At 37.2% G+C, this 63,770-nt stretch overlaps 4 protein-coding genes and 1 pseudogene across 4 annotated transcripts; 2 read left to right on the top strand and 3 right to left on the bottom strand.

The window, feature by feature from the left end:
- The first annotated feature begins 49,722 nt into the window (after window positions 1-49,722).
- LOC133333541 (transcription factor MafK-like) lies at window positions 49,723-51,997 on the top strand. Its single transcript, XM_061541855.1, has 2 exons — window positions 49,723-49,788; window positions 51,632-51,997. The coding sequence occupies exons 1-2, from the start codon at window positions 49,723-49,725 to the stop codon at window positions 51,995-51,997; spliced, it is 432 nt and encodes a 143-aa protein (XP_061397839.1).
- Window positions 51,998-52,313: 316 nt separating this feature from the next.
- On the bottom strand, window positions 52,314-54,491 carry LOC133333544 (zinc finger protein 709-like). Its single transcript, XM_061541856.1, has 5 exons — window positions 53,970-54,491; window positions 53,540-53,909; window positions 53,159-53,365; window positions 52,524-53,079; window positions 52,314-52,458 (listed from the first exon to the last, which is right to left on the bottom strand). The coding sequence occupies exons 1-5, from the start codon at window positions 54,489-54,491 to the stop codon at window positions 52,314-52,316; spliced, it is 1,800 nt and encodes a 599-aa protein (XP_061397840.1).
- A 582-nt stretch (window positions 54,492-55,073) lies between these two features.
- LOC133333545 (intraflagellar transport protein 52 homolog) lies at window positions 55,074-56,845 on the bottom strand. The gene is made up of 5 exons (XM_061541857.1): window positions 56,724-56,845; window positions 56,240-56,457; window positions 55,749-56,176; window positions 55,425-55,673; window positions 55,074-55,364 (listed from the first exon to the last, which is right to left on the bottom strand). The coding sequence occupies exons 1-5, from the start codon at window positions 56,834-56,836 to the stop codon at window positions 55,074-55,076; spliced, it is 1,299 nt and encodes a 432-aa protein (XP_061397841.1). The 5' UTR covers window positions 56,837-56,845.
- Window positions 56,846-58,960: 2,115 nt separating this feature from the next.
- Window positions 58,961-60,732, bottom strand: LOC133333546 (intraflagellar transport protein 52 homolog). The gene is made up of 5 exons (XM_061541859.1): window positions 60,611-60,732; window positions 60,127-60,344; window positions 59,636-60,063; window positions 59,312-59,560; window positions 58,961-59,251 (listed from the first exon to the last, which is right to left on the bottom strand). The coding sequence occupies exons 1-5, from the start codon at window positions 60,721-60,723 to the stop codon at window positions 58,961-58,963; spliced, it is 1,299 nt and encodes a 432-aa protein (XP_061397843.1). The 5' UTR covers window positions 60,724-60,732.
- Window positions 60,733-62,338: 1,606 nt separating this feature from the next.
- Window positions 62,339-62,708, top strand: LOC133333543 (cytochrome c-like; annotated as a pseudogene).
- The last annotated feature ends 1,062 nt before the right edge of the window (window positions 62,709-63,770 follow it).

Genomic DNA, 63,770 nt, shown 5'->3' on the forward strand with positions numbered 1-63,770 from the left:
CTTATGGAACTAAGGGGAAGAGTGCAGAGGGCAAACGAGACGTTACAAGACTTCGCAGCTGAGGTGGAACGTTTGGTGCTAATGGCGTATCCAGGAGAGAATCACCCATTGCTGGACCGTATGAAAATCGAAACCTTTGTGAATGGCATACGTGACCCTGAGATTAAATGTGCAACATATGCGTCACCAAAAGCGTCATTTGCCGAAACTGTGTCGTTTGCCCTTGCCCAAGAGATGGCAAGAATGATTGTTAAGCCCCAGACCCACAAGATTAGCCAACTGGAGACCGAATGTTACGAACACAAATCTCTCGTCAACTTGATCAAGGACGCCATGAGGCGGGTAATAGAAGAAACAAAGTCAGTAGGGATGACTAAGCGCAGGATTAGATGCTACAACTGCGATAAAGCAGGTCATATTGCGCGCGAATGCAGAGCTAAGCGCAAACGATCCAGGTCATCGTCACCACCTCTAACGAAAGATGGTAGAAGAATGGCTCAACAGTCCACCAATGAGTCACCGTTAAACAGGATCGAGCACAGAGAAGGCGGAAAACACGATAATGCTGATGCCCTGTCTCGTCGGCCATGCAAGGCAGAATACAGGCACTGCTCAAAGGCTGAGAATAAGGAGAATATCGTTGATGTCCGACTATTGCAGTTTGAGTCGGGTGAAGATTGGTCGACGGAACAACGAAGAGATCCCATTCTGGGCAAAGTAATTTCGGCCATTGAAACGGGCAAGCGACCTAGTCGTAAAGAAATTACCTCCGAAAGCCCTCTTTTAAAATCCTATTGGGCCCAGTGGGACAGTCTACTTATAAAAGATGGCTGCCTATATCGCAAATGGGAAAGTGAGGACGGTGAATCTCACCGGAACTTGATCGTCGTCCCAGACTCCAAAATAAGAGATGTCTTGTCGGAGTTTCACGATGGGCCAAGTGGAGGACGTCTTGGCATAGCAAAGACCGCTGAAAAGGTAAAGCAGAGATTCTACTGGGTCGGCTGTCAAAAATCCATTGCCGACTGGATCGCCAATTGTGAAAGGTGCATAAAAGCTAAGGGTCCAACACGGAAGAGTCGAGGCTACATGCAGCAGTATAATTCAGGAGCCCCTTTTGAAAGAATCGCAATGGATGTAGCTGGACCGTTCCCCACAAGCGACTCTGGGAACCGGTATGTCTTAGTGGTCATGGATTACTTCAGTAAATGGCCGGAGGTTTATGCTATCCCAAATCAAGAAGCCAGGACAATTGTGGATGTGTTCAGCAAAAATTGGATTTGTCGCTATGGTGTTCCATCTGAGGTTCATTCCGATCAAGGTAGGAATTTTGAATCAGCGATCTTCAAGGAAATGTGTGACTCCTACGGAATTAAGAAAACCAGAACGACGCCCCTACATCCACAATCAGATGGCATGGTGGAAAGATTCAATCGCACCCTTGAAGAACATCTACGGAAAGTGGTGGACAGTGGCCAACGAGACTGGGATGAGCATATTCCAAAGTTTTTAATGGCTTATAGATCGGCCATTCACGATTCCACATCCCGGACCCCAGCCAAAGTTCTGTTCGGAAATGAATTAAAGCTACCTGGCGATTTGATATTCGGTGCTACCCCAAACGACGATGTGAACCAAGATGAAGACAGCCAAAACTTTTTTAGTAAAGTCCACGATGCAGTCCGACATCGAATAAAAATGGTTAGCAACCGCATGAAGGCAAGGTACGATCGAGCGGCAAATACCGATGGGTTTCAAGAAGGGCAACTGGTACTATTGTTCAACCCACAACGAAAGAAAGGACTATGCCCCAAATTGCAAACGCACTGGGAAGGACCCTACAAGATTGTCACGAAAATAAATGACGTCGTTTATCGCATCCAGAGGAGCGACAGTCCCAGGTCGAAGATGAAAGTTGTACATTTGGAGCGGCTGACCCCCTACGGAACGGGAACTGTGCCTATTCGGGACGAACAGGCTTAAGCGGGGGGCAATGTTACGAATATAACTTTAGATTTAAGTTAATTTAGATGAATTCCGTTAATTTAAGAATTTGAATTGTAACGTAAATTTCTACTACGCAGTTTATTTGAATAACTTCACAACAACAACCACTGTATAGATTTTTCTACATCCTTCCATTTCCTCTTTCATTTTCTATTTTGTTATTGTCATACAATTCTTGTTAAACGTCATTCCTCTTTCTTTGTTATTCCCTCGCCTGTATATGTGTTGTTGTTATTCCTCTTTCTTTGTTATTTCCTCGCCTGTATATGTGTTGTTGTTATTCCTCTTTCTTTGTTATTCCCTCGCCTGTATATGTGTTGTTGTTATTGTAAGTTTGTTTACTCAAGTTTGTTGTTGTTGTTATTGTTCACTCAGTAAGTTTGTTGTTGTTATTGTTACTCAATGTGTTTGTTGCATTGGTAGATTGTTCGTGATCTAGGTGTTACCAGATCGTCTAGAAATTTCTGTAGCGACAGGCAGGGCTCATATAAATAGAGGGAATGGAAAGGCAGTGAGTCAGTTGTGAATCAGATCGCGAATTGAAACCGTCAAGTAACGTAAAGCTGTAAAGTAACGTGCAAAGTAAAGTGTGTCAATAAACTCATTGTAATAATCGTAATCAGAAAGAACCCGCGTTTTATTTGGTACGAATTGTATCGGGAAATAAAACAACGTCTACACGGGATTAACTAAAGTCTAAGAACGTAACAATATTTTTTCCAAGGACCAACTCAAGGTGTGGATTTTTTAAAGAATATTTTTTCCAAGGACCAACTCAAGGTGTGGATTTTTTAAAGAATATTTTTTCCAAGGACCAACTCAAGGTGTGGATTTTTTAAAGAATATTTTGTCCAAGGCCTACATAAGGCGTGGACTTTTTAAAGAATATTTTGTTTAAGGCCTACATAAGGCGTGGACTTTTTAAAGAATATTTTGTCCAACCACAAGTAAGGCGTGGATTTTTTAAAGAATATTTTGTCCAACCACAAGTAAGGCGTGGATTTTTTAAAGAATATTTTGTCCAACCACAAGTAAGGCGTGGATTTTTTAAAGAATATTTTGTCCAACCACAAGTAAGGCGTGGATTTTTTAAAGAATATTTTTCCAAGGACCAACTCAAGGCGTGGATTTTTTAAACAATATTTTGTCCAAGCACAAGTAAGGCGTGGATTTTTTAAACAATATTTTGTCCAAGCACAAGTAAGGCGTGGATTTTTTAAACAATATTTTGTCCAAGCACAAGTAAGGCGTGGATTTTTTAAACAATATTTTGTCCAAGCACAAGTAAGGCGTGGATTTTTTAAACAATATTTTGTCCAAGTCACAAGTAAGGCGTGGATTTTTTAAACAATATTTTGTCCAAGCACAAGTAAGGCGTGGATTTTTTAAACAATATTTTGTCCAAGCACAAGTAAGGCGTGGATTTTTTAAACAATATTTTGTCCAAGCACAAGTAAGGCGTGGATTTTTTAAACAATATTTTGTCCAAGCACAAGTAAGGCGTGGATTTTTTAAACAATATTTTGTTCCAAGCACAAGTAAGGCGTGGATTTTTTAAACAATATTTTGTCCAAGTCACAAGTAAGGCGTGGATTTTTTAAACAATATTTTTTCAGGGACCACACAAGGCGTGGATTTTTTAAACAATATTTTGTCCAAGCACAAGTAAGGCGTGGATTTTTTAAACAATATTTTGTCCAAGGAAGAATTTAAATATAAATAATATGCCCTGAATATTATTTTTTAATAATTTCTTGTTAACCGGTAAATGGGTCACGTTAAACATCATTACATCTGGCTGTGTCCCTATTTCATTTTTTTTTTTTTTTTTTTTTTTTTTGTGAGGGAGAGATATTTTTATTATTTGTTCACAACACGACCTCATCATGCATGTCATTTCTGTATTTTAAACAAATACACATTAAAAAATGTGTGTATGAAAGTGTGTGTAAATACACTTGTGCACTTTACATCTGTCCGTAGATGTGTGTATGTGTGTACAAGAGTAAATTTTGTTTACTCATACATATTCACACATCATTAAATATAAATTACGCAAAGAAAGCAAACCCTTTACTACGTATACACGTACCCTTTTTCGTGTGTGTGTTGGCGAATAACTCGCTCATGGCATTCGCTAAAAATGGGAACGAAAAGCAAAAAATACAAAAATAATTCCAACATTCGCAAACGAGTAAAATGTGCGGAATCCTTGCATATCATAATCATTTTTGCACCGCCTGTTTTACGTAAATAATACAAAAGAATGTCATTTGAATGCAAAACTTAGTGGGGTTGGAAGACAAAAAAAAAACACAAATTTCAATTCAAAATATTGGGAAGTGACCGATTGAAATGGGAACTACGATCTAATAAAAATGTTCAAGGGATCAACAATACGTCATGGGTGAGGTAGGGAATGATAGATACCAAGCAACAGCTCTGATTGGCTTTAACATGGTGAAGTCCAGACTTATCTTGGTCCCTCTTTCATCTCAATTGGGGGCACTGACCTCCCCGCGGTGTCACCTGGGGTAACTATTTACATCATCCATTGAAATTGTGAGGTGATATGTGCCGCGAGTTTACCCATAAGAACTATACAAATTGGGCGGAGGCGTCTGGTTAGTTGGCCACACATGGGAAACCCCTCATACTATGAAAAGGCAACGAAAAAGAAAACCAAACCCCCCAAACGTTGACGACACCCGCAAACGTATAAAGGAACACGATCTGTGTATCTGCACTTGGAATGTGCGCACGTTGTACGCTGTACTCAAGAAGTACAAAGCCGATATTATTGTCTTACAGGAAATGCGATGGGAAGGGACTGGCGTAAGTAAATCAGATGATAACGCCCTGCATTATAGCTGTCATGAAAGGAGGCATGAATTTGGTTGCGGATTTATGGTTAATAGGAGAATAAAAGGACATCGTCTCCAGATTCACTCTAGTAGATGAGCGAATTGCTATAATCCGTATAAGAGCGAAGTTATTCTACATCAGTCTCATTTGCGCTCATGCTCCGACGGAAGACAAAGATGAACAGACCAAAGACATTTTTTACGCCTAGCGCCTAGAAGCTGCATATGACCGCTGCCCAGACTATGACATTAAAATTGTGCTAGGAGATTTTAATGCAAAAATCGAAAGGGAAATATTTTTGGTCCCACCGTCGGAAAATTCTGCCTCCATGACGAAAAAAATCCGACAACGGCATGAGGTTAATTGACTTCGCGGCAGCAAAAAACATGGTAGTTAGCAGCACCAGATTCAAGCATATCGATATACACAAGGCCAACTGGATTTCTTCCTATCAAACAAGGAGAAATCAAATTGAGCATGTTGTGATAGACGGAAGGCATTCGTCCAGAGTTTTGGCGTTCGATCAATACGAAGAGCGAACATCGATTCGGACCATTACCTTGTGACAGCAAAGATTCGCACCCGTCTTAATGTAGCAGCAAAGGTGCGATTTAATGTAACACGGAAACTCGACGTCGAAAAGCTGCAAACACAACAGGTAGCAGACGCCTACACCGCTCGACTTACCCACCTGCTTGCACTTCTTGTCCCGATAATAGTATAGAAACACAATGGCAAAGAATTACCTACTCCCTACAAACTGCAGCAAAAGCAACACTTGGGTACCAAAAACCACCATCAAGAAACCCATGGTACGATCAGGAGTGTCATAATGATTCTGATGTGAAAAAGGCAGCGTATAGGGCAACCCTGCAGACAGTAGCAACACGTAATGCGATGTAGAATTATAGGGAGAAAAGGAGAGAGGAGTAATGTATTTTCATAAAAAATAAAGAACAAGAAAAACGTGAGCGTGAGCAAATCGAGATTTACAGAAGTCAGAATGAAGTCCGAAAATTTTACCAACGTGTAAAACAACAAACCGAAGGCTTTGGTACAGGCACATCCTCCTGTAGAGCTGTAGAAAGGTGGCAGATGCAGACAGCGTGCTGAGTATCCGGAAGGAGCATTTTGAAAAACTTCTTGTATCAAATAGTGGCGGTGAAGAGGATACCCCAGAACCAATAATAGATGACGGTATAGAGTGTATACCACCTAGCCAAGATGAGGTCAGAATAGCAATCAATTGGCTGAAGAATAATAAAGCAGCAGAAGTTTGCCGATGGGTTACAAGCCGAACTATTCAAGACTGGTGGTCAGATGCTGGTAAGGATCATGCACCAGTTTTTTAATACATTTTGGCTTGAGGAATGCGTGCCCAATGTTTGGCACTTCAGCATCCTGTGTCCCGTGCACAAAAAAAGGAGACAATACGATATATGCCAATATAGAGGAATAAGTCTTCTTCCCATCGTATATAAAGTGTTATCCAGCGTGCTGTGTGAACGACTGAAGCCAATGGTCAATGACGTTATTGAAAATTGACCAGATTTTCACTCTGCCCCAAATCCTGGGAAAACCCACGAAAAACACATCGACACATACCACCTATTCGTCGACTATAAAGCCGCATTCGACAGCCCTAACCGTTCAGAGATGTTTAAAGCCACGTCTACGTTCAGCATTCCTGCAAAATTAATTCGGCTATGCAGAATAACTTTAACTGGCACAAGATCAGCAGTTAAAGTCGGAAAGGGCCTCTCGGAGCCCTTTAATACCGAAAGAAGATTCAGACAAGGTGACTGTTTGTCGTGTGACCTTCTTAACATCCTGCTGGAAAAGGTCATACGAGACGCAAAGGTAAACAGAAATGGCACTCTGTACACTAAACAACACTTGTTATTCGCCTACGCCGATGACATCGACATGATGGGTCGAGTCGATTGAGAGCGGTAACAGCCACCTTTGAACGAATTGAGAAGGAGTCTGCCAAAGTGGGTCTGGCAGTAAACGTCGAGAAGACCAAGCTGATGGTACCAACGTGCAAGACGTCCTTTAGACTCGTACCAACTGTGGAACTTGAGAACTACAGCTTCGAGGTAGTCAAAGATTTATATATACCTTGGTACCGCCATAAATAAAACGAATGACATCAGTTTTGAAATTCGGAGAAGCATAGTGCTGGCCAACCGATGCTACTGTTGTCTAAGTAAGCAGTTTTGAAATAAGGCCACCTGGCGCTAGACCAAACTCACACTCTACAAGACGCTGATACTACCCGTGCTGTTATATGGATCTAAAGCATGGATACTTGCGCAAGCAGATGAGGCAGCTCTTGGGGTGTTTGAGAGAAAAATTCTCCGAAAGATCTATGGACCGATCGGCGTTGACGGTGAATATCGCCGTCGAATGAACCATGAGCTGTACCAGCTATTCTCGGACATCGGCATTGTTAGACGTATTGAGCTGCAGCGACTACATTGGCTAGGTCATGTTGTGAGAATGGATGAAGATGCCCCAGCCCAAAAGGCATTTAAAAGCGAACCAGCTGATGGCTCACGTAGAAGGGGAAGGCCACGAATAAGAGGGAAAGATCAAGTGGAAGACAACATTGCCGAATATGATCTTTTTAACTGGAAAACCTGCGCAAAAAACCGACGCGCATGGAAATCTGTTTTTAAACTCGGCTTATGGAACGAAAGTTCTGTCACAAGCCAGCTAAGTAAGCATCAACATCAATACGTGGATTTTTTAAAAATATTTTTTCAATTCATTTCGTTTTGTAGGGTATCGAGAAAAAAATCAGATTTCGTCATAAATACACCTACATGTACACACAGCCATACATACACATATATGTATGTACATCCAGAATCCTTGCAAATGTGATGCAGACAGCCAGGCAAACAAACATTAAAATGAAATTTACATGTAATTGGTGACAAGCAGCATCAACAACTGCAACAACAACAACAAGAGCAATCACCCACATGTTTGCACACATGCACCATTAAATTCCAACCTTCACATGCAAAAAAGGACACTCTTACACAACGTCCCGTTTGGTCATTTGCTGTGTGTGTTCTTTTCCCATGTATGCATTCGTTCGTTCTTCTGAAGGCTTTGGCAGGCCACAACTAAAAAAATATAGAAATGCTAAAATGTCTCCTTTGCAATAAAAAAATAAAATCAGATTCCCAGAATTCTTGTTTACTTACTGCTGCATTCACGCACACACACACACCCACACATATCATCTGTCTTAGCCTTGTGCGAAATGCCTTTTTAGACACGTTCTCCACTACTAATGCCTCACTGCGATGCTGATGATTCGACATCATTTCATTTTTAATTTCTTGCATTTCCTATGAAATGATCAGAGCTTGGGCCTGGGCCTGCACCAAAAACCACTAACATACCTCCGAATAGTATTTGTTGTGTACATTCTAGTATCATTTGGCGGGGAAACGGACGCCTGGTGGTGGATAAACAGCACCAGGATAAAATAGAGTGGAAAAAGTGAACGTTAGGTAAATCTCAATTTTAATTACAATCTATTTCTCATTTTTGTGCCAAGGCATGCATTCTCGTTGATGTTGAGGTATTTGTTTTAATTACTAACATAAACACGCTTGAATTGTACGAAAAGTCAGTCAGTCAGCCACGAAGCCAAACAACCAGGCAGTCAGTCAGCACTCAGCTAGTGAGGCAGCTATCCTAGCCTCTCCAAACTACAAATGTTCAGATGCAATGAAACGGCTTTGGATGGATTGTTGATTGTTATTGCGAAATCAAAGAAATCAACTAAACAACATTTTTCCACATAATTTAATTGTACACTCAAAGAAAAATGTAAATATATTTTTTTAAATCCACGCCTTGTGTTACACCTGAAAAAAATAATTTTTAAAAAATCCACGCCTTTGTATTACACCTGAAAAAAATAATCTCTAAAAAATCCACGCCTTCTATTACACCTGAAAAAAATAATTTTTAAAAAATCCATGCCTTGTATTACACCTGAAAAAAATAATTTTTAAAAAATCCACGCCTTGTGATCGTCACAGTGTGAAATAGGAGAAAAAATGAATTCGTTGTACAATATTGCAAAATTGGACGATTCGAACTACGATTCATGGAGTCTGCAAGTGAGGAGCATCCTGGTTCATCAGGATTTATGGTCTGTGGTAAATGGAGAGTTGGAAAAGCCGAAGCCAACTGCGACGAATGCCAACGAGGTAGCATCATGGAAGTCTAAAGATGAAAAAGCCACAGCAACCATCATATTGAGTGCAACACCAGTGCAGATTGCTCACATAAAGAACTGCGCAACAGCCAAAGAGACGTGGGACGCTTTGAAAGATGTACATAGGCCAAAGGGACCGGTACGAAAGGTAACGCTGTTCAAACAGTTAATTCAAATGCGTATGTCGGAAGACGAAGATGTACAGGAGTACATATGTAAATTCGTGTCCATTGTGGAGAAATTGGCAGAAACGGGAATAGCTCTACAGGAGGAGCTGTACGTCATAATGTTATTAGCAAGTCTGCCCAGGTCATATGACAACTTAGTAGTCGCATTGGAAGCGAGAGATGAGCTGCCAAAATTGAGCACAATTAAAATCAAATTGGGTGAGGAATGTGATCGTCGAAAAGTGAACAACAACAATGCGCGTGAAGATAACGATGTTCAGATTTTTATGGCACGCACAAGCAAATACAAAAAGGCCAATCATCAGAACAAAAACAACAATGACGCCAAAAATAACGGAGCAGGTAGCGGTACTCAGCGAAAAACACGCAATTTCAAATGCTTCAATTGTGGACGCCCTGGTCACTACGCAGCGCATTGTAGAGACAGAGACTCAGAAGCAGAGTACAACAGAGAGCAGCATAAAGCATTTTCAGTGTCGACAGAGAGAGCAATCAACAGAGGAGTTTGGTGTGTTGATAGTGGTGCATCTTCTCATTTGTGCTGTGAACGAAGCATGTTCACAAGGTTTGAAGAGCACAGAGAAGAAGTTTTGCTCGCAGGCAACAGTCGAATCACATCAACAGGCAAAGGTGATGTTTACATCAAACATGTCGACATAACGCTGAAAGATGTTCTATTCATACCGTGCCTACAATGCAACTTTATTTCGGTGGGAAAGGCAGTGAGCAATGGTTGTATTGTAAAATTTACGAACAAGTCGGTAACGATCACCAAGAGAGGTAGCCGAATGTTGGAAGCAAAAAAGATAGGTAATTTGTTTTTGTATGGAGTTACTAGAAATCAAATGTTTTTTGCATGCAACACGACTGATGACGTTCTGAAATGGCACAAGAGGTATGGACACTTGAATTTCACAAGTATGAAGCAATTGGCGAACAAAGAGATGGTGTCTGGTTTGAAACTACATATACCTGAAGGTACCCTGTCGTACATTCAACTAACTTTAAACTAATTAAAAACTAACTTTTTTTCAATTAGTAGTGGTTGATAAATCGACTTTTTTACCTGTAACCAACTGACTATTTTTACATTGTGATGTCCTACGAAGTAGTCAATTGTCCGAATTTGCACTACTTTCAGTTCACTTTATAGTCAGTTATCCAGCAGTTAACTTATAGTTAACTTTTTGCAGTTAGCTATATATCTACTTGTTTAAATACGCTTTCAGTTAATTTTTTTAAACTAACTATTTGTAAGTCAAATTGTAGTCAGAGAAAAGTTAGTTTTTTGCACGTTAGGTGAAAAGCCACTATTTGTATCTTGCTGAAATAAAACGAGGTTTAAAAATTTACATTATTATAAAACAACAATTTATTAATATAAAAAACATAACAAGGATCACATCATTTATCACAAAGATTTTTATAAATATTTTGAACATTTGCGGTTTAATAATAAAAATAAAATTAATAAAATTGGTTTTAAAAATCTTAGGAATGTAAAAAAATAGTTTACACATTTGTATTTTGAATAAAAAAATTGTTAAAAATATTAAATTAATTATTAGTTTTAGTTATTTTGTTCTTGATGCACTTAGAGTGGATGCAACGCTTCTTGATTATTTTTAGGGCGTTGCGTAGATCCGCATCTACATCCTCAGAGCCAAGGGATCGGCAGGCATCTGTTTAAATGAGAAATATGTATGAAAATGTGTACATGATTTTAGATTTAAATCATATATATTTTTTCAAATTTACCTGTTAGAACACCATAAAAATAAGGAAAGTCCTTCAAACGTTTTTTTCCATGGATTCCCTTTAAATTTATGTCCATGCACAAATTATTTGCCATTATTCCTGTGAGGGTTTTTGGCAAACGTCCTCTCAATATGGTTTTCATTGTATTTATCTGTGGAGTAGAAAGAAATCATTTAATGGATACATAAACAAAATCAGAAATGTTATTAGGAAACTTACATAGTCGTTACGATTATTTTCCGCCTCAAATGTCGTTTACTCGCACTTCTCATGTTTCTTTTTTTCTTCTGTATTAAAAAAATTGTGTGTTCAAACCACATTACATTTAACCACATTATTTATTACATTTAATTAAAAACTCACTGTAAAACTTTAGATAAAATCACAAAACTTTATTCACAAACAAACGACTTTCAATCGACAAATTAAACGCGGGATTTGTTGTTTACAAAATTACACTTCCAAGGCGTACATTAAAATTTACGCCGTTTAAATTGAACGGCGTTGGTGGCCGATCACCGATATTTTCATACATTTTTTTTGCATTGCGTAGTAGTGGCTTTGTAGCCAGTCTATACCAGCTAACTTTAAATTGGTTTTTTTTGTAGTTAGCTACTCATTTGACGACAGGGTACTGACTGTACCATTTGTAAGAAGAGTAAATACGCAGTAAAGCCGTTTCCAACATCAGAGAATAGAGCGAGAGAGTTGTTAGAAATTGTGCACTCTGATGTGTGTGGACCAATCAGTACAGTTTCGTGTGGTGGTGCCAAATACATACTCACGTTCATCGACGACAAGAGCCGCTATGTGTGTGTGTACTTCATAAAGGGGAAAGATGAAGTTCTGGAAAAATTTAAAGAATACAAGGCAATGGCAGAGAAGCAATTGGGAAAGCAAATCAAAATTCTGCGCAGCGACAACAGCAGTGAGTACGTAAACAAAGAGTTCGACAGTTATTTGAGAGAACATGGGATCGTCAAGCAGTTTACAGTACAGTACACTCCACAGCAAAATGGTGTTGCTGAGAGTTGCAACAGAACGTTGGTTGAGATGGCGCGCTGTGTGCTGGTAGATAGCGGTTTACCACAGCAACTTTGGGCAGAAGCAGTATACACAGCAGCATACCTGAGAAACAGAGCACCAACAAATGCCTTGGAAAATGTTACTCCGTATGAGATTTGGTTTGATCGGAAGCCAACAGTCAAACATTTATCGAAATAAAGAAGAAACAATGCACCAAGGGAAAAGAGTACATAATGGTTGGTTACTCTGATGTATCGAGAGGCTATCGTCTGTATGAGAAACAAACTGGCAACATAATAGTCAGCAGAGATGTATATTTCGTTGAAGCAGATCAAAAGGAGTACGTACAATTCGATTTATTGCCCAAAATAGAGGAGCCGAATGAAATTAAAAGCAAGACTGTACATCATCAACAACAGGATGAGAGCGACTATGAGTCAGCAAATGAAAGGGAAAACGATGAAAGCGAAACCCCAGAAGCAGTAATAAAGAGAGGACCAGGAAGACCAAGAATTGCGCGTGGTCACCCAGGTAGACCGGCGAAGGTTTATAACACCGTGAATTTTATGTGCTCAGAGACAATTGTGAAGCTATGTGTGGTGAGCAAGTACATAAGATGTGGGACATGGTGAAGCAGTCCGGTTACCTGAAGAACAGAAGCAGATATTGGTTCCATTCGAAGGACAATGTTTAAGAATGAATATTTCCAAGAAGAATATTGAGATATTGCAAAGAAGCAACAATCAAAGAGTTGACAACAGTTACACAGTAAACGTATAATATATAAGATACATGAAAATGAATTACTAGGTAATAAAGAACTTGAATAGAAAAAGAATATTGAATTGTTAGAATGTAAATAATAAATGTAAATATTTTCATTGAGGAGGAGTATTGGTAATTGGTAGTCATAAGTACTTTAAGAATACAACTATGTATGTCAATGCAAATATTTACAACTCTGTAAGTTTGCATTATTGGAATCAGAATTCATATTTCAGTCGTCTCTCAACTCTCGTTGACTTTAGACTACGTGCGCGCCGTTTCGCTTTCTTTTTTATGCGTTTTGTTTGTTTTGCTTTGAACACTAATACACACACAAATACACACATTCCTTCCATCTAACCAATAACACAAACATTTTTTTTTTTATTTGGTGATTTTGCTGAAATTTAATATTCCAAATTTCAACAGAATATACTATTTTCTGCGAAAATGGGTGATGAGGAGCCGCCTCCTCGTCTAGACCCGAGGAAAAGATTTGAGCTTTTTAACAACCCTGGAAGCAAAAAGTTTAAAAATAATCAGCCTTCTATGCAAAATAAAATGCCGCAGTGCTCTGCAAAAACAACAGCAAAAGAAAACACCACTCTCACACCATATGAAAATCAATATTTTAATGATACAAAGTCCATCTCCACCAACACAACTAACAACAGTCACTCCAACAATAACAATCCCTCCAATCCATCCAATATACCCAAAAACACAAACAAAACAGATATTTACAGCTATGATGATTATGAAAACCAAACAATTCTTTACAGCCCAGCCCATCCAGGTCCATATTATGTACTTCTTACTTCTGATGAGCCCATTTGCCCTAGAAGAAAGAACTCAGAACTACATTTGTATGCAAAATTAGCCAGTGCCAATATAAATGCTCATTTTGTATCAAAGAATATTGCATACAAAACCTTCCGCCTGAGCTTCAACAATTATAACTCGGCAAATAATTTTGTTTTGGATCCCAATGTAAAATCTATTGGTTTGAATGCTTTCATTCCAGATAGATTTGTACAAAAATTTTATGTCATTAAATCCGTACCGGTAGAATTCACTGGCAAAATGATATATGATCAAATCAACAGCAGCGACAATGATTTCAAAGCTGTATCAGTATATCGTTTTAAATACAAAAATGAAAATGGACAGTATGTGCCGTCGCAAACCATTAAAGTAGGTATTGTAGCGGACTACGTTGTAAAAGAACTTAAAATGTTCAACTCTATAGTGGAGACGGATTTATATATTCCACTTGTACGCTTATGTAAAAATTGCGGTCGTTTAGGTCATATAGCCGTAAAATGTAGAGCCAAAAAAAGATGCCTTCTTTGCGGGATAAACATTGAATGTCCCATAAACTGCACAGAGCCAAAATGTGATACATGTTTGTCGACAATTAAATGCAAAACCTACTGCACTCTACCCAGATGTATACTATGCAACATGGAAGATCATAATGCCATGGATGTCAAAAAATGCAAAAGATACAGTAATGAAAAAAATATTCTGGAAGCTATGGCAATCACAAACCTTTCAAGGAAAGAATGTATCCCTAAAGTTTCAAATAACTACTTTGAAATTTTAGATGAACCAAATTATGAAAATCAATTTCCCCAAATTTCTAGAACAAGCAGAAGACCAGTTACTTCCTTTAATGATGAACTCAACAGAAGGAGAACTAGAGTCAATTACAATAAAGTAGCAGCATCAATACCTCGTAGATCACATATTACAGCTGAACAGGAAACGATTGTACCCTCTAAACCATCCTTTGAGTTCTCAAATTTTTTCAAAGTTTCTGAGTATGAAAAAATATTATCAACTTTCACTCAACAAATGGCTGCCGCATTAACCAATGCCAAGTGTACAGAAGGATTACATATCTTAGACAGTTTTTCAAATGCCTTAAAAGCACCAGCAATAGATGGACCTTCCAGTTCTAACCAAACCGAACATGATAATCTTACAGCACAACATACAAAGTTTGAATAAAAATAAAAATTATCTAGAACTTTACTTAAACAAATTTTCTGTCGATATATGCATCTTAAGCGAAATTTTTAATGTAGATGAAAATGCATCATCATCTTACGTAAACAATTACGGATTATTCTGCAAAAAAAGAATCGATAATTATGGTGGCGTTGCCATCTTGCACAAAAAAACTATTAAAATGAAAAAATTACCTTTTGCATCGAACTTAGACATCTTAATATGTCAAACTACAAACCTGTCTCAAAATTTAACGATTGTCTCAGTATACTTTCCGCATTCTGTAAAATCCAACGTTTTAAAAACTGAAGTATCAAAACTTTTAATCTTTCTAAATGGAAAATCAAATGTTATTATTGGCGGGGATTTTAATGCAAGATGTAAAGCATATGGTGACGTTTTTGACACAGTTCGAGGATCCACTGTGCAAACTTTGATGGACAGTTCGGCATTTCGTTGTGTTAATGATGGCTCAGCAACCTTTAAAAAGAATCTATTTGACAATTCTTTCGGTTCTGTGTTAGATCTTACCTTCACAAATATATCTTCAAACTTTAATTGGAATGTAAAAAATACAAGCATAGGAGGAAGTCACCACAGACCAATCCTTATTAACATAGATAATTTTACATCAAAGCAACAATACTTCCTAGCAAAAAAACACCTCTTCAAAAACTTATTAAATCTAGAAATTGATTCCAATATGAATGATATTCAATCGAAGCTAAAATCAACAATAAAAAATTCAACTTTTCCCATTACTACTGAAACAAAATTTCAAACATGGTGGAATAATGACATTACCATACTCTTACGTCAAAAAGAAGCTGCAGAACAGAAATTTGACAGATACAAAACCACTGAAAATGCCCTAAGTGCAATCAACGCTATATCTAAATTCAAAAAAGCCGTAAAATGTGCCAAAAATCGCGACAAACGCCGTAAACTATCAGATTTAAGCCAATTATCTAATTCAAAATCGCTTTTCCGTTATGTAAAGAGCTGTAAATCGGTTTTCGAACCCCAAATTGGTTCTAAATGGAACACTGACAACAACGAAGCCTTCTTACGTCATTTGAGTGAACAGGTTCCCAACAACAGACAAACTATATCCATTTCAATTTATAACAATCAATCTGCAAATTTCTCCATGGAAGAACTAAACAATGTTCTAGAGCAAAAAACTAAACCATCTGCAGCTGGTCTGGATGGAATCACTTATGAAATGGTTAATAAACTATCCCAAGAGAGTAAGCAGCACCTTTTGAATTCTTTTAATAATCAATGGAAAAATTGTGAGTTTTTTGAAGAATGGAGGAGAATAAAAATTGTTCCCATACCGAAAAAAGGAAAAAATTTAGACATCTGCACAAATTTTCGGCCAATTGCTTTAATATCTGTACTGGCAAAGATTGTAAACCTCATGGTCAAACAAAGGCTCAATGATTTTCTAGATGAACATAATATTCTTCCACCTAGATCTTATGCATACCGCAAACATGTGTCAACTTCAACATGCATTAATGACATTCTACACACAATAAACACCTCCAAAGAAAAAAATGATAAGGTGATTGTTCTCTCGATGGATGTATCGAAAGCCTATGAGTGTGTCGATATAAATTACCTGAAGATGATTTTAATAGAAATAAACATTCCACTCCAAATAAGATTATGGATAATCAATTTTCTCTGCAAAAGGACTCTTTGTATGGGAAACTCCACCCTAAATATATACAATGGGATTCCTCAAGGCAGTTGTTTAAGCCCAACACTATTCAACATATACACAATAGGCCTCCATGGTTTAGCTGATGAAAACACAAACATTTTCCAATATGCGGATGATTTTATTTTGCTTGTAGCAAGCCATGACTTTGATAGTGCCAACAATATTTTACAAATCAAAACCAATAACATGGTATCCTTATTAAAAAAACTAAACCTCGACGTCAATGTTGAGAAAACTTCAGTAATGTACGTGGCTAAAGGAGGTCGGAAAAATCCCAACATTTTACTAAATGGAGTCCAAGTAAATGTTGTTAAGTCCATCAAATTTTTAGGGAGACATATTAAAAACAGTCTATCACTCAAGGAGCACTACGAAGAGGTGATGATATCCTGTAGAAATACTGTTAATGCTTTAAAAATGGTCACAGGTCCAAAAAGTGGAATTCATCCCGCCAAAGCTATAAACCTGTCAAAATCACTTATCTTTTCAAAGACGGAATATGCAATCTCATCGATGGCTCACAGACCAATGTATATAAACAAGAAGCTAACAAGCTTTCAAAATCAGTTGTTAAGAAAAAATTTGGGACTGGTGCCTTCCACTCCAAATCATGTGGTATACGCTCTAGCTGGTATGCTACCAACAGATTTAAGAGCTCAACATTTGGCTGCTAAAGAATTGATAAGACTTAAAATATACAACTCTTCTCTGTATGAATACTTCACCTCAAATATCTCAAGAAAAACTAGTCTTGGATATGTTTATACAAAGTTTCGCACAATTTTTGAAAATCTCAAAATTGGTTACAATCAACATCCGACCAACAAGGTAGATTTCATGCTAGATATATTTAATACTACCAAAAACAATACACCAACGGAATACTTCAAAGCTCACTACTACGAATTAATTAACGACTTCAGATCAGAAGGCGTTTCTATTTGGGCGACGGATGCTGCCGTTATTAACAACAACACAGGTTGCGCTGTCTGCAATATATCTGCTAATCAAAATTTTGTTTTCAAAATTAATGAAAAACTTTCTTCTCTTACTGGTGAACTATGTGCAATTGAAAAGGCAATCGATTTGATGATCGAAGACGGTGTCAGCACAGCTGCTTTATTTACAGACAGCAAAAATGCTTGCCTTCTACTTAAAAACAACACATCTCACAATATCACTGTGTACAATATTTTAAACAAAATAATTAATTCGCATTTAAATAAAATCTCGTTTGTTTGGACACCTTCCCATGTCGGTATACCAATCAATGAAACAGCCGATTATTTTGCGAAGCATGCTGCAAATGCTGGTTCACCACTCAACTTCTGTCTGTCGGTCACAGATGCGTCGAAACGCATTGAGTCACTCCTGTGGAATGAGTTTATAGAAAATTATAAGGACATTTCACGGACTAAAGGAACTTACTTCTACCAATTCTTTCCGGCGCCTGCTAAACAGCCCTGGTTCCTTTCATCAAACATGAAACCTGAAAACATAAAGATTGTTAATCGATTGCTCACTGGTCATACTTACACCAAAAAATATTTCCATAGAATTGGAATTGCTGACTCAAATCTTTGTGAAACCTGCAACGAAATTGAAGATGAAAAACACATTATTTTTTTCTGCAAAAAGCATCAAAATCATAGGAATGATTTTGATTTGTTCAAGAAATTTAACAACTTACCAGAAATCCTGATGTCCAAAAACCAACAAAATATAGATGAATTAATCAACTTTATTGCACTTTGCAAAATTGAAGTTTGAATTTTATTTGTAAAAAATCATCATCTTTGTTTAAAGTTCTTTTTTCTTTTAGTTTTGATTTGTTTTGATTTCTTATGTATTCCATTCTTATCACTACATTCTGTAAACACACACATACTGTAAACAAAAAGAAAACGAAAATAAAAGAGTACTGATACTTTTCAAGTAACCAATAACCGGTCATGGTGAATGGGCACGAAAGTGTTCTAACCACCAACATACTTGACGACGTAGAAGTACAAAAAAAAAAAAAAATTCATATTTTGTCTGTTGCGAATAAACCACCGAAGAGAACAGACGTGTTTGTGTTTTATTTCTTGTTCATGCCCAACAATTACACCTGAAAAAAATAATTTTTAAAAAATCCATGCCTTGTATTACACCTGAAAAAAATAAATTTTAAAAAATCCACGCCTTGTATTACACCTGAAAAAATAATTTTTAAAAAATCCACGCCTTGTATTACACCTGAAAAAATAATTTTTTAAAAATCCACACCTTGTATTACACCTGAAAAAATAATTTTTAAAAAATCCACGCCTTGTATTACACCTGAAAAAAAATTTAAAAAATCCACGCCTTGTAATACACCTGAAAAAATAATCTTTAAAAACCCCACGCCTTGTATTACACCAAAAAAAAATAATCTCTAAAAAATCCACGCCTTGTATTACACCTGAAAAGATATTTTTTTTAATCCACGCCTTGTATTACACATTACGTAGCTGGCTTTTGCCAGAATTTTCGTTCCATAAGCCGAGCTTAAAAAAGATTTCCAGGCGCGTCGGTCTTTTGCGCAGTTTTTCCTATTTGAAAGACCATATTCGGTAATGTTGTCTTATACTTGATCTTTCCATCTTATTTGTGGCCTTCCCCTTCTGCGTGAACCATCAGCTGGCTCGCTTTATATCGATATCCGAGAATAGCTAGTACAACTCATGGTTCATTCGACAACTCATGGTTCCGTCGACGCAGATCGGCCCCTAGATCTTTCGGAGATTTTTTCTTTCAAACACCCCAAGAGCAGTCTCATATGCTTGGGCAAGTACCCATGCTTCAGATCCATATAATAGCACGGGTAGTATCAGCGTCTTGTAAAGTATGTGTTTGGTCTGACGGGAGATGGCCTTGTTTCTAAACTGCTTACTTAGACCATAGTAGCATCTGTTGGCCAACACTATCCTTCGCAAAATTTCAAAACTGATGTCATTCATTTATTTATGGTGGTACCAAGGTATACAAAATCTTTAACTTATTCGATGCTGTAGTTCAGAAGTTTCACAGTTGGTCCGAGTCTACTGGATGTCTTGCACGTTGATACCATCAGCTTGGTTTTCACGCCAATTACTGCCAGACCGACTTTGGCAGACTCCTTCTCAACTTGTTCAAATGTGTCTGTTACCGCTCGCAATGTTCGACCCATTATATCGATGTCATCGGCATAGGCGAGTAGCATATGCTGTTTGCAGAAGTGGCACTCCGACTTCTGTTCACCTTTGCATCTCTTATGACCTTTTCCAGCAGGATGTTAAAAAGATCACACGACAACTGCTGTCACTTTGTCTGAATCCTCTTTCGGTGTTGAAGGGCTCCTATAGGTACTTTCCGACTTTAACTGCTGATCTTGTGCCAGTTAAAGTTATCCTACATAGCCGAATTAATTTTGCAGGAATGCCAAACGCAGATATGGATGGGTCTATCGAATGCGGCTTTATAGTCGACGAATAGGTGGAATGTGTCGATGTGTTGTTCGTGAGGTTTTTTCCAGGATTTGGCGCACAGTGAAAATCTGGTCAATGGTGGATTCGCCAGGACTGAAGCCGCATTGGTATGGTCCAATAATGTCATTGATCATTGGCTTCAGTCGATTACAAAACACGCTGGATAACAATTTATATGCGATAGGAAGAAGACTAATTCCTCTATAATTGGCACATATCGTCCTGTCTCATGGGACACAGGATGCTGAGGTTCCAATCATTGGGCATGCATTCCTCTAACCAAATTGTACTAATCAGTTGGTACCAGCATCTGACCACCAGTCTTTATTATTCTTCAGCCGATGATAGCTATTCTGACCTCATCTAGGTTCAGTGGTATCCTCTTCACCACTACTATTTTATACCAGAATTTTTTCATAATGCTCCTTCCAAATCCCCAGCACGCTGTCTGTATCTGTCACCAGGTTTCTTTCTTCATCTCTACAGAAGGATGTACCTGGCCCAAAATCTTCGGTTTGATATCTACTCGTTGGTAAAATTTCCGGACTTCATTCTACTCCTGTACATCTCGATTTGCTCACGCTCACGTCTTTTTTTTTTTTTTGTTCTTTTTTCTGAAAATACGTTTCCCCTCTCTCGTTTTCTCCCGATAGTTCGTTGCTACTGTCTTCAGGGTTGTCCTATACGCTGCGTTTTTCATATCAGTAGCACTCCTGATCGTACAACGGATTTCTTGATGGTGGTCTTTGGTACCCAAGTGTTGCTTTTGCTGCAATTTGTTGGGAGTCGGCAATTCTCTGCTATTGTGCTTCTATACTATTAACGGGACAAGAAGTGCATTCGTCAAGCAGGTTGGTAAGTTGAGCGGTGTAGGCCCCGGCTACTGGTGTGTTTGCAGCTTTTCGATGTCGAGTTTCCGTGTTGCTACATTAAGCTGCTACATTAAGACGGGTGCGAACCTTGGCTGCCACAAGATAATGGTCCGAATCGATATTCGCTCTTCGGATCGATCGAATGTCTAATATACTGGACGAATGCCTTCCGTCTGTCACAACATGGTCTATTTGATTTCTCGTTGCTTAATCAGGAGAAATCCAGATGGCATTGTGTATATCTAGATGTTTGAATCTGATGCTGCTAACTACCTGTTTTTTGCTGCCGCGAAGTCAATCAACCTCATGCCGTTGTTGGATGTTTCTTCATGGAAGCTGAATTTTCCGACGGTGGAACCAAATATATTTTCCGTTCCGATTTTTGCATTAAAATCTTCTAACAGATTTTTAATATCATGGACAGGGCAGCGGTCATATGCAGCTTCTAGGCGCTCGTAAAAAATGTCTTTGGTCTGTTCATCTTTGTCTTCCGTCGGAGAATGGACGCAAATAAGATTGATGCAGAAGAACTTCGCTTTTATACGAATTATAGAAATTTCCTCATCTACTGGAGTGAATCTGGAGACGAGATCTTTTATTCTCCTGTTCACCATAAATCCGCAGCCAAATTCACGTCTCGTTTCATGGCAGCTATACAGGGCATAATCATCTGATTTACTTACGCCAGTGCCTTTGTATCACATTTCCTCTAAGGCAATAATATCGGCTTTGTACTTCTTGAGTACATTCTGTTGTGTACAACGTGCGCACATTCCAAGTGCAGATTCGCAGATCGTGGTCCTTTATATATTTGCGAGGGTCCTCAACATTGGGGGGTTTGGTTTTCTTTTTCCGTTGCCTTTCCATAGTAATAGGGGTTTTCCGAGTGCGGGCAACTAACCCAACGCCTCAGGCCATTTTTTATAGTTCTTATGGGTGAACTCGCGGCACATATCAGTTCACTATTTCAATGGATGGTGAAAATAGTTACCTCAAGAGACACAATTGAGATGAAAGAGGGACAAAGATAAGCTTGGACTTCGCCATGTTAAAGCCAATCAGAGCCGCAGCTTGGTATCTATCATCCCCTACGTCACCAACGCCTTGTGTTACTCCTTGAAAAAAAATTCTTAAAAAAATCAACGCCTTGTGTTGGTCCTTGAAAAAAATATTCTTTAAAAAATCAAAGCCTTGTGTTGGTCCTTGAAAAAATATTCTTTAAAAAATTCACGCCTTGTGTTGGTCTTTGGAAAAAAATTAAATCCACGTCTGTGCTATACCTGACAAAATAATTTATAAATAAACCATTTGGTACCCTTGAGCGTATTATTACCGTCATAAAGTATTCGCTCCCATGCATACATATAGAATTTTTTGTTTTACTTTATTTAAAAATTGTTTTGTATTATTTTTTATAAATTTAAATCAATAATTGAAAACAGCTACCTATGCATATGACCCCAAACAAAAAATAGTTTGCTTTGTATTCACTTTTTCGCCTCGCTATATCCAATTATATAAAAATTCACTTCTACAAAATTTGTTTCATAATTTTTGCAAAACAAAAAAAAACAATAGAAAAAAATAGACAAAATAAAACTTGCAACTAATCACCAAACACAATTTTGCAACAACTGTTCGGATTCTCACGCATATAATATATTAGGCAGGAAAAAAACACCGGGTAATTAAAAACGGCAACTAGTCCAAAAGTTTTTAGTCATTCTGAGTTTTTTTCAGTTATTGTTTTTGTTGTTGGGGATTTGTGCAGTCACTTTTTTATTGTTACGTTAGCCGCCGTATGCTTCGTAGCTAAAAACGGTGAACTGTCGGTGTTCTAATTTAACTTTTAGTTGATGTTGGATTTTTTGATTTTTTTATTGTTGCAGCTTTGTTATATGTTGGTCGAAAAAAAATTAGGTAAATAATATTTTTTGAGTAGTAAATTTGATAGGTGATGTTATTACAGTTACATGTATTGAATTAGGGGGAATTAATTTCCAAATATCAATATGAAGGTAATATTTTATTAAAAAATCCACGCCTTAGCTGTTCTTTGGAAAAAATATTCTTTAAAAAATCCACGTCTTTGGAAAAACTTCTTCAATTGGCCATTTGCTTAATCTAAACCACTAATAAAAAATCCCAAATTGAGTGATGACGATACAACCTCAACACACCCCAAATCAAGTTGACGAAACCATCAAATAACCGACCGAAAAAAAATAAATGTCAAAGATTCCCGCCTAATAAAAATTGGCAGCCTCAAAACCGAACTCGTCCTCAACACCCCAAACAATTTGCCGCTATAACACAGGAGTGCTAAACCAAATTATAACACTTGAACAAATAACTGTCGTCCTCATCATTTTCAGTTGGTGTTATGAATATTTAATAGTATTGAAAAATGAAAATTTTAAAGAAGAAAGCAAAAAACTCAAGACGAAAAGACGTGAAAAGAATGTAAAAGGGAAGGTGCACGCTTGAACAAAATATTTTAAAAATATAAATTTGAATTTAAAATTTAGAAATATTTTTACGAAATAAATGTTTAAATCTCAAAAAAATAATGAATCCCCATTAATTTCTCAAAAAAAAATATAATTTAATAATTCTGAAAATAATTTAAAAATCTACCATTGAAGCTATCCCAATAACAGCTGTATTACGAAAATGTCGGCCTAAAAGTATGCATTACTCATTGTCCAACAACGAGGCAGGGACATCTAAAATCAATGTACCGTTATATAATATAATATAAATTTCCCAATTAAACGATTAATTTAATTTCACATTTATGTATGCTTTGTGTTCTTGCTTTACAATCCTTGCCGATCATTTATGCGGGACGTGCTTTCCATTACCATCTATTATTCATTCAATTCGTTCAATCACAATTGGTCTGGAACCCACATCAGATTGTTAGGATTGTTATGATTTGTCCTCCAAAAGGGGGAAAAACAATAACAATATTAAATTATTTTTGACAGATTTTTCCCGAGTAGGGGAGACTGGGGCACCTTCGGCATCGGGGCACCTTCGGCATTCGCGTTTTCGATATGAAGCTCTCACCGTACATCACTAGTTTCGATATATAGGTATCGAGTATCGAAATAAATAACTGACACAAAGTTTGAAATTTCTAGCTAATAAGCTTTTTTAGATACATGGGTTTTTGTATTTTTATAAATGTTTCTGTAATATTTCAATTTAATTTCGTAAGTATTTCGTGTATAAAACTTTTGAAATTTTTAAGACAATATTATATAAAAGTTGTTAACTACGATGTGTATTATTATAGAAATATTTAAAAATATAATGTTTTTACAAAACTGATCGAAAAAAATGAAAAAAACTATAAAAAGTACATTCGGGGTACATTCGGCATCTTAAAGTGGGGCACATTCGGCCATATACAGATAGTGCAATATTATTTCCTTAAAATGTTTTTGAGTTTGGCTTTAAAAATAATCCTTTAATATGGTTCGAAATTACATATATAAGACTAAACGTGCTTGTATTAACGAAAATGCGATAGAAAACCCCTATTTCTGGTGGTGTGTGCGACTTTGAGATTTCAACGTCCGCCGCTAGAAAATATAGCCCTAAAATTCAAACATTGTGTCGCGTATTAAAACCAAATAGTGCCTTTAGAGGATCAGAATTTGAACCAGACTGAAAGCGATGACAATTACCCGGCTATTACTATGGTGCCGAATGTGCCCCATCAAATGCCGAAGCTACCCCGGGTTGGGGCACATTCGGCGAATTTGACTTTTTTTACAAAACTGTAAAATTTTTTAACTAATACTATTTTTTTATATCTTTTTGGTACTATTTTTTATAATTAAGTGTCAGAGGACAATAATCAGCCATAAAGTTGTTATATATGTTGAATAAGTCCTGAGATATAGAGCTCTAAACAAAATGTGCCGAAGGTGCCCCAGTCTCCCCTACTCCATGTCATCTTGCTTCATTTTGGAAGGAGTTCGACAACAACATTAAATGACAGTTATTGATTTATGTTTGTCACGATTGAAAAATTAATGTCAATAAAGTGACAGGTCTTTGTTTAAAGCATTAATTCAAATTGGGGGAGGTGGTGAGGTGCGGTGAGGGAGGATGGAAAGAAGAATGACAAAAAAATAAAAGTTGTGGATTTTTTAAAGAATATTTTCTCAAGGACTGCTAAGATGTGGATTATTTTCAATTCAATTTTTTGAAGGACTGCGAAGGCGTAGATTTTTAAAGAATATTTTTTCCAAAGACCCAACAGCAGCTAAGGCGTGGATTTTTTAAAGAATATTTTTTCCAAAGACCCAACAGCAGCTAAGGCGTGGATTTTTTAAAGAATATTTTTTCCAAAGGCCCAACAGCAGCTAAGGCGTGGATTTTTTAAAGAATATTTTTTCCAAAGAACAGCTAAGGCGTGGATTTTTTAAAGAATATTTTTTCCAAAGAACAGCTAAGGCGTGGATTTTTTAAAGAATATTTTTTCCAAAGAACAGCCAGCTAAGGCATGGATTTTTTAAAAAATATTTTTCTAAGGCCGCCAGCTAAGGCGTGGATTTTTTAAAGAATATTTTTTCCAAAGACCCAACAGCAGCTAAGGCGTGGATTTTTTAAAGAAAATTTTTTCTCCAAAGACCCAACAGCAGCTAAGGCGTGGATTTTTTAAAGAATATTTTTTCCAAAGACCCAACAGCAGCTAAGGCGTGGATTTTTTAAAGAATATTTTTTCCAAAGACCCAACAGCAGCTAAGGCGTGGATTTTTTAAAGAATATTTTTTCCAAAGACCCAACAGCAGCTAAGGCGTGGATTTTTAAACAATATTTTTTCCAAAGACCCAACAGCAGCTAAGGCGTGGATTTTTAAACAATATTTTTTCCAAAGACCCAACAGCAGCTAAGGCGTGGATTTTTTAAAGAATATTTTTTTCCAAAGACCCATCAGCAGCTAAGGCGTGGATTTTTTAAAGAATATTTTTTTCCAAAGACCCATCAGCAGCTAAGGCGTGGATTTTTTAAAGAATATTTTTTTCCAAAGACCCATCAGCAGCTAAGGCGTGGATTTTTTAAAGAATATTTTTTTCCAAAGACCCATCAGCAGCTAAGGCGTGGATTTTTTAAAGAATATTTTTTTCCAAAGACCCATCAGCAGCTAAGGCGTGGATTTTTTAAAGAATATTTTTTTCCAAAGACCCATCAGCAGCTAAGGCGTGGATTTTTTAAAGAATATTTTTTTCCAAGGATCCACAGTGCCCCTTTCATATCCTTTAAAAAAAAAACTCCCTTGAACTCTACTGAACCTCTGCTCGTCTATGAACGACTCCCTTCAGCTCGTCTATGAAAGACTCCCTTCAGTTCGTCTATAGAAGACGTCAGTCATCTCATCTGCGAAAGACTCCCTTAAGCTCGTCTAATAAAAATGCTATTTAGCTCATTTCTAAACCTCCCTTCGGCTCCTCTTTATATGTCATCTTCCCACCCTCAAGCTATCGCCTAGTAATGAACATCTTAACATAAATAAAAACTGACCTTGTGTATTTACATAAAACAATCAAAAATAAAACATTTCCAGCGGAATTTCCTACTTCACAAAATGTCCTCCTTTTTCATGTTCTAACAACAAATACTACAACAACATCAACATTATTGAAATATAATCAAAATTTAATTTGTATCTAATTCGTTTTCATATTTCATTTGCATCGGATTTTTTTATTTTTGTTTTGTTTCTGACAAACAAAATACGCATTGAAACAAAATATTTGCTTGTTTATAATTTTTTTTTTCAACCGAACTGGCCCTCCTGCTGATGATGGGTCACATTATAGCTGCTGCAGGAAAATTATATTTGAAATTCTTTTTTTGTTCTCTTTATTTGGTTGGTTGATTTTGTGCAGACGTCATGACATTTTCTGCGAACAACGACAGATGCCAAAAACAAAAGAAGAAGAAGAATGAAAGAAAACTGGTGGTTGGCCCTCTTGTCAGCAGCGCGCGGTTGCTGCTGCTGCCAACGAACACTAACTAATCGCCAAGCAACCAGCAAATTCAAACCGCTTTTTTGTTGTAGTTGTTTTTGGAAACTGCGAATCGAAAAGTAACCTTGGCCTTTTTCTCCATGAATTGTTTTACATAAATTACTCTGGCTCCTATACGGTTTCATGCTTCATTTCCAATGTTATGCTCGCTGGCTTCAAAGTTTTTTTTCGGGTCGCTTGTATTTTTTGGAAATTTGCGGGCATTTAAAGAAGTGAATTTTAAGTTTTTGGGGATAGGGTTTTAATTTAATAACTAATTGCAGTTTTTAATTATATAAATTATTAATTTTAAATTATGGATGGCGTAGGGGATGATAAATACCAAGCAACGGCTCTGATTGGCTTTAACATGGCGAAGCCCAGGCTTAATTTGGTCCCTCTTTCATTTCAATTGAGGACACTGACCTCCCAGCGGTTTCACCTGGGGTAACTATTTTCATCACCCGTTGAAATAGTGAGCTGATATGTGCCGCGAGTTCGCCCATAAGAAGTATAAACAAGTGAAAAATCGTTAAGTTCGGCCGGGCGGAACTTTGGATACCCTCCACCACAGGTATACTGACAGGTATTTGAAATGAAAAAATGGACCGATATTTATATTTTTTAATAGAGATATTTGGTACCCATTAAGAACCCAATGTACCAAATTGCAGCGAATTCGGTTGAAAAGCGCGCTCAAGAACCCCAAAAATAAATTGGGGGGTACCCTTATATGGGGGATATCCGAAAAAATTACCTATATTTATAATTTTTTGTGGAGAGATTTGGTGCCTACTAAGAACTCAAAATACTAAATTACAGCAAATTCCAATGTACCAAATTTCAATTGTATTCGGTTGAAAAACGCGTTCTAGAACCCCAAAATACCGAAAATAGGGGGGTACTCTTATATGGCACCCTATCTCAATTCCTGCAAAAGATAGCTAGATCGTCTTAGAATTTTACCCTGATCAAGAATATATATACTTTATTAGGTCGGAAATGAATATTTCGATGAGTTACAAACGGAATGACAAAATTAATATTGTTACGAATATAAATTTAGATGAAGTCCGTTAATTTAAGAATTTGAATTGTAACGTAAATTTGTACTACGCAGTTTATTTGAATAACTTCACAACAACAACTACTGTATAGATTTTTCTACATCCTTCCATTTCCTCTTTAATTTTCTATTTTGGTATTGTCGTATAATTCTTGTTAAACGTCATCATTGATGATCGCTTAATTCATCTTTCTTTGTTACTCTCTCGCCTGTATATGTGTTGTTGTTATTGTAAGTTTGTTTACTCAAGTTTGTTGTTGTTATTGTTACTCAATGTGTTTGTTGCATTGGTAGATTGTTCGTGATCTAGGTGTTACCAGATCGTCTAGAAACTTCTGTAGCGACAGGCAGGGCTCATATAAATAGAGGGAATGGAAAGGCAGTGAGTCAGTTGTGAATCAGATCGCGAATTGAAACCGTCGTGTAAAGTAAAGTGCAAAGTAAAGTTGTGTGAATAAAATCATTGTAATAATCGTAATCAGAAAGAACCCGCGTTTTATTTGGTACGAATTGTATCGGGAAATAAAACAACGTCTACACGGGATTTAGTAAAATCCAAGAACGTAACAATTGGTGTCGGAAGTGAGATTACGATAATACTACGATGAAGTTCAAGGATCTACGAGTGGAAGACTTGAAGAAGGAGCTCAATAAATTGGAATTGTCCTCTACTGGCAACAAGGCTGAGCTACAAAAACGTCTGTTGGATGAGTTCGGGCGCCGTGGTATGAACATCGATACATATGAGTTTGACAGTAAGGATGAAGTGGATTTATCGGAAATTAGCGAATCCAACGGTGGGGAAGCCTCGTCAGTAGCTGCCAGGGGTGACGATTTAAGAGAAATGCTGGCTAAAATGTTTGAGGAAAATTACAGAAGGAGCGAGGAAAATTCGAGAAGAATGATGGATAAACTCGAGAACATTACAGAAGTTATTGGAAGGAGAGTGGAAACCGTGGAGGTCCAAATAAAAGAGTTGGCTAAGAAAGTGCAGTCGGTTGACGAGAAGATTCTGTCTGTGGATGAGAAATTTCTGGTCCACGACCACAGGGTTACGAATCTGGAGAAGAAAATATCAGAACTGGAAATTAAGGGTGGTCCGGTGCGAGTTCCTGATAACACACTAAAAATCAAACCTCCTGTATTCGACGGCTCTACGTCATTCAATGTTTTCAAGTTACAGTTCGAGACAGTGGCTTCTAGAAATTCGTGGAACGACAGCGACAAAGCGGTTGCACTACTTCTGGCATTGAAGGGCAGTGCTGCTGATGTTATACAGAGTATTCCCGTTGCTTCTAGGAACAACTATGAAGATGTTATTGCTGCACTGGAACGTAAGTACGGTGGCGAACATAAACAAAACATCTACCTTATGGAATTAAGGGGAAGAGTGCAGAGGGCAAACGAGACGTTGCAAGACTTTGCAGCTGAAGTGGAACGTTTGGTGCTAATGGCGTATCCAGGAGAGAATCACCCATTGGTGGACCGTATTAAAATCGAAACCTTTGTGAATGGCATACGTGACCCTGAGATTAAATGTGCAACATATGCGTCACCAAAAACGTCATTTGCCGAAACCGTGTCGTTTGCCCTTGCCCAAGAGACGGCAAGAATAATTGTTAAGCCCCAGACCCACAAGATTCGCCAACTGGAGACCGAAAGTTTCGAACCCAAATCTCTCGTTAACTCGATCGAGGACGCCATGAGGCGGGTAATAGAACAAACAAAGTTAGTAGGGATGACTAAGCCCAGGGTTAGATGCTACAACTGCGATAAAACAGGTCATATTGCGCGCGAATGCAGAGCTAAGCGCAAACGATCCAGGTCATCGTCACCACCTCCAACGAAAGATGGTAGACGAATGGCTCAACAGTCCACCAATGAGTCACCGTTAAACTAAATCGAGCCAGTCCAGCGGGGCATGAACTGGCTCCCATCGACGATGGCCCCACAATCTCCATAGCAATAGTACAACAGAAAAGTCACAACCTAACAACAACTGGGTACATCAATGGTGACAAGCGAGTTCTGACGTTAGATACTGGCGCATCAAAGTCCATCATAAGATCAGATCTGGTAAAGGGAAACATAACGCAACTTAATGGAGTCAGACTGCGCACAGCAACGGGGGAGCCCGCGGCAGTACACGGCAAGATTACCCTGAGACTAACTATTGCCAATAAATCGGTGAATTACGAGTTTATAGTTGCCGATATCGTAGACGAAGTGATAATAGGCGCAGATTTTATGATTGCCTTCGGTATCAATCTGGATATGAAAGAGCGTGTGATGACCTGGTCTAACGTCGAAATTCCGTTAAACGTGGGCTACGATGAAAGTACACCCATTAGACGTCTGACTACGGACCATCCAGAGATAATACCGCCCTGTGCCGAAGCAATAATATGGGTACCTATGGATGGAGATTGTGGAGCCGAGAAGTTGTGGGTGGTGGAACCAGCAGAAAACAGATACAGTAACATCCTAATAGCGAACGCCCTGGTGAAAAGCAACGAGGACGGATTGATTCCTGTTAGAGTTTTGAACCTGTCAAACAAGCAAGAGCAAATTTGCCAATTTTCCGATGTTGGACAATGCACACCAGCTGAAGCTGTGATTAATTTGGAAACTAGCACCGAAAAGCCAGCAGCCATGGAGAAGAAGAACCTCGACGGCTACATAAAAGAATGGACACACCAATTATCACCTTCCGAGAGGAACAAGGCTAAGCAGCTATTATGGAAATATGCCTCTACCTTTGCGTTGACAAAAGAACACCAAGGAAGAACATCAGTGGTGAAGCATGAAATCCATACAGCAGACGCGAGACCCATTAAACAGCCTCCAAGAAGTGTTCCGCTGGCAAAAAGAGACGAGGTCCAGAAGCTGATAAGTGAAATGGAAAAGAGTGGTGTAATAGAACCATCGTCAAGTCCATGGTGCTCCCCAGTGGTCCTGGTCAAGAAGAAAGACGGAAGCACCCGATTTTGTGTGGACTACCGAAAGTTGAATGATGTCACCAAGAAAGACAGCTATCCGCTCCCAAGAATCGACGACACCTTGGACACATTAGCCGGGACGTCATGGTTCTCCACCCTCGACCTGCAGAGTGGGTACTGGCAAGTGGAGATCGCCGAGAAAGATAAAGAGAAAACAGCGTTTGGCGTTAATGGGGGTCTCTGGCAGTTCAATGTCATGCCATTCGGACTCTGCAACGCCCCGGCTACATTTGAAAGGCTGATGGAGCGTGTGTTAAAAGGGCTGCAGTGGAAGTCGTGCCTCATATATCTGGATGACATCATAGTCATGGGACGCAACTTCGACGAACACATCAAGAATTTAAAGGATGTTCTTCAGCAGCTTTCGTCTTCAGGCCTCAAGCTGAACCCAAAGAAGTGCAGTCTCTTCCAACGAGAGGTGAAGTTCCTGGGACATCACGTGACGCCGGAGGGCATATCGACGGATAAGGAGAAAATTCAAGCCGTCAGAGATTGGCCGCAGCCCCGAAATCTCCATGAGCTGCGAAGCTTTCTGGGTCTCTGCACCTACTACCGTCGATTTGTCCCAAATTTTGCCAACATCGCCGCCTGTCTACACCGCTTAACGCAAAAAGGCCAGAGGTTCCAGTGGGGCAACGACCAAGAAGAGGCGTTCAGTAAACTCAAAGACATGCTATGCAGAGCCCCCATTTTGGCATACCCTATACCTGGCGGAAAGTTTGCTCTGGACACAGACGCAAGTGCGTGCGGCATCGGTGGCGTCCTTTCCCAGAAAATCGACGGACAGGAAAAAGTCATCGGGTACTACAGCCGGACATTGTCGAAGCCTGAGAGGAATTACTGTGTGACGAGGAGAGAGCTGCTTGCTGCCCTTGAGAGCGTTAAACACTTCCACAAATACCTATATGGCCAGCATTTCCTGCTGAGGACCGACCACGCTGCTCTCCAATGGTTGCTGCGGTTTAAGAATCCGGAAGGTCAACTAGCCCGTTGGATCGAGAGGCTCCAGAGTTATGATTTCAGAATCGAGCACAGAAAAGGCGGAAAACACGGTAATGCTGATGCCCTGTCTCGTCGGCCATGCAAGGTAGAATGCAGGCATTGCTCAAAGGCTGAGAATAAGGAGAATATCGTTGATGTCCGATTATTGCAGTTTGAGTCGGGTGAAGATTGGTCGACGGAACAACGAAGAGATCCCATTCTGGGCAAAGTAATTTCGGCCATTGAAACGGGCAAGCGACCTAGTCGTAAAGAAATTACCTCCGAAAGCCCTCTTTTAAAATCCTATTGGGCCCAGTGGGACAGTCTACTTATAAAAGATGGCTGCCTATATCGCAAATGGGAAAGTGAGGACGGTAAATCTCACCGGAACTTGATCGTCGTCCCAGACTCCAAAATAAGAGATGTCTTGTCGGAGTTTCATGATGGGCCAAGTGGAGGACACCTTGGCATAGCAAAGACCGCTGAAAAGGTAAAGCAGAGATTTTACTGGGTCGGCTGTCAAAAATCCATTGCCGACTGGATCGCCAATTGTGAAAGGTGCATAAGAGCTAAAGGTCCAACACGGAAGAGTCGAGGCTACATGCAGCAGTATAATTCAGGAGCACCTTTTGAAAGAATCGCAATGGATGTAGCTGGACCGTTCCCAACAAGCGACTCTGGGAACCGGTATGTCTTAGTGGTCATGGATTACTTCAGTAAATGGCCAGAGGTTTATGCTATCCCAAATCAAGAAGCCAGGACAATTGTGGATGTGTTCAGCAAAAATTGGATTTGTCGCTATGGTGTTCCATCTGAGGTTCATTCCGATCAAGGTAGGAATTTTGAATCAGCGATCTTCAAGGAAATGTGTGACTCCTACGGAATCAAGAAAACCAGAACGACGCCCCTACATCCACAATCAGATGGCATGGTGGAAAGATTCAATCGCACCCTTGAAGAACATCTACGGAAAGTGGTGGACAGTGGCCAACGAGACTGGGATGAGCATATTCCAAAGTTTTTATTGGCTTATAGATCGGCCATTCATGATTCCACATCCCGGACCCCAGCCAAAGTTCTGTTCGGAAATGAATTAAAGCTACCTGGCGATTTGATATTCGGTGCTACCCCAAACGACGATGCGAACCAAGATGAAGACAGTCAAAACTCTTTTAGTAAAGTCCACGATGCAGTTCGCCATCGAATAAAAATGGTTAGCAACCGCATGAAGGCAAGGTACGATCGAGCGGCAAATACCGATGGGTTCCAAGAAGGGCAACTGGTACTATTGTTCAACCCACAACGAAAGAAAGGACTATGCCCCAAATTGCAAACGCACTGGGAAGGACCCTACAAGATTGTCACGAAAATAAATGACGTCGTTTATCGCATCCAGAGGAGCGACAGTCCCAGGTCGAAGATGAAAGTTGTACATTTGGAGCGGCTGACCCCCTACGGAACGGGAACTGTGCCTATTCGGGACGAACAGGCTTAAGCGGGGGGCAATGTTACGAATATAAATTTAGATGAAGTCCGTTAATTTAAGAATTTGAATTGTAACGTAAATTTGTACTACGCAGTTTATTTGAATAACTTCACAACAACAACTACTGTATAGATTTTTCTACATCCTTCCATTTCCTCTTTAATTTTCTATTTTGGTATTGTCGTATAATTCTTGTTAAACGTCATCATTGATGATCGCTTAATTCATCTTTCTTTGTTACTCTCTCGCCTGTATATGTGTTGTTGTTATTGTAAGTTTGTTTACTCAAGTTTGTTGTTGTTATTGTTACTCAATGTGTTTGTTGCATTGGTAGATTGTTCGTGATCTAGGTGTTACCAGATCGTCTAGAAACTTCTGTAGCGACAGGCAGGGCTCATATAAATAGAGGGAATGGAAAGGCAGTGAGTCAGTTGTGAATCAGATCGCGAATTGAAACCGTCGTGTAAAGTAAAGTGCAAAGTAAAGTTGTGTGAATAAAATCATTGTAATAATCGTAATCAGAAAGAACCCGCGTTTTATTTGGTACGAATTGTATCGGGAAATAAAACAACGTCTACACGGGATTTAGTAAAATCCAAGAACGTAACAATATACCCTCCATACTATGGTAGAGGGTATAAAAATGGGCTTAGGCGTCGGATTACTTGCCCACACTTGGGAAATCTCTCCTACTATGAAAAAGCAACTAAAAAGAGAACCAACTCCCCATAATGTTGGCGACCCCAACAAACGTATAAAGGACCACGATCTGCACTTGTGCGCATATTGTACGGAACAGGTGCAGTTTTCGCTTTGGCGGATGTTCTCAACAAGTACAAAGCCGATATTATTACCTTACAGAAAATGCGATGGAAAGGGACTGGCGTAAGTAAATCAGACGATTATGTACTGTATTATAGGTGCCATGAAACGATACATGCATTTGGCTGCGGTTTTATGGTTAATAGGAGAATAAAATACATCGTCTTCAGATTCACTCCTGTAGATGAGCGAACTGCTATAATCCCTATAAAAGCAAAGTTCTTCTACATCAGTCGTATATGTGCCCATGCTCCGAACGAAGACAAACATGAACAGACCAAAGATATTTTTTACGAGCGCCTACGAACATCTTATGTTCGCTGCACTGCCCATGATATTAAAATCCTGCTAGGAGATTTTATTGCAAATATCGAAAGGGACAATATTTTTGGGCCCACCACCGTCGGAAAATTCAGCCTCCATGAAGAAACATCCGACAACGGCATGAAGTTGATTGACTTTGCGGCAGCAAAAAACATGGTAGTTAGCAGTACCAGATTCAATCATCTCGATATACACAAGGCCACCTGGACTTCTCCTGATCAAGCAACGAGAAATCAAAAAGACCATGTTGTGTTAGACTGACAGCATTCACCCAGTGTATTAGACGTTCGATCGATCCGAGGAGCAAATATCGATTCGGACCATTACCTTGTGGCAGCCAAGGTTCTCATCCGTCTTAATGCAGCATCAAAGGTGCGATCTAATGTAACACGGAAACTCGACGTCGAAAAACTGCAAACACAACAGATAGCAGAAGCCTAGTCCGCTCAACATACTTGACGAAACCACTCCTTTCCCCGATAATAATATAGAAGCACAATGGCAAAGAATTTCCCAAACCCTACAAACTGCAGCAAAAGCAACACTTTGGTACCAAAGACCACCATCAAGAAACACGTGGTACGATCAGGAGAACCTAATGGTTCTGAGGTGAAAAACGCAGCGTATATGGCAACCCTCCAGACAATAGCAACACGTAATGCGAGACAGAATTATCAGGAGAAAATGAGAGAGAGAGAAGAGACGTATTTTCAGAAAAAAAAGAAAGAAAAAGAAAAACTTGAGCTGGAGCAAATAGAGATGTACAGCAGTCAGAACGAAGTCCGGAAATTTTACCATCGAGTAAAATACCAAACCAAAGGCTACATCCTCCTGTAGAGATGAAGATGGAAACCTGGTCACAGATAGAGACAGGATGTTGAAGATCTGGATGGAGTGGCACCTTAGAATGAATTGAGAAGGAATCTGCCAAAGTGGGTCTGAGAGTTAATCGCGAGAAAACCAAGCTGATAGTATCAACCAGCAAGACGTCCAATAGACTTGGACCAACTGTAGAACTTGAAAACTACAGCTTTAAAAGACTTCATTAAAGGTGCATTTTTCAAAGCTGCTGGTATCAAATAGTGGCGGCAGGGAGAAGCTACCCCGATAAGAGAGGACGATATAGATTGTATACCACCAAGATAAGATTAGGTCAGAGTAGCAATTAATCGTCTGAGGAATAATAAAGCAGCAGGTGCCGATGGGTTATAAGCGGAGCATGCACCACTGATTAGTACAATTTGGCTCGAGGAATGCATGACCAATGATTGGAACCTCAGCATACTGTGTCCCGTGCACAAAAACGGTGACAAGACGATATGTGCCAACTATAGAAGAATAAGTCTCCTTCCGATTGCATATAAAGTGCTATCAAGCGTGCTGTTTGAGCGACTGAAGCCAATGGTCAATGACATTACTGGACCATAACAATGCGGCTTCTGAGCTGGCAAATCCATCATTGACCAGATGTTCACTCTGCGCCAAATCCTGGAGAAAACCCACGAAAAACAAATCGACACATTCCACATATTCGTCGACTATAAAACCGTATTAGACAGTCCTACTCCGTTCAGAGGTATTTAAAGCCATGTCTTCGTTCGGAATTCCTGCAAAATTAATACGACTATGCAGGATTACTTTAACTGACTAAATGTCATCAGTTAAGGTCGGAAAGGACCTATCGAACTCTTTAATACCGACTGAGGATTCAGACAAGGTGACAGCAGTTGTCGTGTTATATTTTTAACATCCTGCTGGAAAAGGTTATACGAGAGGCAAAAGTGAACAGAAATGACACTCTGTACACCAATGAACATATGTTACTCCCCTACGCCGATGACATCGATATAATGAGTCAAACATTGCGAGCGGTAAGAACCACCTTTTAAAAAATTGAGATGTAGGCTGCAAAAGAGGGTCTGGCAGTAAATGGCGAGAAGGCCAAGCTGATGGTAATAACGCGCAAGACGTCCACTAGACTCAGACCAACTGTGAAACTTGAAAACTACAGCTTCGGGGTAGTCAAAGATTTTATATACCTCGGCACCACCATAAATAAAACTAACGACATCAGTTTTGAAATTCGGAGAAGGATAGTGCTGGCTAACAGATGTTACTATGGTATAAGTAAGCAGTTTAGAAACAAGGCCACCTCCCGCCAGACCAAAGTCACACTTTACATGAAGCTGATACTACCCGTGCTGTTATATGGATCTGAAGCATGGGTGCTTGCGCAAGCAGACGTGACAGCTCTTGAGAGAAAAATTCTCCTAAAATCTATGGGCCGATATGCATCGACGGTGAATATAGGCGTCGTTTGAATCATGAGTTGTACCATTTATTCTCGGACATCGACATAGTCAGTCGTATTGAGCTGCAGCGACAACGTTGGCTAGGCCATGTTGTGAGAATGGATGAAGATGCCTCAGTTTAAAAAAGGCATATAAAAGCGAGCCTACTGATAGTTCTCAATGAAGGAGAAGGTCACAATTCCGATGGAAAGATCAAGTAGAAGACAATATCTCGATGCTTAGCCTTTCAAATTGAAAAAGCTGCGTACAGACCGATGCGCATGGAAATCTTTTTTAAGCTCGGCTTATGGAACTACCGTTCTGCCATAAGCCAGCTATGTAAAGTAAGTAGTAAATTATAAATTATAAAATTATATATTATAAATTATGTGGGATTCGTTTCTCAATTTCAATGTTCATTCAGTTGAATCATATTATTTTTCAAGCATGCTTAGCATGCCTAAGAGCCAACCAACACCTTCTGTCGTCTAAGTGTAAAATCAACAATTTGCAAAATTCCCCATTATTCTGAATGGTGATAAATAAAATTAGCATTAGAGACATGACCATTCATGAACATTTTATGAAAGCTTATATGTATGTATGTAGATGACTGTTTGTAGGAAGATAACATGATGACGTTAACAGCAGTACAGATACAATGTTAAAGCTTTTTTTCGCTGTTAGCGATAACCGGCACTATCATCTGAATATAAAAGCCGAAACAAAATTTTCACAACCGGCAAAATCAATAACACAATAATATTGTCAAGTTCAATAACTATTTCCATTCTAAATAAATAATTAAGAACATGACAAAAATCTCGGTGAAAAACAAAAACAACAACAACAAATTGAAAACCAAACCCCAAAAATATAAAAATTTGCAATTAAAAAAACGAGAACTTTTAAAAGACATTAAAGGAAATTATGAACTAAATTCGAAAATATCGCTGCTAAGAAAAATTGTACGAAAAATACCACAAAAAATTTCAAATCGAAATAAAAGAAAACGTTTGGAATTCGCCATGGAGCATATCGATTGGCCGGCAAGCAAATGGCGCAACATTTTATGGTCAAGTGAAACAAAAATTTCAATAGAGAATGGTCCAACGATCCGTCTATGGGGTTGTTTCTCTTATTATGGTGTGGGACCCCTTATACGTATCGGTAGCGATCAAATCGATTCTGAACGTTATATACACATTTTGAGCGATTTTATGTTGCCTTTTGCCGCAAGACAAATGCCATTGCGATGGCAATTTCAACAAAATAATAATCCCCAGTACACTTCGAATGCCGTAAATTTGTGGTTTCAAGAGAATGGGGTAAAGGTTTTAAATTGGCCCGCACAATCACCGGACCTCAATCCCATGGAAGATATGTGGCGGGAGCTGAAAATTGCTTTACGATCAGTGAAACCATCTAATCCAGATGAATTGTGGTCAATGATTGAAACGTCATGGATGGCAATTCCATTGGAATCGATGCGATTTATGATCGAATTAATGTCAAGTCGTTGCAAGGCTGTAATTCGATTTAATGGACGTCCTATTAGGTGTAAAACTAGCTTGTAGTACAATAATATAGAATAAAACAAAATGTATTATATTAGATCTCTAATTCAAAATAAATAAAATATAAATTTTCAAAAAAATATTGTTTTTATATTTATAATATAAAATTTATAATTCCTAAATTTATAGTTTATAATTTTAATTTAAAATTTATATTTTTTTAATTTATAACATATAATTTATAATTCATATGTTATAGTTTATAATTATATAATTTATTATTTCTCTTAAACACTTCAAGAGCTGCCTCATCTTCTTGCGCAAGTCCCCATGCTTCAGAGTCATACATCAGGGTCTTGTAGAGTGTGAGTCTGATCTGGAGAGAGGTGGCCTTGTTATTGAATTACTTATTTAGATCATAGTAGCATCTATTGACCAACACTATGAATCCGGAGGAGTCAAAGATGATTTTATAAGTTTTACTTATGGTTCCACCGAGGTATATAAATCGTTCACTACCTCGAAGCTGTAGTTTTCAAGTTCAACAGTCGGTTCGTGTCTACTGGACGTTTTGTGCCTTGTTTTTATGCCAGTCCCACTTTGGCAGACTCCTTCTCAATTTGTTCAAAGGTGGCTGTTACCGCTCACAATGTTCGACCCATTATGTCGATGTCATCGGCGTAGACGATTAACATGTGTTGTTTGGTGTAAAGAGTGCCATTTTTGTTGACCTTAGCCTCTCGTATGATATTTTCCTGCCGGATGTTAAACAGGTCACACGACAAACTGTCACCTTGTCTGAATCCTCGTTTGGCATTAAAGGGCTCCGATAGGGCTTTCCGAATTTAAATGCTGACCTGCTGGTTATCCAGCATAGCCGTATTAATGACTTGACTTTAATCACCTCAGAACGGATAGGGCTGTCGATTGCGGCTTTATAGTTGACGAATAAGTGGAATGTGTCGATATTTCGTCGGTTGGTAATCCATCGGCACCTGCTGCTTTTTATTCTTCCGCCGATTAATTTATTTTCTGGCCTCTTCTTATCTAGGTGATATACACTCTATATATGAGATCTCTTATTGGTTCTGGGGTAATTTTCTCACCGCCACTATTTGATACTAGATGCTTTGCAAAATGCTCCTTCCAGATCCTCAACACATTCCTGGTGACAGCTTTCCATCCTCATCTCCACAGGAGGATATGCCTGCCTGGTAGCGTTGGTAAATTTCCGGACTTAATTTCTTCGTTCTCCTTTTCTCCCGATAATTCTCTCTCACATTACGTGTTGCTACTGTCTGCAGGGCTGTCCTGCAAGCTGCATTTTCCACATCAGTAGAATTACATCGCTCCTGATCGTACCACGGATTTCTTAATGGTGGCCTTTTTTGGGTGACGTAGGGGATGATAGATACCAAGCAATGGCTCTAATTGGCTTTCACATGGCAAAGCCCAGGCTTATCTTGGTGCCTCTTTCATCTCAATTGTGGACACTGGCCTCCGCGCGGTGTCACCTAGGGTAGATATTTTCATAACATTTTAAAATAGTGAGGTGATATGTGCCGCGAATTCACCCATAATAACTATAAATAATACCCTGTACCTTGGTGAAGGGTACATAAATTGGTTAATGCCCACACTCGTAAAACCCCTCATACTTTAAAAAAAGCAACGAAAATTAAAACCAAACCCCCCTAATTTTGACGACACCCGCAAACGTATAAAGGACCACGATCTGCGAATCTGCACTTGGAATGTGCGCAAGTTGTACAGAACAGGAGCAGTTTTCGCTTTGGCGGATGTACTCACAAAGCCGATATTATTGCCTTAAAGAGACTGGCGTAAGTAAATCATGTAATGCAAAAAATCGGAAGGGAAATGATTTTTGGCCCCGACGTTGGGAAATTCCGTCTCCATGAAGAAACATCAGACAATGACATGTGGTTGATTGCCTTTGCGGCAGCAAAAACATGATAGACAGCAGCACCAGATTCAAGCATCTGGATATACACATGTCCACCTGGATTTCTCCCGATCGAACAACGAGAAATCAAATTGATCAAGTTGTGGCAGACGGAAGGCATTCATCCAGAATTTTAGGCGAATATCGAGTCGGACCATTATCTTGTAGCAGCCAGGGTTCGCTCTCGTCTTAATGTAGCAGCAAAGGTGCGATCTAACACAACGCGGAAACTCGACGTCGAAAATCTGTAAACACAACACGTGGCATAAGCCTATTCTGCTCAACTTAGCTGCTTGACGAAAGCATTCCTTGTCCCTCCTTGTCAATGTATTTTTTATAGATAGAAAATCTTTTAACAAGTCTTCCATGGGCAGAAGCCATTTTAACAGGTGTTATATGTAAGAACAATTTCCAATGCCTATTGGATCCATGAATTTTTAAACATTTCAGCCCGTTCGAACTTCGAACTACTTTTTTCCTTGTTATTATTTTATTAATTACTCGTACATACATACATATATTACATCACAGAAGTATACATACTAAAACTATATTTATGCTACATATATCCATAAATCACGTTATATATTCAATTAAAAACAACAAATCCAATCGATGCCATTGAATATATGATATGCATTAGCCATGTATTAACATAATATTGCCAATAGTTTGTCAGACCCATCTGTTGCTGACTGCTTTTCAAAGGAAATCTATAATTGTCAGGATTAAATGTTGTCTTCACATCTTCTTTAAAATTGGTATAATTTTGGGCAACAATTTTAACGGAACATCCCCTGCAGGGTAGTACGTTGTTTAAGGGCCGCTCGTCAATGGCCGTTATTTGAAAAATATAGCAGGAAAAATAAAAAGTCACAAAAAGTAACATCGCGTCTACTCTAGCCATTTTATTGCTGTTGAGGTAGGTCGTCGTATTTGTATTCGAGTGCTTTTGTTTTTGGTGTGAAATATCTATTCGAACTGATTGTAGTTGGCGTGTAGACAAGTTCATTTATATGGACTATTGGGTATTGAGGGGTGTTTTCCACTAAGTTATTGATAATAGATACGAAATAGTATTTCTTATAGCGATTTTTAAAGGTATTTTGATTTGTTCAGATTTTTATTTAGGGTCATATTGGATTCTTTAATAAATTAGGATAATTGTCCATACCATTATTATTTATTAACTATTTACTTTCAGTTTAATATGTTCACACAAACATCTGCCTTGGATGGCAGCACCCCTTATTAATTATATTTGCCTACATTTTAATAGACTTGTGCAATTGTTCCATTTAAAGCTTTCATTAGAACAAAAGCTTTTTTTGCAATTCTACGAAAATCACAAACATTTTGAATAGAGAATAAAATACAAAGAGCCAGCACAAAATTTATAGCGCAAATTTTTTAATAGCACAAAGATTATATCGTCTAAAATTTCTAACAAAAACTTAATTAATATTTAAAAACAAGTGAGTGGAGCAGTGTAGTCGGACGGGGCTGACCATATGATACCATACATAACTTCCACGAAAATCTAACTTTTTGTGGTACTACATTCTGGGCAATACTTCGCGATATTTGCACCCTCATGACCGACTAGAGGTCAACAAATACTATTATTACAGCCCTTCTAATTACATGTCCAGATTTCCTACACCGTGGGTTGTGTTGTTATGTTCGGCTTTCAAATTTGCTTATAGATCGATTCGAAAAACACACAAAAAAAAATTCGGTCCACTTCATCCCAATATTATTATCTGATCATCACCGAAAATTATAGGCCTTGTCCTTGATCTTCTTAGAAAATTTCAAAGCGATCCGCGCTTTATTTTCGCCCTCTAATGTGGTAGTGGGTTACTAAATAATATATGAATACGTAAGCACCTGTAAATATTGGTATCAATTTAAAAGCCAACAACTCCTCTTGGAAATACTATCAACTTCTGGGGTCTATGTCCTTCAGGGACATAGACCCGCTAAATATTGACCGATTTTTATCAAAACAGGCATGCTTATTCTTTGGTCCGATCCCATTCTCCATGTAAGATTTCAAGATGTTCGGACCATAACTGCGGCCTCTGGAGCGACCAGAAAAACCGACAAAAATTCAGTATTTGGTCCATTTCATACCCTAAATATTAACCGATCTTTACAAAAAAAATAGAGGTCTTCATTGACCAGAGCCCATCCTACATGCAAATTTTCGTCAAGATTGGTCCATAACTGTGGCCTGTATCGTGTTTAAAAAGTATAATGGACAGACGGACGGACGGACACACATGTCTAGATCGACTCAGCTAGTCGAGATATTACGATCGGTACACTTAACGTTGGTCTAGGATCAATATTCTGCACAAAGCTATAATAACTGAGAACATAGTTGTGTAGGGTATAAAAACGGTAGTTCGTTAATTTTTTAGCTTTTTTTAAGAATATACGTTCAGGGCCCAACACAAGGCGTAATTTTTTTTAAGAATATTTTTTAAGGATCAACACAAAGCGTGGATTTGTTAAAGAATATTTTTTCAAGGCCCAATACAAGACGTAGATTTGTTTGAAGAATATTTTTTCAAGGTCCAATACAAGGCGTAGATTTTTAAAGTGATTTTTTTCTGAAGGACCATACAATATAATTAAGGTCCCGCACCGTTTTTTTATATTTTGAAGAATTTTGCCGCATTATTTTAAAATTCACAGTTCATTACCAAAATAGGAATCTTGAGACTACCCACTAGAAATATCTATTATGTAACTTCCCCTGTTTTTTTTTAAATATTTGTTTTTAAATAGTGCATTATTATCGTGATAAATGTCAAAAGCTTTAATCGAATTTATATACTTCCAATAAATTTACCAATTAGATCCAACATGATCTAATTATGATAAAAAAAATATTGAACCCTTTCGATTTAGATGCGGCATATTTTTTGGTCAATTTCACAATGCTCCGAAAAAGCCTCAAAACAAATTTCATTGTTGAGAATCCAAGCATGCATATTCACGAAATAAATACAACTTCCAATGAAAGCTTCTCCCAGTAATGGAAATTAATATGTGTGCAGATAACACTTTGTTAATGACAGTCAATCGAAAAAGTATACCTACATGTGCAATATATTTTTAAAATTTTTACACAAGACATTAAAAAAAACAAATACTACTTACTTACCTAGCTGGCTTATGACAGAACGCTTGTTCCATAAGACAAGCTTAAAAAAGATTTCAAAGCGCGTCGGTCTTGTGCACATCTCATCCAATTTGAAAGACCATGTTCCGATGTTGTCTTCTACTTGATCTTTTAATTGAATTCGTGGCGTTCCCCTTCTGCGTGAACCATCAGCTGGTTCGCTTTTATATGCCTTCTGAGTTGGGGCATCCGCATACATTCTCACAACATGACCTAGCCAACGTAGTCACTGTAGTTCGATACGTCTGACTATGTCGATGTTCGAGAAAAGATGGTATAGCTCATGGTTTATTCGACGGCAATATTCACCATCGACGAAGATCAGCCCATAGATCTTCCGGAACTTTTTTCTCTCAAACACTTCAAGAGCTGCCTCATCTGCTTGCGCAAGTACCATGCTTCAGATCCACATAACAGACGGATAATATCAGCGTCTTGTTGAGCGTGAGTTTGGTTCGGAGAGAGGTAGCCTTACTTTTGAGTTGCTTACTCAGACCATAGTCGCATATATTGGCTAACACTATTCTCCTCCGGATTTCAAAGCTGATGGTATGAGTTTTGTTTATGGCGGTACCGAGGTACAAGTATATAAAATCGTTTACTACCTCGAAGCTGTAGTTTTTCCCCATTTGGTCCGAGTCTATTGGACGTCTTGTGCGTTGTCACCATCAGCTTGGTTTTCTCGCCATTTACTGCTAGTCCCACTTCAGCAGTCTCCTTCTCAATTTGTTCAAAGGTGGCTGTTACTGCTCGCAATTTTTGACCCATTATATCGATGTCATCGGCGTAGGCGAGTAACATGTGCTGTTTGGTGTACAGAGTGTCATTTCTGCTCAAATTTGCGTCTCGTATGACCTTTTCCAGCAGAATGTTAAACAGGTCACACGACAAACTGTCACCTTGTCTTGTTCGGCATTAAAGGGCTCTGAGAGGTCATTTCCGACTTTAACTGCTGATCTGCTGGACATTTAAGGTTATCCAGCATGGCCGTATTAATTTTCCAGGAATGGCGAACCCAGACATGGCTTTAAAAACCTCTGAACAGATAGGGCTATCGAATGCGGCTTTATAGGTGGAATGTGTCTATGTGTTTTTCGTGGGTCTTTTCCAGGATTTGGCGCAGAGTGAAAATCTGGTCAATGGTGGATTTGCTAGACCTGAAGCCGCATTGGCATGTTCCAATAATGTCATTGGCCATTGGCTTCAGTCGTTCACACAGCACGCTGTATAACACTATGCGATCGGAAGGAGACTTATTCCTCTATAGTTGGCACATATCGTCTTTTGTTTTTTTGTGCACGGGACACAGGGTACCGAGGTTCCAATCATTGGGCATACATTCCTCTAGCCAAATTGTACTAATCAGGTAGTGCATACTCCTGACCAGTATCTGACCACCGGTCATGAATAGTTTGGTTGGTTATCCATCGGCGCCTGCTGCTTTATTATTCTTCATCCGATTAATTGCTACTCTGACCTCATCTTGGCTTGGTGGTATACACTCTATACCGTCATCTATTATTGGTTCTGGGGTATCCTCTTCACCGCTACTATTTAATATCAAAAGCTTTGCAAAATGCTCCTTTCAGATCCTCAACACCCTGTCTGTATCTGTCAATAGGTTTCCATCATCTCTACAGGAGGATGTGCCCGCACCAAAGCCTTCGGTTTGGTGTTTTACTCGTTGGTAAAATTTCCGGACTTCATTGTGATTCCTATAGAAACAACTGGATTTAGGCTTTAGCTTTACCCTACCTCTATTTACTGTATCATAGAAAATAATAATAATATAAATTTAATTTCATAGATTTTTTTATTTCTATATCAATACTTTTTTCAACAACTGTAAATAACAATTGTTATAAACAAAACAATCCCACTGCCAAGCATTAACCCGCCAAATGTGCAAGCAAGCTTTTTTCCCTCTAACAGACTCGAAGCCTAATTGCTTCGTATAAATAGAAATTCCGGCAAGTGTGCCACTATCAATATTAGTTATACCCGAATCGAGTCAAGTTCAAAGAAAAACGACAACAAATTATTATGGAAACCGAAGCAGATTATCGTTATCATTTTGAACGTTTTGAACACCTAACGTCGGCATTGATACACATATTTTATAAATATTTCACACTTATATTTATATTTTGTTTATGCCTTATGACGTTATGGCCCCAGAGAATAGCAACAAAAACTTTATCGGTGATGGGGGTGTGCAGTGATGATGGTGAAATTTCGTCACATCGTGCTTGTGATTCTCAGCAGTGGAATTCACATGGCTATCTATCTAATCATGATTTAATGGAACGCTTTGAAAGTGAAAAGCATGGTATCTGGTATAGCTGGCTATTTTGGACATGATGTTGGAGGACATGATGTACGGCAAAAAAAATTATGGAATCTCAAGGAATTCACTATTAAATAAAAAAATTTACATTCGAGTCTATGAGTGGAAACATTGACTCTGCTAAATGCACGAAAACGTTGGGATAGCTGTTTTCAAATACAAGCTGAGAAAGAAGCCTAAATATTGTCATACTTTAAAAACATCGAGTGGAAACATGCTTGTGATATGCATCGTAAATTATTTGTATAGTATGCTTCCCTAATAGTACGTTTACATTGTACAGGATTTCGTTAACCCACTGGGTATATATTGTCAATTATCTTAAATCTATGTCAAATAAATCCTCATATAACCCGATTAAGAATGTAAATGCCCTTTAATGGGTACAGATTTTATAATGTTATATAATTGCAAAAAATAAATATATTTCACTATATTTTATATTAATAAATGAATTCGTTACACAGAGAAACGCTTAAGACAATATGTGTTAATTTTGTTTAATGTTTTAAGTCCAGCCATCTTCGGGGAGGTTCTCAACACTTAACCATCAGCACTAAGGGAAAAACAATTATATATTTTAATTTGAATAAACAGGACATAGAAACATTACACTTACAAAAAGAAACACGATACACCATCAACAAGGAAGCTTGGTGTTGGTGCTACCACATAATGCCCATCTAACCTTGACCCTTAAAGTCTTAAAATTATAACATTTATAAGGGCCCCTGATCCATCTACACTTATCACTACACTAACGATGAACTACACTTCCACTCCTCCTATTCTAAATTTTCTGACATATTTGGCTTAAAAAGTTAACAAAAAAACCAAAAAAAAACATTTAACAGCGATTACTAATACAATTTTCTAGAAGATTTTATGAGACACTCTCTCAGATTACCCCTATTTTACCACCAAGTTATTATCAGTTGGTACCCGATTTAATTATTTCATCCTAGTAGAGATCTGTTAGTGGGAATTGTTGTTAGACTTCACTTACAGTCTTTTTTTGCACCGCCGAATTGGAGTCTGCATTCAATTATCTAGATTAGCTAAAAGTTGCTGTATTTTTAAATACAATTTCCGGAACTTATATATATATATATATATATATATATATATATCAACAAAATACCAAATCCTAACTGTTTTGACTAATATTAAAGTGATATAAAATTTATTTCTATTTATTGTCAGCTGTTATACCTGTTTCTTTATTATGAAATAGAAGTCTGATAAAGACAAACAAAAAAAGTCGTATTTCGTGTTACAAAGGATATAAACAAAACTATTCAATATGTTACCCCCATGGCACAATGAATAGGTAGTCCATTTAGCGCAGCTGATGTCTTGATTAACTGTCAAAGTGGGTAATTTCTACTTGAATTCGTTGTGCAGTGTTGCCAACCATTTGAAATATTATATAAAAAATTTTGACAGATAATCGAGACAAAAACAAAGGTTGTGATACATCACCTTATTATTGCATCATGGTTACCCTATTATAACCATACATTACCAAACTTGACTTCACTTTTTCCTATGTAGAAAATATTAAGTGGCAACACTTTCGTTCTGGCGAAGACATAAACCTCATGTAATGACATAGATTACTGCATTACTATTGGCCACACAAGTCTGGCTACTGTAGAACATTTATAGTTGGCAACTCAAAAAATTTTCAAAAAGAAACACATGCCAAACCATTTAGAGCGATTAATTAAATCTAGGATTCAGACAAGGTGACAGTTTGTCGTGTGACCTTTTTAACATATTGCTGGAGAAGGTCTTACGAGATGCAAATTTTAACAGAAATAACACTTTGTACACCAAACAGCATATTCGCCTATGCCAACGACATCGACATTACAGGCCGAACGATTTTATACACCCTGAACGATTTTATACACCCTGGTACCGCCATAAACAAAGCTAATAACATTAGCTTTGAAATCCGAAGGAGAATAGTGTTGGCCAACAGATGCTTCTATGGTAGGAGTAAGCTACTCAAAAGCATGAGCATGGATGAGGATGCCCCAGATGAAGGTGACTTGTTATATTAAATGAATACACATATTTTGTGTAAGTGTGTGTATTACTTTGAATACCTTGTCAAATAAATTAAAATTCAATTGAAAGATATTCAAATTTAATTGAAATAAAAATGATTTTTTACCGCTTTCGTCTGGAAGCAATTACTTTGTTATTTCTTTTGATTTTGGGAAAACATTTTCATTGTCAAAAACATTTTCAACAATTAATTACGATTTACAAAATTGTCTTCAAATTTAGGGTTTTAATAAAAAATATGTTCATAGAGACGAACGAAAAAGAAAAGGCTGAAATCAGTTTTGAAACCGTTCGCTGATTTGATCCAAATGGTTTATGTTTTGTATCCCGTGTTGAAATCTGTTCATAAATCCTAGCTACACATACGTAGCCTATATTGGAATCTGTCCCTTGGTATCTCCATAAAATCTATCCAAAGGTGAAAGTCTTTCATATACTCCTATAGACAGATTGCAAAAGGCAACACAATTTCCTTGATTTAGTCTTTGGCCGGGGATTTATGTCCACCAAACTTCCATTAAGGAGGCGAAATTTGAAGGCAATTCTTCAAAAAAGATATTTATCTTTGTAATTTACTAATTTACAATATAAACAACATCTCCAGGAACCAAGGCAACACGTTGGAAACTTTTCAAAGTAATTCGTTACCCGGTCTTAAACTTTACTCCCTAACCTAAAATTGCCAAAAATCCAAGAATATACAAATTCATTAATTATTCATCAAATACTAGTTTTTGATAAAAATTAATAAACATAAATGGATAATTATTTTTGTTTATTTTTGCCAAAAACTAATTGTCAAAATGACAATTTAATTTCTATAACAGCAATGTTTTTTTTTTTTTTTTTTTTTTGTAAAAATAAATAAAATATTAAAAAAATCTTTAAAATGCAAACACTTTTGACTTTTATTTTCTTTCTTTTGTATTTTGATTCGTAAATTTGGCAAAGAAAAATTTGCTAATGGAAAAGCAAGCGAAAATTTCAAAAGAGAAAACAAAAAATTTGCCAAATAAAAATCTGCCTGTGGAAAAGCAGACTTACATGTGTTTGTATTAAAATCGCCGCCGTCATTTTTCAACGCAAACCGCCGTCGCCGACGTTGTACGAAAGTGGTGTTTATCACACCACATTCGTAAATTTTCCATATTCCGCTTTCAGTTCCTGTTTTATCAGCCATTTTTTCTTTTCTCCCATTTGTAGCAGGTGGAACGTTTTTAGTTTATTTGTGATTGTTGTTATTCCATTACCTGACGCCATAGTGAAGTAACGCGAAAGTGAATTGATTGTGGATTTTACCTGTCATATCAGTGTTTTTTTCTTCCATATACGTTGTGTGTCTTGATATAATCTTCTTTTCCACGGTATTTATCTATTATTTGTTATTTAGAAAATATTAACAATTTATTACGTAGGCAACAAAGATTAATAACTAACTATTATTAATCTCTTTCTTCTTCAACAATCAACGACGTCAACTACCACGAAATTTGACGACTGTGTGTGCTTGCTGCTGTGGTGTACTTACTCTTCATTGTTTCTGGAAACAAAAACTGGGAAATCATCACAACTTGCAAAAAATCAACCAACCAACAAAACGTTCGTCTTCCACGAAATTGTGTTATACACACAAAATTGTTTGCTTGAAATTGTTGTTTTTTACAAACCATGGATCCATTACATCAGTCAAGGAGTCGCAATCTAAAATCAACAATGGTAACTGAAGATCTTTATGTAAATGCAATAGTCTTATCGAGTAACAAATTGCGTTATAAAGGAATGCATGTTTGTTTTGTAGTTAAAAACCCCTCTATTTGAAGATGTTTGGCAATTTCGGTGTTATATTTAATGTGGGAAAGTGGCCATCTAGTCGGTCCACTCATTCAATATTTTTAATCTACTAGTACAATGTCATATTTAAGGAAGGATGCAAAGGATATATATTTTTTCTCTGAGTTATTTTCATATTAAAAGCAAATCGCATATTTTGATAAAAGTAATGGGATTGATAATGAACAATTTCAGGCAAATGGCCACCATGAGTGGTTACCCTCCTCGATATCCTCACAAATTCTATATTTGATTTGAATCAACGCTATGCATTTGGTGTAGATCTTAACCTTCACGTATCCTTTAAGGGAGAAGTTACAGTCTTAAATCAAAAAGACATAAGTTGATTAATGGAATACATAGTAGTAGGATCGATTTGAAATGTTTACCACAGGTATTACTATGAGGTATATATTTTGTAGTGGAAGACGATACTTCCCGAAATATATGCCTTAGAAGTTCGAATAAACCGCACTTTAACTTTTTCGTTCTTTTAAATTCAACTTAATTTTAAAATGCCGACCGATGTTTTAAGTATTTCTCCTATGGACGAATGGAAAAGTCGGACAACGCGAAAAAAAGCTTGTATTTTGACAACTTTATTTTAAATAGTGGTAACATTTTCAAATCGATCCCAGTTCGGTTTCTATATCTCGGTGTCAAATTGTGATCACCTGTTCGTAAAAGGGCACGGCAATGGTTTTGTTGTTGGTGTGACGTAGTCTTGTGTAGTTAACATTGTCCAGATGGATACCATGAACTCGGAACACATCCCTCAGTGCCCAAAAATATATGAACAAATATTTTTGAAACTATCTAACCCTTTACTAGAAATTCAATGTAAAAAAAGATATTATTTCAAGTATACTTACTAGCTGACTTGTGACAGAACGTTCGTTCCCTAAGCCGAGCTTAGAAAAGATTTCCAGGCGCGTCGGTCTTTTGCGCAGTTTTTCCGATTTGAAAGACCATATTCGGCAATTTTATCTTCCACTTGATCTTTCCATCACTTTTAAGTTGTTTGCTCAGACCATAGTAGCATCTGTTGGCCATCACAATCCTGGTCCCGCAATAAACAAAACTCATGTCATTCGTTTTGTTTATGGCGGTACCAATGTATATAAAATCTTTGACTACCTCGAATCTGTAGTTCCACAATTGGTCCGAGTCTACTGGTCGTCTTGTGCGTTGATACCATCAGCTTGGTCTTCTCGCCGTTTACTACCAGACCCACTTTGACACACGCCTTCTCAATTTGTTCAAAGGTGGCTGTTGCCGCTCGCAATGTTGGACCCATTATATCGATGTCATCGGCGTAGGAGAGTAACAAGTGTTGTTTGGTGTACAGAGTGCCATTTCTGTTCACCTTTGCGTCTCGTATGACCTTTTCCAGTAGGATGTTAAAAAGATCACGCGACAAACTATTACCTTGTCTGAATCCTCGTTCGGTATTTAAGCGCTCCGAGAGGTCCTTTCCGACTTTAACTGCTGATCTTGTGCCAGTTAAAGTTATACTGCATAGCCCTATTATTTTTGAAGGAATGCCAAACGCCTTCAAAAACTATTTTTAAAAAATTTACGCCTTTGCTCTGCTTTCAAAAAATACTTGTAAAAAATATAGGAATTCGCTGTGCCTTCACACACTTTTTATATCAACACCGAATCAAATTGCCAAGCATCCAAACCCATTTAACCCTGAACAGAATTTAACATGTTTCCCCATCTATTTTAAATGTCTTTTGTACAGGCCCCCTTGTCACCATGCCCTATCCCAGATATCAGTGATGACGAATTGGTTTCTATTTCGGTACGTGATTTAAATCGCACCCTAAAAATGCGTGGATTAAATCGTGAAGAAATTGTACGCATGAAACAACGACGACGTACATTGAAAAATCGCGGTTATGCTGCCAGTTGTCGGATAAAACGTATCGAACAAAAAGATGTCTTGGAAACGGAAAAAAGTCATGAATGGATTGAATTGGAACAAATGCACGAAGAAAATGAACAATGTAGTCGAGAGATAGAAAATTGGAAAAAGAAATATGCAGCTTTGCTGCAATTTGCTGCTCACAATGATATACCCATACCACAGGAATTGGAAACATGTTGAAGTGGCAATTTCTCTTTTTGTGTGTTTCCCAAGTGAAACGGTGATTGAAGTACAAGTTTTCCCCCTATAGTTTAATTTTGTATAAAGTGTAATGCTAGTTTTAAACAAAGTGTAGCTCTCTCGTGAGAATACACTGTGCAAAATCAATGTATACGTCCCCTCAGATATACTACATACAATTAAGTTATATACAATAAAATATATGTATAATTATAGTTAAATGAAATTGTCTTGAGTGTTTACTTAAAATTATTATTTTTATTTATTTTTAAAATACTACCAAAATATATAGTTTTATTTTAGGATTATTTTTCGCTTAACGCACTATTTTATCAGGAAGTACTTCAACACAAGGATACATTTTTTCAATATTATTTCGTATAATATATTGATCAGCCTCTTCGTCGGAATATTCCCCATTGAATACTTTACGATGCCTTGTTTTCAAGTGGACTCGCATTCTAGAATATAAGAAATAATTATCCATAAAATATATATATTTCAAAATATATTAAATGTTATATACTTAAATACTGCCGGTAATCCTTTTCCACACAATTTACAACTAAACGGATAACCACGATGTTTAAATGAATGCTGACGTAAACTAAACATATGACCAAATTCCTTATCACACACCTGACATCGATAGCGTACACCTTCATGTTTCTTACGATGCTGATCGTAATGTGTTTTAATGGCAAACGTCTGTGAACATTGTTCACATTTAAAGGGAAATTCTCTTGTATGAAATCGTATATGTATTCTCAAGTCCTTGGCTGTTACAAATTCCTTTTCACAATAGGAACATTTTAAAATATCACCGGTGTGCCGTTGTATGTGCATTTTTAAACTGTATTTATTGGAAAATGTTTTCGAACAAATGTCACATAGAAAATCCTGATCTGTTGCTGCAGTACCATTTCTCTTTGTATTATGTGTCATTTTTATGTGATTTTTAAGATTTTTCGTGGTAAAGAAAAATCGTTCACAATCAGGACACTCAAAACGATTTAATTTGGTCGGACCGTGTATCATCTCTTGATGTTTAACAAATGCTAATTTTGTAAGGAAATTACGATCTGCAAAGTGGAAAAATTAAAATGTTACATGGTTTTCACACGAAGGGTGAAGGGACCCCACCAAAGTGGCCAATCTTACCGCATGTTTTACATTCGTATTCTTTATCCTGGCTATGCTGTTGTTCCATATGTTCATATATTAATGTGGAGCAAATAAGTTTTCCACATTTTTCACAATCCTCATAGATTTTATTTTTATGTTTTATATCTCTATGGATGTTGAGGGAATCCTGTGACATAAAATATTCTTTACATCTATTGCAGGGATATTTTAGTAGCTTTGAATCTGAAATAAAGAAACATATGTAAGTTTTTTTATATTTCTCCAAAAACATTGTTAAACATCGATGTACTCTTTAAATACTAGGACCTCTAAAATATTCTTTAACAATTCTACGCCTTAGCTAGACCACCCCAAAGAAATATTTGTTAAAATTCACGGCCCCCAAAAAATACTCACCATGTTCATTATAGTGATCATGCAGTTCCCGCTCTAATCTATAGACTTTGCAGCAAATTTCACATTTGAATTTTAAAGTATTTTCTTTTACAGAATTGCTCTTTGTTTTTCTTTTCCTGTTGCTAGAAAAATTTGCTCTCTTTGGTGGTAATTCAGCATTATCCGTTTCGATTAGAACTTCTTCGAAATCGACAACCGTGTTTTTAGAACCTTCCTTTTCCGCAGTTACTGTTTTTCCTCCACCATACTCTTCTGATAGTTCATCTAATATTTCATTGATATCCAATTCCGAATCGGAATGTTCTACCGAATTTTGATAATCTCGCATTGTTTCATCATTTGGATCTAGACATTCCTCAAGCAAGTCAGTCTAAGGAAAAAGGAAACTTTACTCTCGTATAAATACTTAAAAAAAATTATTACAATATACCTCCTCCTCATCCTCCCCTTGACTCCCATCACTTTGTGTCTCATCTTCCGTCTTCCTCGATTGATGTGCATCGAATAATTCATATTCTAAATCAATTGTTGTATTATCATCTGTTTTGTTGCCATGCAACAACTCATCCTCCAAATCGTCATCATCACCATCACCGTCTTCTGCTGTTGCTTCTGCACTACTATAACTTACAACATGTGTACTCTTCTCATACATAGACATTAGGAAATCTTCATTCCGTTGTGATTTAATTATAAAATCCAAAGTACGCATCAATTGCAAACGACACTTGGTACATATATAGGCATAGTCCATTAGACTATCAACATTAAAATGATCCGTCCCGCCATTGCGTATACAATAATAATAGCATTGTAAATATGTGGCGGCCTTACGGTCATCTCGTAATTTTATTACTGGTTCCGGTGGCTCCAGTATATGATAGATCCTTGATAGGGTGCTTCGTATTTCTTTGAGACAAACACGACAAAATTTTCGTTTTGGTTGGGACATTTTTTGTTAACAATTTTTGTTTATTTTTCTGGCCGAAAAGGGAAAGTGAATATTTTGTTGTGTCCTGGCAATGTAAAGACAATGCGGAATATCTTGTGCGCAGACTCCATTTAGCAGATGTTTGCAAAAGGATTGTTGACTGTATTAACGGTGATTCAATTTTAAATCAATTTGGTCACATAATAATATTTTTCTTTGAAAAGTCTTCTTTAAAAAATCGAAGCCTTTGTTAGAGCCTCAATAATATTCTTTTACAAATCTAAGCCTATGTTAGGGCCTCAATAATATTTTTTTACAAATCTAAGCCTATGTTAGGGCCTTAAAAATATTATTTGAAAAATCTACGCCTTTGTTAGGGCCTCAAAAATATTCTTTTAAAAATCTACGCCTTGTTGAGACCCTCAAAAATATTCTTTTAAAAATCTACGCCTTGGTAAGACCATCAAAAAATATTCTTTAAAAACTCTACGCCTTGGTACGACCCTCAAAAAATAATCTTTTAAAAATCTAAAAATATTCTTTGTTCTTCTAATATTATTTTAATTAATTTTTTTAATATAAAAATAATCAACCTTCATATGTCTATTCATATGGTCGATAGCTGACAATTTGATGGGCAACAACATTCAAAATTTCCCGCGGTGACATATCATGTTGCTCATTTATAATGGCTGTTATGCGGGCACATTCCTTGATATAATTTTCCAGCTCTTTGAGATTTGGTGGTTTGCGAGGATTCTTAGATGCCTGCAAGGCCTGTAAACATTGGCCCGTCATATTGGCCAATTGAGATCTGGGTGGACTGAATATTTCATCCAAGTCATACAGTTCCAATGGCGGGGCTGCTGGTTCACTAAATATTGGTGGAAATGTCTAAAAAGGAAATGCACCCTATTAATAAAATTATTTCAAATTACGAATTCCAAAACATACCGCCAACTGCAACGGTGGTAGGGGTATTTCAAATTGGGGTTTGATAATTTTCAAGGGTTCATATTTAACATTCAATTGTTGATATGTGTTGATGACATCCTTGAGCAAACGATTACTTAATGAGCACAGAGACATGTCGAACATTTTCTTAAAATCAGCTGGTATTTCCGAACCAATGGAATCAATGAGACAGGCTTTTGGCAAATCGGCAATGAAACCAATATCCGTAAAGGTTTTATTGTCATTGAGCTGCAAATGGTGGATGGAATGGTGTTATATATTAATAAAAAATAATTATTAAAAGAGGGACATAAAAATACCCACCTCTACATCATTAAAATCCAAATGATTAAATTGTATATCATTGGTGGCCAGCAATTTCAGTATATACTCCAAAATGGCATCATTTGTCTTGTAGCTTGACAAATACTTATCATGAAACATGTAACCCGAACCAATGGCCAATATTTTACCTTTCGCTTCGTTACAATAATAACCAGCCAATGGACGATTAAAAGGATACACCACAGGGCCGGTTGTAAGCAGGACATTTGCTGGCTCCGACACATTTAATGTCGCCCCGTAGGGGTATTGAAAATGTAACTTATATTTTTCATCACTAAAATCATAATCAACTTTGTCGACTGGTTGTTTTAAAATATGCCGCCACATTGATTCGCAAACGACACCGCCACCAATTGAACATTCTTTGGGATGGAAATTCTTGTAGTAATGTGGGCGGATAACATTATCTGGAAATTAATTTTAAAAATGATTACTTATATAGGTAATAAAGGAATGTTATAATTACTCACCACTATTAATGTATATGCCATACTGTTCCAAAAAGAAATTCACATTTGTATTGAATTCATTTTCACCACCCTCTCCCAGTAATACCCATAAACTACCACCATTATCCACATAGGCTTTTAATGCTTCAAATTCTTCTTCGGTGAAACGATCCTGAGGGCCGGCCAATATAAATATTTTTAATTTGGCCAATATTTCGGGTTTCAATTCCATGTCATTTCTAAAGGCAAACAAAATAGAAAAGGAGAATGATAAACATAGTGCATAGCAAGATACAATAAATAAACTAGTACTTATTTATTTAAATTTTATAATTTGAATATAAACAAAATAATCAATTTCTTTGAATTTAAATCAAACGTGCGACGATTATTTCTTATAAACTGGACCCTGCATTATTCTTTAAAAAAACAGACATCTAAGAAACTTTTTTCCACCTGCATATTAAATTCCTGTTATCCTGTAAAATTCTGCATTCATACTTACTGCTCGATAATATATTGGGATTTCAATTTACGATGTAACATTTTATAATTGTCGGTTATTTGAAATCGTTCATTTTTTGATATGTCAAAACAAATTACACTTTTCGAGGACATTTTGAAAATAAATAAGAACAAAAAGGTTTCCCAATGAAATTCACGCCAAATATTAAAAAATCTTCTATATTAATTTGTCGCATGCAATTTAAAATACGGTTGCTATGCAACGTTTAAGGGTTAAGTCGTAATGTAATTATTGTGTAAAAACGACTTACTGACTAAAACAATAGGTTCGTTAGTTTACTTTCCCAGTAGCATTTACTCAGTAAGAATTTGCAGAGAGTAAATATGAATTATTCGTTCTCAAGAGAGAGAGAGAGATTGCATAAAGTAAACGAACAACATCAAATAAAAAAAATTGTATCCACACAGCTGATTAAAACAACAACAGACAAACATTTTTATTAGAAACATGGATAACAAGCAAAAAATTGATATTGTTTATAAATACTTGCGTGTTCTTCATCCATTTTAATGTTTAATTATACAGAATAACATTCACAAAACAATATATTTGCTTTAGAACAATTCTGTTGTTTGTTTACAAAACATAGCAAAACAGCTGATTAAATATCAGCTGATGGTACAAGAAAGTTCTTACTGAGTAAATTTTCCTTTTAAGAACTTGCAAATACTCAGTAACACAACAGTCAAATCTGCTCTCTCAATTCATTCTCTTTTACTGAACATTTGGGTAAACGACTTAATCCAACGTTCGGAGATTTCTCTTTTCTATGTCCTCGAACAGTTAAGCATGGTTGACGTTATCGAAGGCTTTCGATAGGTCAAGTGCCACCAAAAATGCTAATATATGTGGACATGGCGTGTAATAATGACTTTTGGAATCCATGCTAATGTTGGACAACTGGAAAACTTCTCAGCGATGGGAGGAATGGCGCTTCAAGTGTCTTTGCTACTGGTGACAGGAGTGAAATCGGTCTGTCAGCGATAACTACAAGTTGACGGCTGATGTTAAATACACAACTCCGTAATTTCTACTTGAATTCAATGTGCAATATTGCCAACCATATGAAATATTATAAGGAAACATTTGGCAGAAGGTCGAGACAAAGACAAAGGTTTTTGTTTTGATACATCTCTTTATTAATGCATTATGATCAGCTGTTTTCCCTCAAGTCTAATGTCAAAAATATGGCTTTTGTTTACGTTTTCATTCAATCATTTTTTTTGACGGCAAACTTAAGAGGCATCCGGTATCAAACTGGTCTCCCCGGACGACCTTAAGGGCTCAGCAGAATGCTCGCGTTATATGTTATCGAAAATAGCATTCTGCTTAGCCCTATTATTATTATTTATAGACCTTGCTGTGAAGTATGAATTTGAAATGCCGGTTGGCAACGGCATTTCACACATGTCTTCGAGTATGTTTACATTTTCGATTCGACCAGTTTATTTACCGAGTGTTACATTAGAGTGTTCACTGTATTTATAAAGAAAATCGAAAATCCATTTTGCGAAGTCGTTATTCAAGTCTGATGACATGAATTAAAGTGGCTCCAGTATATGATAGATCCTTGATAGGGTGCTTCGTATTTCTTTGAGACAAACACGACAAAATTTTCGTTTTGGTTGGGACATTTTTTGTTAACAATTTTTGTTTATTTTTCTGGCCGAAAAGGGAAAGTGAATATTTTGTTGTGTCCTGGCAATGTAAAGACAATGCGGAATATCTTGTGCGCAGACTCCATTTAGCAGATGTTTGCAAAAGGATTGTTGACTGTATTAACGGTGATTCAATTTTAATTCAATTTGGTCACATAATAATATTTTTCTTTGAAAAGTCTTCTTTAAAAAATCGAAGCCTTTGTTAGAGCCTCAATAATATTCTTTTACAAATCTAAGCCTATGTTAGGGCCTCAATAATATTTTTTTACAAATCTAAGCCTATGTTAGGGCCTTAAAAATATTATTTGAAAAATCTACGCCTTTGTTAGGGCCTCAAAAATATTCTTTTAAAAATCTACGCCTTGTTGAGACCCTCAAAAATATTCTTTTAAAAATCTACGCCTTGGTAAGACCATCAAAAAATATTCTTTAAAAACTCTACGCCTTGGTACGACCCTCAAAAAATAATCTTTTAAAAATCTAAAAATATTCTTTGTTCTTCTAATATTATTTTAATTAATTTTTTTAATATAAAAATAATCAACCTTCATATGTCTATTCATATGGTCGATAGCTGACAATTTGATGGGCAACAACATTCAAAATTTCCCGCGGTGACATATCATGTTGCTCATTTATAATGGCTGTTATGCGGGCACATTCCTTGATATAATTTTCCAGCTCTTTGAGATTTGGTGGTTTGCGAGGATTCTTAGATGCCTGCAAGGCCTGTAAACATTGGCCCGTCATATTGGCCAATTGAGATCTGGGTGGACTGAATATTTCATCCAAGTCATACAGTTCCAATGGCGGGGCTGCTGGTTCACTAAATATTGGTGGAAATGTCTAAAAAGGAAATGCACCCTATTAATAAAATTATTTCAAATTACGAATTCCAAAACATACCGCCAACTGCAACGGTGGTAGGGGTATTTCAAATTGGGGTTTGATAATTTTCAAGGGTTCATATTTAACATTCAATTGTTGATATGTGTTGATGACATCCTTGAGCAAACGATTACTTAATGAGCACAGAGACATGTCGAACATTTTCTTAAAATCAGCTGGTATTTCCGAACCAATGGAATCAATGAGACAGGCTTTTGGCAAATCGGCAATGAAACCAATATCCGTAAAGGTTTTATTGTCATTGAGCTGCAAATGGTGGATGGAATGGTGTTATATATTAATAAAAAATAATTATTAAAAGAGGGACATAAAAATACCCACCTCTACATCATTAAAATCCAAATGATTAAATTGTATATCATTGGTGGCCAGCAATTTCAGTATATACTCCAAAATGGCATCATTTGTCTTGTAGCTTGACAAATACTTATCATGAAACATGTAACCCGAACCAATGGCCAATATTTTACCTTTCGCTTCGTTACAATAATAACCAGCCAATGGACGATTAAAAGGATACACCACAGGGCCGGTTGTAAGCAGGACATTTGCTGGCTCCGACACATTTAATGTCGCCCCGTAGGGGTATTGAAAATGTAACTTATATTTTTCATCACTAAAATCATAATCAACTTTGTCGACTGGTTGTTTTAAAATATGCCGCCACATTGATTCGCAAACGACACCGCCACCAATTGAACATTCTTTGGGATGGAAATTCTTGTAGTAATGTGGGCGGATAACATTATCTGGAAATTAATTTTAAAAATGATTACTTATATAGGTAATAAAGGAATGTTATAATTACTCACCACTATTAATGTATATGCCATACTGTTCCAAAAAGAAATTCACATTTGTATTGAATTCATTTTCACCACCCTCTCCCAGTAATACCCATAAACTACCACCATTATCCACATAGGCTTTTAATGCTTCAAATTCTTCTTCGGTGAAACGATCCTGAGGGCCGGCCAATATAAATATTTTTAATTTGGCCAATATTTCGGGTTTCAATTCCATGTCATTTCTAAAGGCAAACAAAATAGAAAAGGAGAATGATAAACATAGTGCATAGCAAGATACAATAAATAAACTAGTACTTATTTATTTAAATTTTATAATTTGAATATAAACAAAATAATCAATTTCTTTGAATTTAAATCAAACGTGCGACGATTATTTCTTATAAACTGGACCCTGCATTATTCTTTAAAAAAACAGACATCTAAGAAACTTTTTTCCACCTGCATATTAAATTCCTGTTATCCTGTAAAATTCTGCATTCATACTTACTGCTCGATAATATATTGGGATTTCAATTTACGATGTAACATTTTATAATTGTCGGTTATTTGAAATCGTTCATTTTTTGATATGTCAAAACAAATTACACTTTTCGAGGACATTTTGAAAATAAATAAGAACAAAAAGGTTTCCCAATGAAAGTCACGCCAAATATTAAAAAATCTTCTATATTAATTTGTCGCATGCAATTTAAAATACGGTTGCTATGCAACGTTTAAGGGTTAAGTCGTAATGTAATTATTGTGTAAAAACGACTTACTGACTAAAACAATAGGTTCGTTAGTTTACTTTCCCAGTAGCATTTACTCAGTAAGAATTTGCAGAGAGTAAATATGAATTATTCGTTCTCAAGAGAGAGAGAGAGATTGCATAAAGTAAACGAACAACATCAAATAAAAAAAATTGTATCCACACAGCTGATTAAAACAACAACAGACAAACATTTTTATTAGAAACATGGATAACAAGCAAAAAATTGATATTGTTTATAAATACTTGCGTGTTCTTCATCCATTTTAATGTTTAATTATACAGAATAACATTCACAAAACAATATATTTGCTTTAGAACAATTCTGTTGTTTGTTTACAAAACATAGCAAAACAGCTGATTAAATATCAGCTGATGGTACAAGAAAGTTCTTACTGAGTAAATTTTCCTTTTAAGAACTTGCAAATACTCAGTAACACAACAGTCAAATCTGCTCTCTCAATTCATTCTCTTTTACTGAACATTTGGGTAAACGACTTAATCCAACGTTCGGAGATTTCTCTTTTCTATGTCCTCGAACAGTTAAGCATGGTTGACGTTATCGAAGGCTTTCGATAGGTCAAGTGCCACCAAAAATGCTAATATATGTGGACATGGCGTGTAATAATGACTTTTGGAATCCATGCTAATGTTGGACAACTGGAAAACTTCTCAGCGATGGGAGGAATGGCGCTTCAAGTGTCTTTGCTACTGGTGACAGGAGTGAAATCGGTCTGTCAGCGATAACTACAAGTTGACGGCTGATGTTAAATACACAACTCCGTAATTTCTACTTGAATTCAATGTGCAATATTGCCAACCATATGAAATATTATAAGGAAACATTTGGCAGAAGGTCGAGACAAAGACAAAGGTTTTTGTTTTGATACATCTCTTTATTAATGCATTATGATCAGCTGTTTTCCCTCAAGTCTAATGTCAAAAATATGGCTTTTGTTTACGTTTTCATTCAATCATTTTTTTTGACGGCAAACTTAAGAGGCATCCGGTATCAAACTGGTCTCCCCGGACGACCTTAAGGGCTCAGCAGAATGCTCGCGTTATATGTTATCGAAAATAGCATTCTGCTTAGCCCTATTATTATTATTTATAGACCTTGCTGTGAAGTATGAATTTGAAATGCCGGTTGGCAACGGCATTTCACACATGTCTTCGAGTATGTTTACATTTTCGATTCGACCAGTTTATTTACCGAGTGTTACATTAGAGTGTTCACTGTATTTATAAAGAAAATCGAAAATCCATTTTGCGAAGTCGTTATTCAAGTCTGATGACATGAATTAAAGTGGTGTTGTGTGAACGGGTGAATTCATATACAACGCTGTTCAAATTCCCGTCAGAACATGTCATTAGACTTATCACTACAAAAACTCGATTAATCGATTAGTCGAAAATCGATTTACATATCCCTAAAATTCAAATTCACATGTATCCGAGTATTAGTATTTTTTGTCATTCATTTGTGTTCAAGAGTCCGCGCTGTACAAATCGAAATCAAATTCAAAAACATGGGTATTCCAGCTGGTGATGTTGAAAAGGGCAAGAAACTCTTCGTCCAACGTTGTGCCCAATGCCACACTGTCGAAGCTGGCGGTAAACATAAAGTAGGTCCCAATTTGAACGGTTTGTTCGGCCGCAAGACTGGTCAAGCTGTCGGATTCGCCTACACAGATGCCAACAAATCCAAGGGCATCACCTGGAATGAAGACACCTTGTTCGAATATATATTCCCGGCACCAAGATGATCTTCGCTGGTTTGAAGAAGCCCGGTGATCGCGCTGACCTCATTGCTTACCTGAAATCCGCTACCGCCTAAGCCGTTTCATTCATTCATCGACAAAACACAAATTATAATTTATGTATAACTAAATTTAAATCAATTATTAAAAAAACCAATATTAAAAATAAACATTAATTTTTAGTTAATGTAAATTTAAATTATTATTGTGTGAACTGTGGAAATGAAGAGCAGCAGAGTGTATTAGCAACATAGAAAAAAAACAATAGAATAAACGAATTCATTACCTCACATTTACCAAACACAAAAGAAAAAGTCGAGATTTTTCATTTCTTCTTGGTGGTGGCTTATCTTGGGGCTTTTACGTAACGAAAGTGTGACTCGTGCTGTATGGATGGTATGGTGAACCTACCCCTTGCCGTTGTCGCTATTATGGACTACCCTCCCCCATTCCATAGGCAGTGTTATACAGACACACACACTCAGCCACAAATACATGGATATACTTTTATCACCCTCAACGTGTATCAGAAAAATATTTCCGTAAGTTTGAAGTTCAAATTCATAGACAGAGTATACAACGTCACGTGTGATGACGACGACTACCACTACTACAGAGCACAACAACAACAACCTGGAAGAAATTGCGAGATGTTTTGTATGAAAAATATAATCAAGATACAATGGAGCGGAGCATCATGGTCATTATGATGATTTAGAATTCTATACATAACTTGTATGGAACTGGTGAAATTATTAGTGAAGGTTGTTGGCTGGCTGTCTGGTGACTGTTTTGTGACGTTTTTGCTTTTACGCTACGCTTTTGCTTGCTAGGCAACAAAAAAGTACCCCACACCGATTAAAAAAAGCTCACTGCCAGTTTGAATATTTTTTATTCTAACGTTTTGTTGTTTTTTTTTATGGAGAGAAGGCATTGACATTATTTTATGATTTCCTCTACTGATTTCAAATCTACAAAACTGTAACTCTTCCTCAGAGATTACTATTTAGGAAGTAATCATAGGAAGAATTTTCAATAAATATATTTTCCAGGCAACGAAAAAAATTTGTTTATGTAAACAATTTTTTGTTTTAGCTGAAGTTGCGCAATACAGAAACGAAAAAGCATTCTCGGCGTTT

The sequence above is a fragment of the Musca vetustissima genome, unplaced genomic scaffold, assembly GCF_032173495.1.
Source record: "Musca vetustissima isolate MV318-11 ecotype Yass unplaced genomic scaffold, APGP_CSIRO_Mvet_v1 utg59399, whole genome shotgun sequence".
Taxonomy (NCBI): Eukaryota; Metazoa; Arthropoda; class Insecta; order Diptera; family Muscidae; genus Musca; species Musca vetustissima.

Excerpts from the sequence above, each read along its gene's own strand:
- LOC133333541 (XM_061541855.1), top strand. The coding sequence starts at position 49,723 with ATGGATCCATTACATCAGTCAAGGAGTCGCAATCTAAAATCAACAATG. Across the intron at positions 49,789-51,631 it reads TGGTAACTGAAGATCTTTAT|GCCCCCTTGTCACCATGCCC; the intron begins GTAAATGCAATA and ends TCTTTTGTACAG.
- LOC133333544 (XM_061541856.1), bottom strand. The coding sequence starts at position 54,491 with ATGTCCCAACCAAAACGAAAATTTTGTCGTGTTTGTCTCAAAGAAATA. Across the intron at positions 53,366-53,539 it reads TGATCACTATAATGAACATG|ATTCAAAGCTACTAAAATAT; the intron begins GTGAGTATTTTT and ends TCTTTATTTCAG. Across the intron at positions 53,080-53,158 it reads ATACGAATGTAAAACATGCG|ATCGTAATTTCCTTACAAAA; the intron begins GTAAGATTGGCC and ends TCCACTTTGCAG.
- LOC133333545 (XM_061541857.1), bottom strand. The coding sequence starts at position 56,836 with ATGTCCTCGAAAAGTGTAATTTGTTTTGACATATCAAAAAATGAACGA. Across the intron at positions 56,458-56,723 it reads TCCCAATATATTATCGAGCA|AAATGACATGGAATTGAAAC; the intron begins GTAAGTATGAAT and ends GTTTGCCTTTAG. Across the intron at positions 55,365-55,424 it reads TACCACCGTTGCAGTTGGCG|ACATTTCCACCAATATTTAG; the intron begins GTATGTTTTGGA and ends TTTCCTTTTTAG.
- LOC133333546 (XM_061541859.1), bottom strand. The coding sequence starts at position 60,723 with ATGTCCTCGAAAAGTGTAATTTGTTTTGACATATCAAAAAATGAACGA. Across the intron at positions 60,064-60,126 it reads TGGCATATACATTAATAGTG|ATAATGTTATCCGCCCACAT; the intron begins GTGAGTAATTAT and ends ATTAATTTCCAG. Across the intron at positions 59,252-59,311 it reads TACCACCGTTGCAGTTGGCG|ACATTTCCACCAATATTTAG; the intron begins GTATGTTTTGGA and ends TTTCCTTTTTAG.